The sequence below is a fragment of the Thalassophryne amazonica genome, chromosome 12 (genome assembly GCF_902500255.1).
Source record: "Thalassophryne amazonica chromosome 12, fThaAma1.1, whole genome shotgun sequence".
Taxonomy (NCBI): Eukaryota; Metazoa; Chordata; class Actinopteri; order Batrachoidiformes; family Batrachoididae; genus Thalassophryne; species Thalassophryne amazonica.
In genome coordinates this window covers 69,224,593-69,285,540 of record NC_047114.1, presented here as the reverse complement: position 1 = coordinate 69,285,540, position 60,948 = coordinate 69,224,593, and the positions used below count along the sequence as shown (strand labels likewise).

The 60,948-nt window shown below is 42.0% G+C and overlaps 1 protein-coding gene and 1 pseudogene across 1 annotated transcript in view; one reads left to right on the top strand and one right to left on the bottom strand.

The window, feature by feature from the left end:
- Positions 1 to 5,276: 5,276 nt before the first annotated feature.
- LOC117521269 lies at positions 5,277 to 46,325 on the top strand (annotated as a pseudogene).
- Positions 46,326 to 59,115: 12,790 nt separating this feature from the next.
- tal1 (T-cell acute lymphocytic leukemia 1) overlaps positions 59,116 to 60,948 on the bottom strand; it is a 6,007-nt gene continuing 4,174 nt past the window's right edge. Inside the window, 1 exon segment of the mRNA XM_034183708.1 lies at positions 59,116 to 59,988. Coding sequence (XP_034039599.1) covers positions 59,459 to 59,988 — 530 coding nt within the window. The 3' untranslated portion in view covers positions 59,116 to 59,458.

Here is a 60,948-nt window from a genome sequence, read left to right as displayed (position 1 = left end):
TGCATGGGATTCCAACAGACATCGTCTCCGATCGCGGTCCCCAGTTCTCCTCGCAAGTCTGGAGGAGCTTCTGCCGGGAACTTGGGGCCACAGTGAGTCTCTCGTCCGGGTACCACCCTCAGACCAACGGGCAAGCAGAACGGGTGAATCAGGAGGTGGAACAGGCCTTGCGCTACGTGACTGCCGCACACCCGGCGGCCTGGAGTACCCATTTGGCCTGGATCGAGTATGCCCATAACAGCCAGGTGTCTTCAGCCACCGGCCTCTCCCCTTTTGAGGTGTGTCTGGGGTATCAGCCCCCGTTGTTTCCGGTGGTTGAGGGAGAGGTCGGTGTGCCCTCGGTCCAGGCCCACCTACGGAAGTGCCGTCGGGTGTGGCGTGACGCCCGTTCTGCTTTGCTAAAGGCCCGGACGAGGGCAAAAGCCCATGCAGACCGTCGGTGGACCCCGGCCCCTGCGTATCGGCCAGGGCAGGAGGTATGGTTGTCCACAAAGGACATTCCCCTCAAAGTGGACTCCCCCAAGCTACAGGACCGTTACATCGGCCCCTTCAAGATCCTTAAGGTCATCAGTCCAGCCGCAGTGAGGCTTCAGCTTCCGGCCTCACTGCGGATCCATCCTGTGTTTCATGTGTCCCGGGTAAAACCACATCACACCTCACCCCTCTGTGCTCCGGGTCCGGCGCCGCCTCCTGCCCGGATCATCGATGGCGAGCCGGCTTGGACTGTGCGCCGGCTCTTGGATGTCCGTAGGATGGGCCGGGGCTTCCAGTATTTGGTGGACTGGGAGGGGTATGGACCCGAAGAACGCTCCTGGGTGAAGAGGAGCTTCGTCCTGGACCCGGCCCTCCTGGCCGATTTCTACCGCCGCCACCCGGACAAGCCTGGTCGGGCGCCAGGAGGCGCCCGTTGAGGGGGGGGTCCTGTTGTGTGGGCCGCCAGAAGAGGAGGTACTGCTGGCCCACCACCAGAGGGCGCCCTGTCTGGAGTGCGGGCTCCAGGCACCAGAGGGCGCAGCCGCCTCACAGGAGCAGCCAGGGTGACAGCTGTCACGCATCACCTGCAACAGCTGTTACCAATCATCTGATCAGCAGGGGTACATCAGCAGGACGACGTCTAGACCTCTTTGCCGAGATATCGCTCTACCTGGAAGGTAACGTTCTCAGCCGACTGTGAGATCTTTCGACAGTAACCTTTTGTTACTTTTGTGCATTGTATAGCAGACTCTTTTTCCAACGAGAGGTGGAGGTAGTTTTCCCGCCGTGCGGATTGCTGGGTGCAAACGCGCCCACATTTAATTGTTTATTTGTTCCTCGCCAGCAGTACCAGGTCCGACACGCGGAGGCAGTGGCCACCTGGGAGTTCGGGACTTGGCGGCTCCAGTATTCCCGGGGTCTGGTGGCGGAGGAAATCGTGTGGTTCCAGTTCTGCTTTGGACAGACGTCTTCTATCTTTGAGCCTGCCCACACGATACCTTTTGTGATTTGGCTTTTTGTCTATTGTTGTAATCTGTTGTGTTTGTTGTGCCCATTCACAACAGTAAAGTGTTGTTATTTGACTTCCTCCATTGTCCGTTCATTTGCGCCCCCTGTTGTGGGTCCGTGTTCCTACACTTTCCCAACAAAAGCACAGTGTTGCCATGACATTCATGTCAATGATGAGATTGTGGTGTGAATTTGGCTTTGTGAAATTAATTTTGAAAGCATCCAGCTGAGGTGATTCAGGCATCTGGTGAGGATGGCCCCTGGTCGTCTCCCTCAGGATGTCTTCTAGGCACATCCAATTGGGAGGAGACCCCAGGAAAGACCCAGGGTATGCTGGATGGATTATATTTCCCAGTTGCCTTGGGAATGACTCAGGTATGCTTGGTATGCTGCTGGACCTGGATAAAAAACAGAAAATGAATGAATGAATAGTTGTCTGTCATGTGATATGTATTACAGTCTTAATCAAGATCAATGTTTTACTTTTCGAGAAATGATTGAAAGAACATGTACATTTTTAACAACTCTACAGTCAAAGCATTGTTAGTTATATATCTATTATACAACCCCAATTCCAATGAAGTTGGGACATTGTGTAAAATATAAATAAAAACAGAATACAATGATCTGAAAATCCTCTTCAACCTATATTCAATTGAATACACCACAAAGACAAGATATTTAATGTTCAAAACAATAGACTTTATTGTTTTTGTGCAACTATTTGCTCATTTTGCTCATGATGCCTGCAACACATTTAAAAAAAGCTGGGAAGGGGCAACAAAAGACTGGGAAAGTTGATGAATGCTCAAAGAACACCTAATTGGAAACAGGTGAGTATGATTGGGTATAAAAGGAGCATCCCCAAAAGGCTCAGCCATTCACAAGCAAACATGGGGTGAGGATCACCACTTTGTAAACAACTGCGTGAAAAAATAGTCCAACAGTTTAAGAACAATGTTTCAAGGAATTTAGGGATTCCATCATCTACAGTCCATAATATAATCAGAAGATTCAGAGAATCTGGAGAACTTGCTACACATAAACGGCAAGGCCAAAAACTAACATTGAATGCCCGTGACCTTTGATCCCTCAGGCGGCACTGCATTAAAAACCGACATCATTGTGTAGGGGATCTTACGCATGGTCTCAGGAACACTTCAGAAAACCATTGTCAGTTAACACAGTTCGTTGCTACATCTACAAGTGCAAGTTAAAACTCTACCATGCAAAGCGAAAGCCATGCATCAACAACATCCAGAAACGCCACCGCCTTCTCTGGGCCCGAGCTCATTTGAAATGGACAGACTCAAAGTGGAAAAGTGTGCTGTGGTCTGATGAGTCCAGATTTCAAATTGTTTTTGGAAATCATGGACGTTGTGTCCTCCGGACAAAAGAGGAAAAGACCGTCCACATTGTTACCAGCGCAAAGTTCAAAAGCCAGCATCTGTGATGGTATGGGGGTGTGTTAGTGTGTAAAACATCTGTGATGGCACCACCAGTGCTGAAAGGTACATCCAGGTTTTGGAGCAACACATGCTGCCATCCAAGCAACATCTTTTTCAGGGACGTCCCGGCTTATTTCAACAAGACAATGCCAAGCCACATTCTGCACGTGTTACAACAGTGCAGAATACAGCTTCATAGTAAAAGAGTGCGGGTACTAGACTGGCCTGCCTGCAGTCCAGACCTGTCGCCCACTGAAAATGTGTGGCGCATTATGAAGCACAAAATACAACAACAGAGATCCCGGACTGTTGAACAACTGAAGTCATACATCAAACAAGAATGGGAAATAATTCCACCTACAAAGCTCCATTAGTGTCCTCAGTCCCAAATGCTTATTGAGTGTTGTTAGAAGGAAAAGTGATGTAACACAGTGGTAAACATACCACTGTCCCAGCTTTTTTGAAATGTGTTGGAGGCATCCATTTCAAAATGAGCAAATATTTGCACAAAAAACAATTACGTTTATCAGTTTGAACATTAAATATCTTGTCTTTGTGGTGTATTCAGTTGAATATAGGTTGAAGAGGATTTGCAAATCATTGTATTCTGTTTTTATTTACATTTTGCACAACATCATTGCAATTGGGGTTGTAGTAATTCCATTCCACTTCTTTATGAAGAAAAGAACAAAAGGAATTCCATTTGGGACTGAGATTTCTGAGAAACTCAGGAGGATTTTCAAGAAACACAACATTCCTGTATTTTTCAAACCCAGTAGCACCATCATACAGAAAATGGTTGACCCAAAGGCCGTACAAAACACACCCACAAAAGCTATCTGGTGTCTGCGGATCAGTGCAGTGAGAAGTGCAACGAATTCTATACATCGGAGAAAACAAACAGCCATTCAACAAACAAATCACTTATCACAAGAGTGTCAGCACCTCTGGTCAAGACTCGGCCATCAACCAGTATTTGAAGGAAAACAGACACACCTTTGAAGATAACAATGTTCATATTTTAGATGGGGAAGATGGATGTGCTTAGGTACCACCTTTCTCCCACTTATAATTCTATGCTTTCATCAATATCACAGCAGCTCAAAGATCATCCTCAACATGCCTTAAATGAAACTGAGAACAGTAGCAACCAGCAATGCCTCAAAGCAGAAAATTAGCCAGTCAACCTTTTCTAGATGAAAAGCTAAAGATCTTCAAGGAACTAAACAGGTCCAGTTGACCTGCTTCATCCTACTTGGATAGTAAGGAATTGTAAGAACATCACCACCAAAATTTCAAATACTTCTTGATGTTATCCCCCAAGCCACAAAACTCATTATTACACATTTGTACTTTGTGATGTTTGGTTATATTTATGCCTCTTGATGTTTTACATACATATCAACAAGACTTAACACATTTGTCATCTAATGGGCATTCAGACTACCCAACACTCTCAATGTAATGGTATTTTGCTTTGAAAGTCAGTTTGCACCTAGTATTGGCAGTTATGTATGTCGATGAATGTTGAAGATTTGTACAATAAATGGTTTTGTGTGTACGTAAGTTTAAAACAGTTGGCATTCTTTATTTAGCGACCATGTATTTTAAACACGTGAAGCTTGGTTCACTGGTTTTGTGTTTCTTTAAGGGTTGCTGGGTTTACAAGGTTCTTTGGAGAGGTTTTCAGATCAAAGTGTTGACATGTTGGATCAATGTTGCCACAGTCTCTCTTTGGGACATTGATCCTTGTCCCACTGGATGTGTGCTGATCCATTTTCTACTTTGAGGTACTGCCAAATGTTGTGATCATTACAAGGTACTGCACTGGGTTCTTGGCATCCAATATGTAATGCTTTCTGAGTATGCATACTGTGTTTTTATGTACACATGTACCTTTGTGAGTTTGTGTGTAATTTTATAGTTGTCCCTAGTTGTGTATAAAGCAGGCGTGTGTGAACAACACATTAGCTGTGTGCGTATCCCGTATCACAAAGAATAAAGCAACCTGCTTTAGTTCATATCCCTTAGGAGGCACATAATCTGTTCTTGCCAACCTGCCTACCCCCTAATTCCCCCTGGGCTTTTCCATCCGTTGTTCTCGCATTGGACTCATGGGGCAAGAGTTGGGCTACCAGCGACGATATAAGCGTGAAGGCAGCCTGCCTGCTTGGAAAGAGATGTAGTGAACATCACCAACATCACCAGGTAAGCTTCTCTTGTCACTTTCTTATGCATTGTAACCACACCATGGTGCACTGAATAGATATTTTGGAATCAGAAATTGTTGATTGACTTGCAACTTTTTCCCCAAAGTGCTCCATTGGTTTCTGCCCCCTCTCACAGATTAACAAGGTCTCAGTATGCCATCATTTCGTTTTATCTACTTCACCACTGTACTTGCCGTTATGATGCCTGCGCTGACCTCCGGTGTGAGAACCACACGCTGGCCCAAACCTCAGGCTACCAAGAGGCCTCCTCGAGGTGGAGAGAGTGACGGGGTTGGTGGTGGAGGATATGCGCGAGGTCCCATGGCAACCCCATCCCCCTCCAGCAACTTGTACACAGAAGAAACTACTGAGGTTCTGACAGATGCCTACTCTCTGTCACCTACAGACAGCACCACATACTCCAGTGATATTTACCCCACTGATTATCCCACTGACCCAATAATGCCCCCAGGGAACAATCTTGGAAACTATAGCCTTGATTACAATGAATGTTTCTTCAACTTTTGTGAGTGCTGTCCACCGGAGAGAGGTCCTGTGGGGCCCATGGGAGAGACAGGCCTGCCAGGGCCTCCAGGAGAAAGGGGCCCACCAGGTAAGACAGGTGGTAACTTTTCAAGAGGTTGATCAAGAAGAGATTTTAACTCAAATGTCTTGGGTCAAACTTCTGTGCATCTGTGCTGTCCAGGGTTGCCAGGGGATAAGGGTGAAATGGGACCCAGAGGACCTCCAGGCCTAGCAGGACTCCCTGGAGCCAACGGTCTCAATGGTGACATAGGTACAACGAGGCTTGCCTGCAGGACAGTTGTTGATTATCTGTCTCTTTCCTTCTCGATTGCTCTCTCTCCTTTTGTGCAAAGCCCTGCGTTTCATGAATACATTTTCAATATTGCTATCTACGCTTTATTTATTGACATTACAACAGGTGAAAAGGGTGATGATGGATTGGTGGGGCTTCCTGGTGCCCCTGGAGTCCCAGGAAAACAAGGAGAAAGGGGTAAGCGAGTCTCTACCTGCAAAATCTGTAGTATCATCCAGAGGTGGGAGTAAGTCACCATCAAGTCACTCTCAAGTCATGAATCAGCAAGTTTCAAGTCAACTTTCAAGTCATAATATAACCACCAAGTGTTTGACAGCTGACTTGAAACTTGACTTGGGACTTGCAGATTGTTGATTTGAGAATGACTTGACAGTGACTTACTCCCACCTCTGGTATCATCTGTTTCAATCTGTCCAAATTTGATTAGGAAAGTAGTGCTATATAAATCTGTTACTCCAAAGGAGTTATAACTTCTGCACATACTGCAGGTGACACAGGCCCCAAAGGGGAGAAAGGTGAACATGGCTTCACTGGTTTGAAAGGAGACCCAGGACAAAAAGGAGATCCCGGTCCAGATGGCACTAAGGGCAGCATCGGGCAAGAGGGCCCTATGGGTCCTCCAGGCATTGCTGGGCCAAAGGGTCAAAAAGGTGAACAGGGGCTAATGGGTATTAGTGAGAAAGGAGCCAAAGGTGACACTGGTGAGCCAGGGCAAAGAGGTGATATTGGTCCTACTGGGTTGAACGGAACTGATGGTGCAAAAGGTGAAGGGGGGTCTCCGGGAATGAAGGGGGACACTGGGGCCAGAGGGCTTCCTGGTATTCCTGGAGGGAGAGGAATGATGGGGATGAGGGGAGAGAGAGGTCCTAAAGGTGGGCGTGGGCCACGAGGCCCCAAAGGCTATCCTGGAAAGGATGTAGAGCAGATTCGTTCTGCCTTCAGTGTGGGTTTGTTCCCCAGCAGGTCTTTCCCGCCACCGGGCCTGCCTGTGAAGTTTGATAAGGTGTTTTACAATGAAGAGGGCCACTGGGACCCAGTGCTCAACAAGTTCAACGTCACCTACTCAGGGGTTTACTTATTCAGCTATCACATCACCGTACGCAACCGGCCTGTGCGTGCTGCACTCGTGGTTAATGGGGTACGGAAGCTACGGACACGTGACTCTCTGTACGGCCAGGATATTGATCAGGCGTCCAATCTTGTACTGTTGCAGTTGAACGAAGGTGACCAGGTGTGGCTGGAGACCCTAAGGGACTGGAATGGTATTTACTCCAGCAGTGAAGATGATAGTACTTTTTCTGGCTTCCTGCTTTACCAAGACTTACAACCCCAAACTACCACTCTGGAAAATGCATGATTTTGTCCTTGAATGAGCTCTGTTTTTTACTTATACTAGATTCGGCACAACCTTCATCTTATTGCACTTCTTTGAAAACAGAGTTGCTTTGATACCTGCTTTCAGCATCCTTGTTAATCATATCAAATGTTTGGCTTGTCTTGCAATAACTGCAGAATGATGATGCATAATTTTGTGATTGCACGCAATCCTTAAATTCCTCTTATCACTGCATTAAAAATGACTTTGCAAGAAATAAGTGACTCTTGAGTGGTATATATATATATATTTAGTACCTGATGCAAACAATTACTGCAAGGAAATTTGTCAGCGAATAATTTATAATTGTGCTTGGATCCCACTAGAGGGCAGAACGTGCTTAAATTAGGCAATAGATCATGTCATTACTCTTGCTAATTTCAGTTGTTAATGATTGAAAATAGGTAACTGATTAAATTAAATTGAATTAAACCTTTAATTTAAATTACATCCCTACATCATTATGGTCAAGGTAATTTTTGTAGATTCTTCACTTCTCACTCCCAAAGTTCATGCACAACTGCTATTTTGAATTTTGGTTCAATATATGAAAGTGCATATGAAGAAATCTTGTATTCCCCATAATTACATGTAAGGATGACAGTAATGACATATTTTCATTGGCCATGTGATGCACCATAGAGTGATATGAGTAAAAAAAACATTAAAAGAGCAGCAAATTTTGATTTATTTTATTTTGTTTAACACTGAGAACAAAGTGGGTCTCATCACATTACACACCGATGCAAACACTGATGGAAGGATTCTGAGATTGGCAATTAAATTTACACAATCTAACTTATGTCCTTCATTATGGGGTTAATGTATATAATTTAATATAATTATGCACACAGTGTTTTAAATAGATGAACACAGAACAGATTTTTGTTCTTTTTTTGTTTTACTTTTGATGAGCAGTTTTTAAGGCAGTTGAAAACTGTTTGCATATGTTCTGTGGAAATACTGACGTGAATGGCACTGAGCCAGTAAAGACTGTGGTATAGATATAGATGGTTTTAACCATCAGTCATTTAATAATAATAACAATAATAATAATAACAATTAAAAGTTAAGTAATTTATTGGCAGACAACAGTTACATGTTTGAGTGATTATGTCCTTAACTGTGTTCTTGTATATCTATAAATATGAGAAATTATTAAAAATGGATTTTACTAGCTATTTCAACATATTTGTTTCAATCTGTGAGACATCGGCATCAATTTGACCAGTTAACACTCAGCCTTGGCTCATGTGTCATACATCACACTGACAAAGTGAGGAACCTTGGGGTAATTTTTGATCCTTCGTTGTGCTTTGGCCTCCACATTAGAAATATTACTAGGACTGCTTTCTTCCACCTGCGAAATATAGCGAAGATTTGTCCCATCCTGTCTATGGCTGATGCTGAGACCCTGATCCATGCACTTATCTCTTCTAGATTGGACTACTGCAATGTTCCATTTTCTGGTTTACTGCAGGTCCAGCATTAGGAGTCTCCAATTGGTTCAAAATTCTGCAGCCAGACTTTTGACACAAAGCAGAAAGTTCAACACATTACACCCATTTGGCATCCCTTCACTGGCTTCCTGTCCCAGTGAGATCAGATTTTAAGGTTCTGCTACTAACCTATAAAATTATTCATGGACTGGCACCTCAGCTGACCTAATTAAACCTTACGTACTGGCCCAGGCTTTACGTTCTCAGGGTGCAGGACTACTTTGTGTCCCTAAGGTGAATAAGAAGTCTGCGGGTCACAGAGCTTTCTCTTATCATGCCCCTGTTCTGTGGAATGATCTCCCTGTGTCAATGAAACAGTCAGATTCTGTGGAGACTTTCAAGTCCAGACTTAAGACGCACTTATTTTCCCTTTCATATGGCTAGCATACTGGTACAGTTTTGTTTACGCGTTTTACTCTTTAATTCATTTATTAGTAATTGGAGCGGGCGCGGCCTCAACTTTCCCTAAATTCTGGGTCTTTTAGTGAAGTTAGGGCTAGTGGCCAGTGATCACCTTACTATTTCTCTGTTTTCTTGTTGTTTAATGCTGGCAAATATACAGTATTTTCTTTGTCTTTCTGATGCCTGATTCTGTTGTTGTTGTTTTTTTTTTTTTCTCTGTTTAAGGTGCAGCTCCATCCAGAGATGGGAGTTGTATTCGTGCTGGCGATCCTCCTGTCCTGTGTGCCATAGCATTTCTTGTATATTCGTCCGTGATTTGTTCTGTGAATTGTTCTGTAATTTATGTTTATAGCATGGCCCAAGCAGAGGGTCACCCCTTTGAGTCTGGTCTACATGAGGTTTCTTCCTCAGAGGGAGTTTTTCCTTACCACTGTTGCTTTGGGGGTTGGTAAGGTTAGACCTTATGTGTGAAGCGCTTTGAGGCAAGTCTGTTGTGATTTGGCGCTATATAAATGAAAATAAATTGAAATTGAAATTGAATTTAGAGCCATGAGTTACAACTGAGTTGTATTTGATATAAATACAACATAATAATAATAATGATGATAATAATGATCATAATTTATAAATTATTGTATTATTATTATGCTAGTGGTGGCAATATTAAATGAGTGGAATTATTGGAATGTAAAATGTATCTAACACTCACTTTATTATTATACTTAAAAACCTGGCAAAAATGTTGTAATGGAAAAACAACCTGTATTTGTGTGATTTCTACAAAATAATTACAAAAAAATAGGTGAGATGGAAAGGTTTTATTTGAACTACAATCATATTTAGAGTACAGAGTGATACAGTCAATGAGACACGAATGAACATTGTAGTAAATATAATTTAATATAATTTTTCATGCAGGGTTTTAAATAGATTTACTGACAGGTGACTAAAGGTGATCAGTGCATTGATATTACCATTCATTATTTACTAATTAAAAACCAAGCACACATTTTAATTTATTTTTTCTGCATGTGATTTCTTGCTATATAATGTCAGGTATGAGCTCATGGCTAGAAAGTCAAAGCATAGCTTTCAGCTCATACGCCACATTGTTTCATCTTATTTCAGAAGAAAGCTGCAAAAGATTATTGCTGCAAGAACTTTTTTCTCTCTCTCTCCTCCCAGTTGAGTTTGGGTACCTTCAGTTAAAAGCCTCTTTTATTAATTGGGAATCATTTGAAATATACTGAAAGTTTAAACATCAACTGACAGCAGCTTCAACTTCAGCTGGAATGCAGCATTTTCGGAAAACACTGTTGAAACAACATCATCCCACTGGAAACTTGTAAAAGAGGGAATAAAGAATGACATCTCCATCTGCTGGTGAAGGACATAAATTACCTCAGTTTTCCTCAGTGTTTATGCTGGCTGCTGCTGGCTGTGCATGTGTATGTTAAAATGATATTTTGCTTGTATGTTTGCAGCCCTATTTGTGGATGTGTGTGTGTATATTTCTATGTTCTACTACTTTATGTGAAAATATAATAACTACCTTGGCGGTGTGCGTAGTGTAATCTGTTTCCAGCAGGCTTGGATTTCCACTGTGAGAAAGACAGTATATTGTTCCTGCAGCAGCACAGATAAAACTCATTAGCATACTGAATCATTTGGCTGCGAGAGCCACTCTGCCACCCATCTGCACTGAGCTGATAAACACACGCGCCAGCACAGTGTGCACGCAAACACCCTCACACACACAAATGCACGGGTACAAAACGTGCACTCATCCAACACTGGCACAAGCCTCCTCTTATTCAGCTCCCTCTCTTTTTGTGAGTCTGTCTCTCTTGGAGATGGGGAACAGTGAAGCAGGTAAATGTTTGGCAGGCATTAACCCGGAGAGGCCCTCAGCGAGGTGCCCCGGAGAAGCCGGGGGCATAGCGCGGAGAGGTCTCCACGCACCTGGAAGTCTCTGATGATCTTCTGGATGCATAATGCATCATGCATTTTATTTAAGAAATTAAAGGGATTTTTTTTGTAGTCGTGGCAGCCAATAGTTTGTAAGTAGATTTCTAAAATGCACCAAAGCTGCAGCGACACTACCAGATTGTTACTCATGTTGGTTTTTTGATTAGAGCGAATTAAAGCGTCATCAGGGCCGCTGTGCAGTTGCAACACGCGAGCAAATGTGTACAGTGCAGGCTGTTAAAAGTACTTCACAATGGCAGGATATCCTGTAGGTCACTGAGCCATGCTAACCTCTGCAGGAGTTGTCACTTGTTGGGAGGAAGTGAGGATTCTAACTTCACTAGGGGGGAATTCACGAGGGGAATGCGGGAAACAAAGCCTGATGGTATGTTGTTGTCTGCCACTAGGGATCGTTCAAAAGCTAAGCGTATCAATAGTGTATAACAATATAAAATGATCATGTATGATGTAATGCGGCCCACTCGTAGTGTAGGCTGAAATTAGTTGTACAATGACAACTAGTCAAAAGCAACAACCACACCCACATTTCAAAGTACCAGCAGAGCAGAGTTCCAGGGGTGGATCTAGCTTTGGATGAAAGAGGAGTTTTGACCTACTAGGGAGGTTTGGGGAGCCTGGATGTTTTACAATTAGGGTACATAAGTGGATCTTAAAGATAAAGTTTGATTTAATGACCAACAAAGTTTAGTTTGCTACATGTGATAACTACTACTGGCCTATCAGCAACAATGGTTATTTGATTTGATATCCTCATTTGTTATCAGCGGAACTCTAATTATATCAGTTTTCCCAAAATATCTGTCCTTTCAACCCAGTCTCACGGCAGTTTGTGAGACTGGGCTACAAAAGTACATTAATCTATGGGTTTGTGCTGGGGGTACAAAAATGGAGCGCTGTTTGTGATGGGGAACGAATACATTTGTGACGGGGCACGAAATGTGGGGTGACGGGGGAGTGGTCTGAGGGGGTTATGGTTAGGGTCAGGGAGGGTAGAGACACTAACACTATGGTTACGGTTAGAGTTAGGAAAGGGGAAGATTATAATAGAAAAGTAAAAAAAATGTGCATGTGCATTTCTTGAAAGGGACACGAAAAAAAAATCACACTGGGCTGGTCATTTCCATGATGTTTACTTTTTGAATTTGATGGGCTGCCAGAATTATTATTTATTTAGTCGGTAACCACTAAATGGACTAATTTCCTTATCAAAGCCTATTGTATAACAATCTAACTCCCAGGATCATTGACCAGGGGGAAACGACTTGAAACAGGCATTCAAAATAATATTTCTTGTCTGTCAAAAATGTCTTCTCCAGAAAAAGAGGCATTTCAAACTCAGATCAGTGTTATGTGAATATAATGTTTTGTTTGAAAGAGGTAATCACTATATGTGATTCCACAAAAGGACCTAATTCACTCAAATGTCTTTAATATTGGGGTGTAATCTCCATCTGTCAAAAACTGTCCTCTCCTGAAATGCTTGTCCATCACTATTTGAGAATGCAGAAAACACAATAGCAGTCATATACTCGGAGTACATACTTACCAGCAACTGCTTTTAGTAGATAGTATATATGGGTAGATTGCACTAATTTTAGCCTGTATAATTTGCACAACAATTATTAGTCAGAAACAGTCCTCTCCGGAAAGGTTGTACTTATTTTCAATCTTGAAATAAATATACGAGTACATGCAAACATCTAACAGGTCTGAAACTTTGAGCATTTAAGTTCCCCAGTCAGCAGTTAGATCTGGATGAATAACTTGACCAAAGTAACCGCTTTGATTTTTTTTTTTTTTTGTGGTGCCGGTGATACATACTTGCGTACCCTGACTGTGAAACAGCCCTCATGGAAAATTTTATAAATCTATACCCTTTTTTTCCTGCATTCTAAGGCAATTGGGTCATCTAAATACAGTACACAATTTTTACTTTAAACACTGGAAATCTTCTGAGGACCAGTCAAATTAGCTGAGCTGTGCACTGCAGTAATTCTGCATGCAGCAGCATTCATTAATCACTGTTTTTAATCTAAACCTCTCCCATATTTTATCACATCTTTGGTCAGCAGCTCAAGATCCTCCACTGAGTTTAGAATTAACACCCATATTGTTGTTGTTAGATTCATGAAGTGGTCTATATGTGTCAATTCAGTTATACAGTGCCATATCATAACATACATCACTTCAAACTACTATACACGATTAAGACCTACAACAGACCAGGATTGGGCAACAGTGTGCCATGAAGGGTCAACAAGGTTCAGATTTTCCTTGCAACCCATCACCTCTGCAGGTGGTTTCGCACAAGATCAAGACTTTTAAATTGAGGGGAAGGGCTTACAGATAAATCCACCTGCTCATGTGTTGCAAGGAAAAAACCTGCACCATCTTGATTCTTCATGGCACACTGTTGCCCACTCTGGTCTTGATCTTACCCACTAAGTACACTTGCAATGGTGATAAGGAAAAACTCCTCAGTGCTTTTTGATTACAGGAAGGAACCTCAAGCAGACCAGACTCAACAGGGTGACCAGCTTCTGTTGCATTCTAAAAAGACAAGAACCACAACTAAAGATTGATGGAGCTGAAGTAACAGAAATGTTGCACCCGAACAATCATATATATTCTAGTGTTTACACTAGTGGGATTGTTAAAATGACGAGTCCTAGAGAAATAGGTAGCAGTTTCTAAGCTGGTAATTGTATTAATTCCAGATAAGTCAGTGAGGTTATAAGAGATGCCCCACAGCTTACCCCAAACAAGTGTACCTCCAACATCTCCCCAAGCTTCCCCATCATCCAGCGGTATGACTTCCAAGATCAGAAGTTCAATGTTGACTTCATCCCATATCAATGGATGTTTCCGTGTGCTCACGGATGAGTGCCAGTCCTGTTCTGTTATTCTACAGCAGTTATTGCTGTAAAAGGTTACAGTACTGTCCCACTGTTAAATTACATTAAGCAGCTGTGGTTGCCACACTAATTATTGGGCTTGGTCCATTTTGATGGCATCACCACAGGAGGTTTGGAATCCACGTATTGATTGCCTTTTCCAATGCAACTTCAGTTGTACAAGGAAAATAAAAAATAGCTGGGCTTGAACCAGGAATATTGAGTTTGGGAAGCAAGTCATCTTAAGTCATCTGTTTGAACCTAAAATATTACCTACTCAATTCTAAACAGGCAGGATATTGGCATAAAGAGTTTTTGAAAATATCATGTCTCTTTAAATTGAGTAGGCAATATTAGGCAAAAAGAGATTGATTAAATTTACAAATACATTAGTGTGTTGTACAGTACATGGTGACATGCACAGTTAGTGCACTTGCCTCCCAAACAGATTATCACTGGTGCAAGGCTGGCAAGATTCCATCCTCCTTGTACAGCTGGAATTGCATAGAAAAGCCAAATCAACATGTGGATCCCAAATCGAAACTTCTGTGGTGATGACCCCAAGCAAAATGGAAGAAGCCCAATGAAATCTCATTGAAGTGTTTTATTTATTTATTTATTTTTAATTAGTCTGGCAATGTTGTATGTTACAGTAGGCACTCTGTAGATAACAGTACCCACTGACAACTCTAGTTGCCAGTAGGGTACTATAAAATAAATGGAAATTTGTTACAGTGTAGTTTTGTCAACCGGCCCCACAAATCTTAGTTGTTTAAATGTGAAACATAATATACAAATGATTATAACAATTTGTTACAATTGCTTTCCCATTTGAACAACCAAGTTTTGCTGCTCTGGTTGATATAACTACATTCAATATATTTTCGTGATGTGTTTTATATAACATATGAAAAATTAAATGCAATATTTTGTGCATATTCCTGTGAATTTCAATGCGCATGCACAATGTGCATTTCACATTTAAAATTGGGAAATGTGTGACAGATTGCTGTTGTTTTATTTGTTTTGGGTTTTTTTGCCTAAATGGAAAATCTGCCATCTTCTTTTCAGTGATGTCATCACTGTCTGCTGGTTGATGAATATGGGGGACATGTACAAATATTTGTACATTACTTTTTGTATGTTTTACGAATAATTTTGTGTGAGCATAGCCTGAGAGACCTGAACTAACTGTGTGAGTTAACACTAACACGATTAAGGTGTGACACTGATTTTACGCAAACTGGGCAAAATTAACACCCCATGATTAACACTTTACACTGGCACAACTTGCAACTAGAAATATATATCTGAAGTTATTGCCATAAAATTAGCCATTTTCCTATATATTTTCTTGGGGCTAAAATTTGACCTTGACTTTGACCACTGACCCATCCATAGATCCAATTCTCCTGTAAAGTTTGATCCAAATCAGAATCAGGTGTTCTCAAAATAACTTCAAAATAACCAAGGTGATCACAAGAGTGTGTGCCTCTGGCAGCCTTACTACAAAGGCATTTAAAATAAATGAAACAGAAACATAAAGCTTAATTAATATCAAATGCGAGACTTTTTCTCTGTGCATTTTATTCAGAGGTTTTATATAAAAGTCATTGATTTAACATGGGATATATTTATAGATATAATACAACAATTATGTCATTACCAAACATACAACATCCTTTTACTGCAATTCATAAAATACCATAGTGACCAAAGGTACCAATGTAGGCTACTAAGTCCTGCTGAAAAAGCAGAATAACCAACAACACTGACTAATACTTAACTGTCAGAAAGCTGCTGGTGTCATTGTGTGTGTAAGTGTACGTTACAAATACGGCAACGATGGAGTTCATTTGTGTACCTTACTAAATACTACAACTGCATTACAGTTAAAAAAAAAAACACACTGAAACAGACATTCATATCAAAAGGACTGCATGAGTCATATATGATTGCGTTGACTCACGTATTGTACACTTTAAACACTGCACGTCTTGTACCTCTGCAGTAAAATCAAACATTTTATATTTGTCCCCAGGCAGTGAAATTGTTTAACTGTCTGTTGCCAATATTTGGTGGGATTTTGATGTTTCATCACCAAAGAAAATTGTACCACATTAGATGTACTATAATTGATTGTTTTACACTTTAATTTCTTCTCACCTTTGAGTTTCTCCTTTATTCTCCTTTCTGGTCTCCTTAAAGAGCATGTTGCCAGTAAACCCATTAACAAACACGCGATGGTACATCTTATACACATTAAAGTGAGTCACTGTTATGATGTACAGTAGAAATACAATGCTATTTACAATGCATAACTGCGTAATGGGTTCAGTCCTATTATTTATGCCAGGAATGGGCAACTATGTGAAATAAAGGCCAACAGGCTGCAGGGTTTCATTCCAGCTTTTGTCAAATCCCCCACTTCGGTTCAAATGCCCATTTGCCGTTTATGTCCCACATTTGCCCCTCTCTGATTTTGGCTTGCTACTGAGGCAAAGTTACTCATTTTATTCTTCCAACACGTGATATTTGTTTGGCACATGGAGACAGATAGCAGAACTGGATGGCTGACTTCTCAAGTGACTGTGTGTCACCAAGGAGATATCGCCACCATCACCAAATGGGGCAACTTGCAGCCAGTCAGTGCAATAATTGAAATGTTCTGTAATGTTGAATCTGACTTAGTCGGTTTGTTTACCTGTTTACTATTGTACTACTTTCTTTATGTGGCTCTACTGATTGAGAGTATCTGTGCTGTTGTGGAAATGCCTCATATCTTGCATGTTATGGCTGTTTTAACCAAAGAAAATGTGGTAAAAAAAAAAAAAACCTTTTTTGGTTGCTTTGTTTTGTTTTTTGGTTGTTTTGTCACCTTTTTGTTCATTGTTAAGATGATGAATCCAAGACTGGGGCATAGATTTACAAAATGTTGCACCAGAGTTTGCCTTCGAAAATTTTATGATTTTTTTTTTATTACACTCAAGTTAAAAAAAAATAAACAGTTATGGATGCATCAAAAATGCTGGAGAGAATGTGTGATGATGGATGTTGACCATTCTCATATCTTTTGGAAATGTCCAAAATTTGTAATGTCCCGTACCAAGTTTTGGGATATACAATTCCATTGAAACCTGAACTTCTTTGAGTAATTTTTTGAGGGAATGGCACTCTTCATAAATGTGATGAATATTTGGTAAAGATGATGTTAACAGATGCTAAAAATGTATAAGTGGGAGGAGATGGATGTGCAATCGAAGCACCATGGATAGCTACAATAGAGGACATATTCTTAATGGAAAAACTAACACCCAGACTAAGACTACGGGAATAACAAATGGACAAAACAATGGACATTGTTTAAGCAAAATAATCAATAATGTGCTACCCAAACATGTCCATGTTGTTGTTTTGTATAATTGTATTGCAAAGTTTAATAAAATATAAGTGACAAAAAAGTTGCATGCACAGATGGACTTTTAACTCTCATGCAACCGAGCTATTTTAGTAACTAAAAATGACCAAGTGGGGTAATTTATCACCCCGTTATATTTTACACTTTTAAATGGCTCTATTTCTGTTTATCATACCCATACTTCTTCCTTTATTTATGACAGATAGTCTAAAATGTTATAATTAGTTCTTGATTTTACATGATAAAATCAAAGCCTGTAATGCCTGTGGGGGAAAAAACATATATAGGTAAATAGAAATGTAATTTTTTTTCAAATTTTAAAATAGAGGTGAAAAGCTGGAAGAAAAGTAGATTGACTAATTCATATTAGGCCATAATGTTTTGATATCACATAAAAATATTTGGATTGGGTCACAATTGTAAGTCATTGAATGCACAGCACCATTTAGTGAATCCAGTTCAAAGCTAATTCAAGGTAAGAAAATATTATTTTTATCAAATGTATTTATAGTATTATTAATTAATATATTTCCATGATGTTGATAAGATAATGTATGTGCTGCTTCATTGTTGAATGACTGGGTTCCAATAGTTTTGACTGTTCGGGGGCACTTCTAGCCCCATTCAGTCATGGCTGACAGCTCAGACTTGTGTTACATATGAAGCATAGAGAATCCATTCTTCTATCTGTCTCTATGGTTTGACACAATCAGACATCATCTTTTTTTTTAAAAGAGGTCATATTATACACCTTTTCAACAAATTCACAGTGTTTTCAAACAGATATTAAAATTGTAGCCAAAAATACCGCATAGACACTGCAGTAAGCGAAAATCCCTTCAGCTTCCCTCTTGTTTTCACTCGGGGTCACCACAGAGATCTGAGGTTTAATGTCTCTAAGAATGACTTGTTGTTGCACCTGTCACTTTAAATAAAAAGGAACTGCTGCTTATCACAATCCAGAGGGGACAGCTCTTCCACTCTCTTCAGCAATCAGTGCTGGAGCGTCAAACAGTGTCTCAAAGAGCAAGCAAGATTTCTGAGAAGGTCTTGTGTGACGTATGTCATGGGAGTCTAAAACAAACAATTTCAGGAGCAAATTTTGCTGATTGCAGTTAAGTTTCTATGTGTGCATGCACTCGATTTTGGATTTTTAGGATGGTAAAACAAATACTTTTAGATGGTAAAAATACGAGGTCTATTAGAAAAGTATCCGACCTTATTATTTTTTTCAAAAACCATATGGATTTGAATCACGTGTGATTACATCAGACATGCTGAACCCTCGTGGGCATGCGAGAGTTTTTTCACGCCTGTCGGTTACGTCATTCGCCTGTGGGCAGTCTTTGAGTGAGGAGTCGTCCACCCGCTCGTCGATTTTTTTTCATTGTTTAGGAATGGCTCAGAGACTGTTGCTTTGTTTGATAAAAATTTTTTCAAAACTGTAAGGCACAACTGAGGGGACACCATTCAATAAATTCAGCTGGTTTTCGGTAAAAATTTTAACGGCTGATGAGAGATTTGGTCTGGTAGTGTCGCTTAAGGACGGTCCAACGGCGCCTGACGGTGAGCTGCGCTTCGAGGCGGCAGCGTCTCGCCGTTTCAAGTTGAAAACTTCCACATTTCAGGCTCTGTTGACGCAGTAAGTCGTCAGAGAACAGAGAACTTTCAGAAGAAGTCGGCATGAGGAGTTTATTCGGACAGTCCATTGTTAACGGTCATTTTGTAATGAAAGAACGTGCGGGCAGAGTCGCATGTCGGGCTGGACCCGACCGCGGGGGGTCGCGGCAGGAAAAACACCTCCGTTGGAAATCTTAACGGGCAAGTTGGAACATGCCCAAGCTGTTAAACAATTTCTCAGTTACTCACTTGTTGAAAGCCATTAAAAGCCGCCTGAATTCTACAAATGGTTTTCAACACGGAGGTGTTTTTCTTGTCGCGGCGCACACAGATTTGCCGAGTCGTCACAGAAACGACTCGGCGAATTTGCGCGTACGTCTTTCATTAAAAAAATGTCCTTAAACAGTGGAATGTCCGCATAAATTCCTCATGCCGGCCTCTTCTGAATCTTCTCTGTTCTCTCACGATGTCCTGGGTGAATTAAGCCTTAAATTAGGATGTTTAAGCTCGAAACAGGCCGACGACAGCGCCTGGAAGCGCTGCAGGACGTCCCGCTCCGTGGGAATTCCTACACCGACAGAAACACCCCATAATCTCTCATCAGCCGTTACACTTTTCACAGAAAACCAGCTTAATTTCTCGAATAGTGTCCACTCGGATATTCCTCACAGGTCCAGAAAATTTTTGATAAAGCAAACGCACGCCGTCTCGAGCAGCGTGTTGAAACAAAGGAATTCAGCCGAGAGGGCTGGGACCACATCTCACTCAAGGCCTGCCCACAGGGAAATGACGTCACCGACACGCGTGAAAAAACTCACGCATGCGTACGAGGGTTCAAGCATGATTGGTGTAATCGCATGTCATTCAAAATCCATATAGTTAAAAAAAATAAATAAAAGGGTCGGTTTATTATCTAAGAACCTCGTACATAAAATTGATTTGTACAATATGACCCCTTTAATTAAAGAATCCAAACTCTAGACATACATCACTTTCCATGTCAAACTTAAGCATGCCATTCATTAGCTCTGATGCTAGATGGTTGAAGTTCTGAATTAGGCATCAAAGTTGTCAAGTATTCTTGAATTTGATTGTTTTTATTTCTCATTTTCTGATGATGCTGATTCTCTATTTCATTGGAACAGCCTGTCTTTGGATTTTTAAAGCACGGGCTTTATGATCTGCAGGTCAGTGAAACATATGAGACATCAGAATTTACAAGTCTTTCTTGGCTCAAATTTGTCCAATCACAAACTGAACCAAATCGGTTATCATCATGACAGGGGAACGTACTTTCTGACACTACAAAGTGTTTCATTTTCCTTCCTAAAATCAAAACTAATGAGATGCCAAACATGTCCACAGCTTTTGTTCACTTTCACTTCTGTTCATACTCTGTTAGTATCAGCATCATCGGCGACTGGAACCATCTAACGGGCGTCCGCTGCGCCTCAGATCTCTAGCAGCTAGATGCAGTGGGGGTCCACGTGAAGCCGGTAAAGTCCTTGGAGCTGGTGTGAGTCCTGGTCCTCCATAAAGCTCTCAGGGCTGCCCTCACCATCACCATCAGGCAGGCTTCCACAGCTGGACCCTGGTGACATCGTCTCTAGAAGATCATCCCTTGCCAGCTGACAACTGTGTCTTGACGTGGACCAATCTGAGGGCCCCCCTCACGGGCCCCGACCCCAACCAGCAGCCCAGTTTCATCGTCAGTTGTGCTGCCAACATTCCTCCCTCCATCCTGGTCCTCCAGAAGGTTGGACAGAAAGCTGATGTACTTCATAGCGAGCCGAAGGATTTCATTTTTGCTCAGTTTCTTGTCTGGAGGGTGAGTGGGAATGAGTTTACGGAGCTCCGCAAATGCCCGTTGACGTTCTGCTGTCGCCAGCGTTCACGGCTGTTGGTGAAGATACGGCGGACAATCTTCGGCTGACCAGCTAGTTGAGTGAAATTTGGGACAAAAAAGGGAAGATAATGAGCGAGGACACTGGAATCAAACAGTAAGGCAACAAAAATGCAAAGCTGAGAATGTGGTTGGTTAAAAAAAAAGGTAAAACAATATAAATAAGGAGTGAAAGAAGTTTTTTAAAAGCACAAATTAGATGAGAAATTTGTACACCGAGAAAACAGGATAACAAAACTTCATTGTTTTAAAAGGGAAACTGAGAGGTTTCAATCGTTGCCTTATTTTTTTTTTTTTTTTTAGATGTTTTTAGGTTTAACTTTCAGTCAGGCAAAAATGATTATTAGTCCCAGACTACACTCTAAGAAATAAAATGTTGAATTTAATGATAAAGTTATGGTAACTTTTTCCACATAACTTTGTCAATTAAGTGCAAAACAATATGCGATTTAAGTAATAATGTTTCATTTGATTTAATTAATGTCAATGACAATGTTGTTTTGCACTTAACAATGTTATGTGGAAAAAGTTACCTTAACGTTATCAATTAAATTCAACATTTTATGCCTAAGAGTGTATGTTTCATTTCTAAGAGTGTAAGAATGCTAACACAGTCACAGGTTAAACAGCTGGACAATGGGAGCCTATGGAGAAAGCTACAGCATTTTCCATATTATACGTATGTCGCAATTGTTTTTGTACTACTTTGGGAGGTCCTATGACTTATACTCCAGTGTGACTTATATACCCAAAAAACATGCGTTTGTTAATAATAATAATATATAATAATAACTATTTATATAGGGCTGTCCTGGTGTCACAGACTGAACAGTCCACCCCTAAAAATTGTTCCGCCGTGCCTCCACTGCACATGCGTCATTTCGAAGCTCAGCAGGTCATCTGAGACAGTCTCTTCACCCAAAGCGATCAAATGGATTAATGGGATTATTAATCATCAGATGACAAGGTAAAACCTCTTAAATCATTCTAAAGTCTTTAAAATAGAAACGAGGCTGTTTTAAGCAGAAACGAGGCGATACTATGTGACGCTTTGAAATGACCGACGCGCAGTGAACATATCAGCGAGCAGCTTGTGTAGCTAGCTGCGGTGCTCTGATTGCTTCATCCATCTTTTATGATGAAATAATGCTGAATTTATGTGGAAATGATTGTTGTGCAAAAGCTTCAGATACCTGTTGCTGAAATAGATGATGACTGGAGTGCAGTTTTAAGCAAAAACGACGTGATAATCGGTGAACCATGGCTAATCACGCATACGCATTGAAGGCAGGGTGGATCAGTTTTTAGGAGGGACCGTTCGGTCTGTGACTTCAGCATGGACCTGGATTTAAAGCATAGTCTACAAATTTTCAGTTGGTTGAGGTCAGGGCTTGGGAAGGCCATTCCAGGAGATTAAATTTAGCCTGCTGTATCCAAACCATAACCAGTTTGATGTATGCATGGGATCATTGCCCTGTTGGAACACCCAACTGTGGCCAAATAAACAAAATGAACTCCAGTGTTAAAACTATACTATAACAATGCACAATAATGCCACATTAAACATCTGGTAATACAAAAAAAGTGCAATTTATATCCCAGCATGACTTTTCTTAGGAAAATACACTAATCAGCCACTGGAAAGAAGACAGACAAAAACCAGCACACACATATACCACATGCACACACACACACACACACACACACACAAGACTGTGTGATCAATCCCAATGCAACTACCGAGTGCCCGTGTTCACACAAAAGAATACAATGCAGGATGGGGAGGGGAGTATGAAATCAGCAAGACAATGGATGTTGTTCGTGCCTCTACGTTCCTATGAGAACCTGAAATCTCTGTGGCAATTCCACTCATTGCTATTTGTACCCTTTATTAATTTAAGTTACCCTTATATATCATATAATGTAACAACTCCATAAAAGGAGGGTGTTGAATTGGCTGCCCGGAGGCCGGGTGAAGCCTGAGGGTTAGGGGTTTCCAGCTTTGTTATGTGAGGGGTCTCAGAAGAACATTTCCTCAAAACATTTTTACTAATGAAGTAGTCGTAGGCCCTTATAGATGTCAGGATTACTTCAGTGTAGGAATAGCTGCCAGTGTGTGTGTTGGGGGGAGCATATTGGCATGCCAATATGTAAACCTGGATGCAAATCCTGGTCATGTTACCTGTCTATGTCCTGAGACAAGACAATTAATCTACATGGTCTCTGTCTCAGGCGTGACTCAGTTTACCACTGGATTTACACTCGTATCATCACCTATGGTCATGAACTTTAGTTAATGACCAAAAGAACAAAGTCGCAGATACAAGCGCCGGAAATGAGATTCCTCCATCGTTTATCTGGGCTTACACTGTGAGACAGGGATAAGAAGCTTGACTCTCCGAGAAGGACTTGGCGTATAGCCGCTGCTTCTTTACATCAAAAGGAGCCAGTTGAGGTGGTTTGGACATCTGGTGAGGATGTCCTCTGATTGTATCCCTAGGTAGGTCTTCCAGGCACATCCAACAGGAAGGAGGTCCCAGGGAAGATCCAGGACACAATGGAAGTAATTTTTTTCCAGCTGTAGTGGGAATGCATCGGGATTTCCCAGGAACAGTGAAAGAACTTGGCTGAGGATAGGGAAGTGTGGGTTGAGCTGCTTGGTCTACTGCCACCATGACCTAGAGACATATAAGTGGCAGAAAATGAAAATGAATGTCTCAGTCCACCCAGCTGTAAATGGGTACTGGCCTGGGCTGGAGACGTAACCTGCATGGGACTGGCATCCCATCCAGGGGAAAGTTAGAGACGTTTGATGTCACAAAATCTGGAGATAACCAAAGACACCAATGGGCCCAGACATGATCCTATACTGGTTTTTGTTAAGGACCAAGCAAGATAATTCACCAGTGTGAAATAAGTCAGTCTTAGAGCTAGAAATCTCAGGGGAAAAAAAAAAATCTTAAAAGTAAGGCCTTCGGTCCTGGCCTCTTTGTTGAGGGCCAGCCTCAAATACCAGAGGTTGTAAGTTTGTGTCCAGTGCAGGATAAACAAAGCAGGTTGTACAAATAAGGAAAAACACAACCCATGACTCCCACAATGCATGAGTACCTTCACAACATACAAACGTTTGACTATAAACTAGTACTTATAGTTGGACATGTCCAGTGAGTAAAACATGGGTCTGGACCTCTACTATGACATCATTGTTATACTTGCGGCACTTCCAGTTTCAGAACAGAGTACATGTAAGGCTTCAACTACATATTAGTACCCGAGGCCATCAAATACGGTCATCGAGTATTGCGAAGACTTTGCGTTCAACCGTCTGTCTGTTTATCCATCTGTATGTCCATCTGTGCTCTGCATAAGTCCAGTCCTATGACTGCTAGAGTCTTCAAAGTCACATGGAACATTCTTGGGACACAGACCTTGGTCAAGTTCAGAGATGGCTAACCTTGACCTATTTTAAGAGGTTAAGAAGACACATTCTGTTTCATGTTCCTCTTTTTTTGAGGGTCAGGTGTGACAGCCAATCAGAGTAGAGCGCCACCATGACATCAGTGGCTGGTCTAGCTAGCTGCAAATTCTATTTTGTTTGTTTGTACATATAACCTCTTTGTCATATATTATGTAAAAGCTAGCAAGAAATAAACACTTCTAAAACTGAAAATGCTGTTTTTGTAACCTGATAACACATCTGAAGTGATTTACAAGACATTTCGTGGACGTCAGCATGCACGCTAACTTCCGCTAACTCAAAGCTAACTTCTGCGCTTGTCAAAAGCTCATGTATGCGCACACGCACACCCTCCCGCAGACACTGTTAAAACATAAATATTATTTATTTACTGATTAATAGCGGGGTTTTATTGATTTGATTTGATTTATTGAACCTCCTAATTCATGGAGAAAAAAATAAAATAAAATAAAATATATAAATCAACAATAGACAGACACAACAATATTAAAATGGTGACAATAAATTGAACATGTACAAATTGTACATAAGACAATAGGCTCTTAATAATTAATGTAAATATAAATGTAAATTATATATACACACACGAGGTCTGTCAATAAAGTATAGGTCCTTTTTATTTTTTTCAAAAACTATATGGATTTCATTCATATGATTTTACGTCAGACATGCTTGAACCCTCGTGCGCATGCGTGAGTTTTTCCACGCCTGTCGGTGACGTCATTCGCCTGTGAGCACTCCTTGTGGGAGGAGTCGTCCAGCCCCTCGTCGGAATTCCTTTGTCTGAGAAGTTGCTGAGAGACTGGCGCTTTGTTTGATCAAAATTTTTTCTAAACCTGTGAGACACATCGAAGTGGACACGGTTCGAAAAATTAAGCTGGTTTTCGGTGAAAATTTTAACGGCTGATGAGAGATTTTGAGGTGATACTGTCGCTTTAAGGACTTCCCACGGAGCGAGATATCTTGCAGCACTCCCAGGTGCCGTCGTCAGCCTGTTTCAAGCTGAAAACCTCCACATTTCAGTCTCTATTGATCCAGGACGTCGTGAGAGAACAGAAGTTTCAGAAGAAGTCGGTTTCAGCATTTTATCCGAATATTCCACTGTTAAAGGAGATTTTTTTAATGAAAGACGTGCGGACGGGTCCGCGCGTCGGGACGCAGCCGGCGCGGTGCGGCGGCACAGTTATCAACACCTCCGTGTTGATAACCAATGGTAAAATCCAGGCGGCTTTTGATGGCTTTCAGTGGAGTGAGTATATGAGAAATTGTTTAACAGCTGGACATGTTCCAACTTGTCCTTAAGGCTTCCAATGGAGGTGGTTTTCCTGTGGCGGAGTGTCGCAGCGGCTGCGAGCCGACGCTGCAATCCGCATCATAATATATATATATATATATATATATATATATATATATATATATATATATATATATATATAAAATACTTTGCACTGGAATACCAATTAAACAACTGAAAATTATGAAGAAGACAATGCTCATGCAGCCGAGGATATTTTAGCATTGCGTTATTTACTTTTTTCTTCAATTTAAAATGAAAATCAAGGAAATAATCAATGGATTAGTTGTTAGAGCCTTAAAATGTCAAAATAAAAATGTGAAAAATGTTGATAAGTGACCTCCAAAGCCTAAGACAATGCCTTCAAATGTCTTGTTTTGTCCATAGCCAGAGAACACTAAAGAAACAATGAATGAAAACAAACCAGAAAATATACATAAAAAACTGAAATCAGATAATATGAATATTTTTAAATGACTCAAAACGATTAATCATTTGTCAAAATAGTTGTCAGTCAATTTAACGATTAATCATTTGTCAAAATAGTTGTCAGTCAATTTAACTCAATAACTGATTAAGAGCTGAGGCTCTAATTACACATGGATATGAATTGTTTTCGTATTAATAGGGCTGGTAGCTGGTAAAATTATTCAGTCAGGTCCGCTCTGACCTCTGACCCTTATCCAACCCTATCTTGGATCCAGAGCTCCTAAGATGAGGCATGCTGGTACCTGCTGATCAGGAGAATTTACTGGTGCAGACTTGGGTAAATATTTGCAGTTATTCAATATTTGCAGTTATTTCAGGACAGAACCTGGTGCACCAAATACCAAGTACCTTAAGATTTTCGCTCTTTTTTGCCGACCACACCGAATCATATCTCCTACCTCTCCGCCGTGCCCGTCAAATATACCGAAGATGGACGGGTGGCTCTTGTTGGTGATGTCGGTGAGCACCTCGAAGCGGTCCTCCATGTGGTCCCGCCTGCCCTGGATGGAGTAAACAGCTACGTTCTTATTCTTGAACTCCCAGGTTTTGGAGAACTCGGCGTCCAGCACGCTGAGGCCTCCCAGCCGATCGTTCTGCATCATCTCCGCCACTTTCCCCTTCACCATCTTCACCGCATCCCGGCTCGACTTGACGATGGTCTTCACCTCGTCCGTGTGGAAGAAGTAGCTCCACAGCGCCAGGCTGATGCACAGCAGGAACAGTGTCTCTGGCCTGAGGAGAAAATAACGCATGATCCGACCCAGAAGAGACAGGAGCGTCATTGTGTCTCCTATCATCACACGGCACCCAAACTGCGCTCTGTCTCTGACCCCCCCTTTATTTTTGGTTTTTGCGCAATTCACTCCATCCGCTCAGCGGACATTTAAAGAATCGACTCGGTGCACCGATCATGTCTCAGAAATAAAAGAGGGTAGAAGAAAAAAATAAATAAAATAGAACTGAGGGGAGGCCTCCCGCCTTCTTTACTCACGGCGCATGCACGCACTGCGCGCCCGCAGAGGCACCGGGACAAAAAAAGCGCACAGGCCACATGGACTCACTCCGAGGTTTTTCCTCCTGTCATCGGCTGAGCAACCGGACAGAACAGCGGCTCTGAACCGATCTCCCGCTGCTGTCCATTGTAGGATAGGACGGGGCCTGAGGGGGACAGAGGGGGTGGAGGGGTGTAGATCCAGATCCACCCGGAGACAGTCGGGTAGTGGGAGGTTTCCGTGTCCGACCCCGTCCCTCGGACAAAACATTCGATAACACGCCGCCTCCTTTCTTCAGCTGCCTGACAGCGCAAGAAAATCGGAAGTTTCTTTTAAAAGCGCAAAACGAAAGCAGAGCGTGGACTGCAGGGAGTACACAGGAAAAAAGAGGGCTAACATATTTTTTTTAAGGTGATAACCGGATGTAGAATTTCTAGTGGGCAAATGTGTAGCTTGACAGTGCTATACCACTGTCCTTAAAGTGACAGTATTTCATTATACAAATAATGAATGTCAACGAGTGAAGTGGTAATTACACGAATGAAAAAAAACAAAGGCGCAATTTAGAACTAGAAATTGGGGGTGGGGGGACAAAGTGCGAGGCCCGCAGAGCCGAAGCCCATAGGCCGGGGTCGTCAGCTTCTGGGGCCGTTTTAGACCCCCAGAAGCGCTCTCATGCATTCTGAGCATCCAGAACAGTAATTTTAATGTTTGAGAAGTCCATAAAGTGGACACTATTTGACTTATGCAATTTAAAGCTTTGGATATAAGTACTTTATTCTGAGAATAGTCAGCATTGATTTTATTAACATCCTGGTGTAAATAAGGTATCACCACATGTGCAGAACTCAAAAGATGATAGGTTGAGTTTTCATTAAAAAAACAACTGCAATGTGGTAAAATGTATTCATAAATAAAGAAGAGGCTCTTAATAATTATTAACTATCGCATACTGTATTTTTTTCCTCAAGATTTGTTTTTGCATAAGTTTGAAAAACAACAGATCATAAGTTTAGGATAAATTACTTATCATGAATTTAATTTTCAAAGTGGCACTAATGACAACACTCATACTGAACATAATTTCGCTTGCATAGACTGATTTTGGAGATCATGCAATAATTGCAGATGGGCTTTCTGAGGTCCCAGATAGCTTTTGTGATTTCCTTTTCTAACTTTCAGAATTTAGTAAATTAGCATATTGTCCATTGATACTTAGTGTGGACACAAATCCCTAGAGGCAACTATTTTTGGTTTTCAAATCTGGGCAAATGCAGTCCCAGAAAATTCCGAATGTGACACAAGAAACAGGTGTTGTAAACAAGTCAATGCTGCTAAAAATACAAACTGCAGAAACAAAGATACTATTCTGACATGGTTTTGCACGTAAGACTGACATGGTTTGCACAAGTACACACATATATGTCAGAAGGTGGGGGGACATACCATATTCTGTCCCCCCCTGGTTGAAAAGGTGGGAGGGACATGTCCCCCTTATCCCCCACCAAATTACGCCCATGGAAAAAAACATTCATTATTTCTTCCTACCTCAAATAGATCATTGTCATTTGATATTTTATTCATTTATAAACAATAGAAAAGGCACTTACATTTTGGTGTTCGTCACTGGTCCTTTGAGGTCAAGAGGTTCCAAATAGTCCTAAACAAACATTAAATAGCAGTCCAATCCAAAATTGTTCTCAGTCAGCTTGCAAAAACAGTCAATAGTTAAAAAACAATCCTGACGATGTTGTCAGTATCTGACGCCGTGCGCTGACTTCTTTGTGTACAGGCCGCCGTGTGCTTTCTTCAGTCCAACGAAAATCACGACAGAAATTTGTCGAGCTTTTCATCCGACAGTGCTTGTACTTTAGCTACAGACATCCCAGTGAAGACTGCAAATGCCTTCAGACTGTTTGGCTTGCTGATAATAATAATAATAATAAGCTTGTGAAAATTGTTGTCTGTCACCAAAACAAACCTCGCCATGTTTGTTTTTAAGCTAAGCACCATCACACCGGTGGTCATGGCGTGCAATAGCACAAAACATATACTGTAGTACCAAATTACAATGGCAAATGGTATGAATAAGCCATGTCACATGACGCACAAACCACCAATCAAATAACAAGGATCTATTCAGGCATTATGTAAAAGTGGCTAAGGGATGCAACAGGGAGGCAGACAGGACCCTCGTTTGGCAGGATAACTAAAAAAAGTAATGAATGGTTGTCACTTACATGTGGTGGACAGACAGATAATGTTTCCAGAAATATGTGATTGAGTTCTAGAGGTGATCCAGAACATAACTTTGCAATTGAAAGTTTACATACACACATATTAGGCTTGAATGTCATGGTAATTTTGAACTTTAATGATTTCTTTGAACAGTTGTTGAGCATAGGCTATATGTATAGGCGGTCGCCGAGGGCGCCATCTGCCGGAGGGGAGCTTTGGGAAGAGCATTCCAGGATTTTAAATTTAGCCTGCTTTATCCAACCCACAACCAGTTTTGATGTGTGTTTGGGATCACTGCTTTGTTGGAACACCCAATTGTGGCCAAGCTTTCAGCTGTCTGCTTCTTGATTTGAGGTAACCTTGAAGAATTTGGAGGTTCCATCGACTTTGTGCAATGCACCAGTATCACTGGCAGCAAAACCCTACCCCTTCATTAGGCATTATGCTACCACCACCATGGTTGACAGTTGGTACAGTGGTCTTAGGTTTGAAAGCCTCACCGATACTCCTCCAAACACACCTGGCAAGAGGCTAAGGATGGAATTTCAAGAATTCAACTGAAAAGTCACACACCCACAACATACCTTAAATGAAAGCTTATCATCTCTACAAATCTCTCTACAAACAGAAAATGCCTGTGGTGGTTGTCATGTGGTGCATTACATCTGTATTCTGAATCACATATTGGTACTGGTACCCTCAGTGCAACACTTAAGGTATAAATTTCTGTTTAACATACAAACACTATAAGTCTTTTTTTAAACCGTCTATCAGTTGTATTTCAGGAGCTGCTAAACTCATCAAAAGCCTGGGTACATTATATGTACTGTTTATACAGCAATACATGTAGAAGAACCATTGCATCTTATGGAAAAAAGATGGGAGGTCTTGTATTGTAGATGTCAGACCAAGTGTGATGTGAACACTACTCACGAGTTATAAAACTAAAATGACCTATTCACACATCTACATCATCATCATCAGCTGAAGCTTCATTTTGAGTGTTTTCATTGTTACACTCATCACTGCCCCCCGCATCCACCCAGTTCTGTACATGGTTTTGTTCTAAACCTGTCCTGAGCCTTGGTGGTTCCTGGGTTTTCCTGAACATCCTCACCAGTTTCCTCTCATCTGAGGGTGACAGTTTGATTCTTCTTGGCAAAGTGGTGACACATCTGTCTAACTTGTACTTGCGTATAATTGTTTTAACTGATGACCTTGGCATCTGCAGTTGTTTAGAAATGGCTCCAAGAAACCTTCCCAACTTGTGTAAATCTACAATTCTCCTTCTTGCAGCATTACTGAGTTCCTTGGACTTTCCCATTGTTCTGAATATTGGTCAGTCCAGTGAGTGCTGTCAAACACATCCTTTTATGATGGCAAAGAGAAACTACCAGTTGTAGTCAATCATGATCACTAACAAGGAATAATAGGCCTTGGCCTTGTCACATTAGAAGATTATAGAACCTTCAGCACCATTGATTAAAAGATTAAAGTGAATGCATGCATATTTTCAGCCTGTATGTATAATTTTGATCCTGTGTGGATTAGAAGATCCTAAATAAATTCAAACTTCTGCAACCAGTTCTTGTTTTTTAAAGTATTAATGATGCTGTGCAATCATTCTACCCTGAATAAAGAACAGTTCAAGTACATCATTAAAAGCCCAAAATTACCACAACTGTTTTCTTAAAGCAAGATAGAGAAGAATGTTTAGCAAAAGCTGTAAGAGGATGTTGATGACATTTACTGAGCAGATGGATAATATCTACAAAGGGGTGGGGAGGGGAGTATTTTGAATTTGAGCTGGAACATATTTTGAATCCAGAGGTTTTATCCAGTATGTGGCCTTAGCTGAGATATGTGCTCTCAAATATGCTTTCAAATTCAATTTTTTTTTTTTTTTTTAGCTCATAATTACATTTTGACTTTCAATACATAATGATCATTTTGTCACAATTGAGCCCAAATTCAAAATTTAAATACTTTAGCTCATATATAAATTTATTTTACTGTTTTTCTTTTGTAGATTTGTTTGTTTGTTTGTTTTTTGTGTGTGTGTGTGGGGGGGGGGGGGGTACTCTCATGAGCCATTGTGCATGACAGCATACAAAAAGTTAAGCGTGATATTTTGTGCATATTCCTATGAATTCTGCATGCATGAAAATTCAGTAATGTATATCTTATATATTATATTCCAATTCTAAGGTGGAACTATGCCAGTATACAAAAATATCTAAAAAGGAAGCGTAAAATAGGAGAGTAGAAATAGAGTAGAGCCACTTAGGTGCCTGGTCTTGAGAACCAGGGATGGCATGCACAACTCACTTTTTGCATTTAACATTCAAAAACATGTTAGGGTTATGGCTACAATAACACTCATGGTAAGTTTCAGGTGAATTTCCATCTTTTTGTTTCAGTAAAAAAATAAAAAAAAATCATAATTTTTCAGTCACAACACAGCTTCCCGGTTGTGGATTACATAAGATCTTTTGTGCATTTCCTACATTTACACTAAATTTCATGACGATAATCTGATATTTTCTATGGATGGCATGATACCAATTTTTCACATACACATGATACTGATACTTCAATATCTGCTAGTACTGTTACCAATCTGACACCTTTTCCCATCTTAAAATAACTCATCTGCTCATTAATACAGTTGTTTGAACACAGCTAACCTAAATGTCAGCTCAAATTGTGAACTAAGCACCCTATTCTTCTAAAGGGAAACCGACACAGCCCACAACATGACTCCGATGTACATTAGAAGACTTGGATACGATCAGATTTGGTTTTTGTTTTGGTTTGTTCCCCCTAGATATAAATTCAGTAATTATGGCCAATATGAGACTGATATCAATCTGAAATACCAGATTAACACACTCCTAATATTTTGGTTGTTATACCTGCCATCAAAGCAACCGTGGCTCATCCTGAAGTTACTTGAAAAAAAAGAAAAAACTTTTGTCAAGTAGTAAATTCTACTTGGATAAGATGATGTTGTTTAAAGGAAGATTTACCAAGACTATTTTGTTTTGGGCATTGCCAACATGAAGTGTATTTGCTGTACTTCTGAAGTCAGTCATTGATGTGTTTGTGTATGAACAGAGATGTCTAATCAGTAAGCACATTGTAGTGATTATTCTGTAGCTCCTACATTCCAACTTTGCCTTTTAAAGGTGAATAAAGATAGCTATAGCCAGGTAGGGGTCAGTGAAGGATGACATGGGTGAAAATATAAAATACTGCAATCATACTAAAAATTATACCACATTATTTGTCAAATTATTAGGATTCCAAAAAAGTATAGTTTGGATTATGTATGATCAAAAAGTGTGGAGTTATAGGGTTAAAACACACCCAGCCAAAACTGACAAGAGTAACAGTGAGATTTATTAAAGGCTATTATAATCAGAATTGCAGTTGTGAAATATGCCAACAGAGGCAGACCAAGATTGAGAGATGCAGTTGTGGATTTGGACAACAGGGGGCGTCCAAGACATGAGAAAGCTGATGACTGAGTGCAGACATAACAAATCCAAATTGACTATTCTTCTTGACAGTAACACATACACATACATACACAAATCACGGGCATTAATATCATGGTAATTTTGGGCTTTTAATGATGTCTTTGAACTGTTCTTTTGACAGAGAGAAATTATTGCACTGCAAACATCATTAATGTCATAAAAAAGACATTGGATGCACAAGTATGAATTTATTTCAGATCGTCTTATATCCACACAAACTATACATGCAGGCTCGTATACATACATGCACTTAACTCTTTTAATAGGTGGCACTGAAGGTTATACAATGTCTTTTAGCATGGCAAAGTCAAGGCCTATTAACTCCTCATTAGTGATCATGATTGACTACAACTGGTAGTTTCTCTTTGCCAGCATAAAAAAGGATGTGTTAGACAGCACTCATTGGACTGACCAATACTTGGAACAATGGAAAAGTCAAACAAACTCAGTGAAGATATAAGGAGAATTGTAGGTTTAAATAAGTTGGGAAGGGCTCTTGGACCCATTTTTTAAAGAACTGCAGATTCCAAGATCATCAATTACACAACTGTATGTAAGTGCAAGTTAGTCAGATGTGTTACCACCTTTCCAAGGTGTGGAAGAAGACCCAAACATCACCCTCAGATGAGAGGAAATTGGTTTGAATGTTCAGGAACAACCCATGAATCACCAAAACTCAGTGAAGCCAGATTACCATAGACTGAGGGTGCCGACCAAGGAAGAAACCCCTGCTCCAAAATCGACACCTTCAAGCCAAACTGAAATATGCTGCTGCCCACATGGACGAGTCAAATGGCTTTTGGAGAAAGGTTTTATGTTCAGAAGAGACAAAGAATGAGATATTTGGCCACAATGACAAGAGGTATGTTTGGAGGAGTAAAGGTGACGCTTTCAAACCTAAGAACACTGTGCCAGTGGTCAGCGGTATTTTTTGCTCTGGAGCTGTTTTGCTGCCAGTGGTAGTGTTGCATTGCACCAAGCCTCCACATCACCTCAATGTCACCTTAAAGAGCTAGACAGTTGTAACTTGGCCACAATTGGATGTTCCAGAATTATGCTGGAAGCTTGTTGATGGCTACCAAAAGCATTTAGTTGAAGTGTAGATTGCTAAGGGATATTTAACCAAGTATTAGTGGGGTGTATGTACATATTTCAGCCTGTATGTATAATTTTGACCCTGCACGGTTGAGAGAAGACCCCCCTCCAAAAAAAAAAAAAAAAAAATCAGACTTGTGCAGCACATTCTTGTCTTTAATGTCATTAATGATGTATGCTGTACAGTCATTCCACCCTGACAAAAAACAGTTCAAAGACATCATTAAAAGCCCAAAATTACCATGACAGTCATGCCCATGATTTTGTATGTAAAGCTGAGAACACAACTATAGCTATAAGATTTAAAGCTCAGAGATCCACAACACTTGTATGTGCTGTGGCCATATTTTCACCATGTATGTATAATTATGGCCCAGCACTGATGGCGAATAAAGTGGAAGAAAATGGATGGATGGATGGAGAACCATTCAAATAAACCAAGGACAGCTGTTGTGTGGGCCGCCAGAAGAGGAGGTACTGCTGGCCCACCACCAGAGGGCGCCCTGTCTGGAGTGCGGGCTCCAGGCACCAGAGGGCGCAGCCGCCTCACAGGAGCAGCCAGGGTGACAGCTGTCACGCATCACCTGCAACAGCTGTTACCAATCATCTGATCAGCAGGGGTACATCAGCAGGACGATGTCTCCACCTCTTTGCCGAGATATCGCTCTACCTGGAAGGTAACGTTCTCAGCAGACTGTGAGATCTTTCGACAGTAACCTTTTGTTACTTTTGTGCATTGTATAGCAGACTCTTTTTCCAACGAGAGGTGGAGGTAGTTTTCCCGCCGTGCGGATTGCTGGGTGCAAACGCGCCCACATTTAATTGTTTTTTTGTTCCTCGCCAGCAGTACCAGGTCCGACACGCGGAGGCAGTGGCCACCTGGGAGTTCGGGACTTGGCGGCTCCAGTATTCCCGGGGTCTGGTGGCGGAGGAAATCGTGTGGTTCCGGTTCTGCTTTGGACAGACGTCTTCTATCTTCGAGCCTGCTACACGACACCTTTTGTGATTTGGCTTTTTGTCTATTGTTGTAATCTGTTGTGTTTGTTGTGCCCATTCACAACAGTAAAGTGTTGTTATTTGACTTCCTCCATTGTCCGTTCATTTGCGCCCCCTGTTGTGGGTCCGTGTTCCTACACTTTCCCAACAGGATATCTCGGCCAACGTCATGGACCCCGAGGGGCGTCAACCGGCTGTTGAACGGCCAATGGAAGAGCAGGGCGCACAGGCGTCTGCAGGAGGAATGATCGGTGAGTTGCAGCGAATCCTCACCGCTTTTACGGCTCGGCTGGATCTGATGACCGAGCAGAACGTCCTCCTTAACCGCAGGAGGCTTTCGCCGCGCAGGTGGAAGCGCACCCTCAGGGCGCTGCTGCGGCTCCCCCTCCTGTCGATCCTGTGCGCAACAGTGATGTTCCACAGGTCGTTCAACGACCCCTCCCACCTTCCCCTGAAGCATACATAAGCCCTCCAGAGCCGTACGGGGATTGTGTGGAGACATGCGCGGACTTTCTTATGCAGTGTTTGCTCGTCTTCGCACAACGTCCCGTCATGTACGCGACTGATGCTAGTAAGATAGCTTATGTAATTAATCTGCTTCACGGCAAGGCACGCGCTTGGGCTACAGCACTTTGGGAGCAAAATTCATGGCTCCTTCTGACATATGATGGGTTTGTGAGGGAGTTCAGAACAGTGTTCGATCACCCAAATAGAGGAGAGACCGCTTCAGCCGTGCTGCTGTCAATGAGACAGGGGCGCCGGAGCGCAGCTGCTTATGCAGTCGACTTCCGCATCGCGGCTGCGAGGTCCGGCTGGAATAACACTGCCCTCTGTGCCGCCTTCGTAAACGGACTGTCGTTGGTCCTGAAGGAGCTCCTGGTGGCCAAGGACGAACCGCGGGATTTAGACGGGCTTATTGATCTCGTTATATGATTAGACAATCGGTTAGAAGAACGCCGTCGGGAACGAGACGAAGGGCATGGCCGGGCACGCGCCGTCCCTCTCCCTTCCAGTTCCGACCGAGTTCCGCCCTCCCCACGCTCCACGGCCTCTACGCTCCGTGTGGTTACAGCTCCCCCTGCTGATGAAGCTATGGACACGAGCAGGGCCACATTTAGGGCACCAGATAGACAGAGGCTGGCCCGCGGAGCGTGCTTTGTTTGTGGCTCAATAGAGCATCAAGTGAGGGACTACCCCGAGCGGTTAAAACACCAATGCCCGCCCCTAGAAACTGGGTTAGGGGTAGGCCAAAACATTCACGTGGGACATACCCATATTGCCACACGACTCCCAGTTACAATCCTTTATGAGGATTTAACCCTGAAGGCCCCAGCACTGGTGGACACCGGCTCTGAAGGGAATCTGTTAGACAGCAGATGGGCCAGGGAGGTAGGCTCCCTCTGGTGGCGCTTACCTCGCCTGTGCAGGTGCGGGCACTAGATGGCTCCCTACTCCCTTTAATCACACATAAGACACCACCAGTAACTCTGGTGGTCAGGAAATCACCGGGAGGAGATCGAGTTTTTTGTGACTCCTGCCACCTCCCGTGTGATTCTCGGTTTCCCTTGGATGTTAAAATACAATCCCCGGATCGATTGGCCGTCCGGGTAGTGGTTCAGTGGAGCGAGACCTGCCATCGGGTATGTTTAGGTTCCTCGGTTCCTCCCGGTTCCCAGGCTAAGGAGGAGGTCAGAGTCCCGCCCAATCTAGGGACGGTGCCGGTGGAGTACCATGACCTTGTGGATGTGTTCAGTAAGGATCTGGCGCTCACCCTTCCCCCCCCACCGTCCGTACGATTGTGCCATTGATTTGGTTCCAGGCGTTGAGTTCCCGTCCAGCAGGCTGTACAACCTCTCACGACCTGAGCGCGAATCAATGGAGACCTACATCCGGGACTCTTTAGCCGCCGGGTTGATCCGGAATTCCACCTCCCCGATGGGTGCAGGTTTCTTTTTTGTGGGTAAAAAAGACGGCGGACTTGGTCCATGCATTGATTATAGGGGGCTGAACGAAATCACGGTTCGTAATCGATACCCTTGCCCTTGTTGGATTCAGTGTTCACGCCCCTGCATGGAGCCCAAATATTCACTAAGCTAGATCTTAGAAATGCGTATCACCTGGTTCGGATCCGGAAGGGAGAGTGGAAGACGGCATTTAACACCCCCTTAGGTCACTTTGAGTACCTGGTCATGCCGTTCGGCCTCACAAACGCCCCCGCGACGTTCCAAGCATTAGTTAATGATGTCTTGCGGGATTTCCTGCACCGATTCGTCTTCGTATATCTAGACGATATACTCATCTTTTCTCCGGATCCTGAGACTCATGTCCGGCATGTACGTCAGGTCCTGCAGCGGTTGTTGGAGAACCGGCTGTTTGTGAAGGGCGAGAAGTGTGAGTTTCACCGCACCTCTTTGTCCTTCCTGGGGTTTATCATCTCCCCCACCTCCGGCGCTCATGATCCGGCCAAGGTTGCGGCGGTGAGAGACTGGCCCCAACCCACTAGCCGTAGGAAGCTGCAACAGTTCCTCGGCTTTGCAAATTTCTACAGGAGGTTCATTAAGGGCTACAGTCAGGTAGTTAGCCCCCTGACAGCCCTGACCTCACCAAAAGTCCCCTTCACCTGGTCGGATCGTTGCGATGCCGCGTTCAAGGAGTTGAAACGGCGCTTCTCGTCTGCACCCGTTCTGGTGCAGCCCGATCCTAGTCGCCAGTTAGTGGTTGAAGTGGACACCTCGGACTCAGGAATAGGAGCTGTGCTTTCCTAGAGCGGGAAGACCGATAAGGTCCTTCACCCGTGTGCCTATTTTCCCGCAGGTTGACCCCGGCCGAACGGAACTATGACGTCGGCAATCGAGAACTCCTTGCGGTGAAAGAGGCTCTTGAAGAGTGGAGACATCTGTTGGAGGGAACGTCTGTGCCATTCACGGTTTTCACTGACCACCGGAACCTGGAGTATATCAGGACCGCCAAGCGGCTGAACCCCAGGCAAGCCCGCTGGTCACTGTTCTTCGGCCGTTTTGACTTCCGGATCACCTACCGTCCCGGGACCACAAACCAGAGATCGGATGCCTTGTCCGGGTACATGAAGATGAAGTCAAAGCGGAGTTGTCGGATCCACCGGAACCCATCATCCCGGAGTCCACTATCGTGGCCACCCTCACCTGGGACGTAGAGAGAACCGTCCGGGAGGCCCTGGCACGAAGTCCGGACCCCGGAACTGGGCCGAAGAACAAACTATACGTCCCACCAGAAGCTAGGGCTGCAGTCCTGGACTTCTGTCATGGCTCCAAGCTCTCCTGTCATCCAGGGGTGCGAATAACCATGGCAGTTGTCCGGCAGCGCTTCTGGTGGGCGTCCCTAGAGGCCGACGTCCGGGATTATATCCAGGCCTGTACCACCTGCGCCAGGGGCAAGGCTGACCACCGCAGGGCATCGGGACTACTCCAGCCGCTGCCTGTGCCTCATCGCCCCTGGTCCCACATCGGCCTGGATTTTGTCACGGGCCTCCCGCCGTCCCAGGGTAACACCACCATCCTCACGATAGTGGACCGATTCTCCAAGGCGGCCCACTTCGTGGCCCTCCCGAAGCTCCCAACAGCCCAGGAGACAGCGGACCTCCTGGTCCACCACGTCGTCCGGCTGCATGGGATTCCAACAGACATCGTCTCCGATCGCGGTCCCCAGTTCTCCTCGCAAGTCTGGAGGAGCTTCTGCCGGGAACTTGGGGCCACAGTGAGTCTCTCGTCCGGGTACCACCCTCAGACCAACGGGCAAGCAGAACGGGTGAATCAGGAGGTGGAACAGGCCTTGCGCTACGTGACTGCCGCACACCCGGCGGCCTGGAGTACCCATTTGGCCTGGATCGAGTATGCCCATAACAGCCAGGTGTCTTCAGCCACCGGCCTCTCCCCTTTTGAGGTGGTCTGGGGTATCAGCCCCCGTTGTTTCCGGTGGTTGAGGGAGAGGTCGGGTGTGCCCTCGGTCCAGGCCCACCTACGGAAGTGCCGTCGGGTGTGGCGTGACGCCCGTTCTGCTTTGCTAAAGGCCCGGACGAGGGCAAAAGCCCATGCAGACCGTCGGTGGACCCCGGCCCCTGCGTATCGGCCAGGGCAGGAGGTATGGTTGTCCACAAAGGACATTCCCCTCAAAGTGGACTCCCCCAAGCTACAGGACCGTTACATCGGCCCCTTCAAGATCCTTAAGGTCATCAGTCCAGCCGCAGTGAGGCTTCAGCTTCCGGCCTCACTGCGGATCCATCCTGTGTTTCATGTGTCCCGGGTAAAACCACATCACACCTCACCCCTCTGTGCTCCGGGTCCGCGCGCCGCCTCCTGCCCGGATCATCGATGGCGAGCCGGCTTGGACTGTGCGCCGGCTCTTGGATGTCCGTAGGATGGGCCGGGGCTTCCAGTATTTGGTGGACTGGGAGGGGTATGGACCCGAAGAACGCTCCTGGGTGAAGAGGAGCTTCGTCCTGGACCCGGCCTCCTGGCCGATTTCTACCGCCGCCACCCGGACAAGCCTGGTCGGGCGCCAGGAGGCGCCCGTTGAGGGGGGGGTCCTGTTGTGTGGGCCGCCAGAAGAGGAGGTACTGCTGGCCCACCACCAGAGGGCGCCCTGTCTGGAGTGCGGGCTCCAGGCACCAGAGGGCGCAGCCGCCTCACAGGAGCAGCCAGGGTGACAGCTGTCACGCATCACCTGCAACAGCTGTTACCAATCATCTGATCAGCAGGGGTACATCAGCAGGACGACGTCTAGACCTCTTTGCCGAGATATCGCTCTACCTGGAAGGTAACGTTCTCAGCCGACTGTGAGATCTTTCGACAGTAACCTTTTGTTACTTTTGTGCATTGTATAGCAGACTCTTTTTCCAACGAGAGGTGGAGGTAGTTTTCCCGCCGTGCGGATTGCTGGGTGCAAACGCGCCCACATTTAATTGTTTTTTGTTCCTCGCCAGCAGTACCAGGTCCGACACGCGGAGGCAGTGGCCACCTGGGAGTTCGGGACTTGGCGGCTCCAGTATTCCCGGGGTCTGGTGGCGGAGGAAATCGTGTGGTTCCAGTTCTGCTTTGGACAGACGTCTTCTATCTTTGAGCCTGCCCACACGATACCTTTTGTGATTTGGCTTTTTGTCTATTGTTGTAATCTGTTGTGTTTGTTGTGCCCATTCACAACAGTAAAGTGTTGTTATTTGACTTCCTCCATTGTCCGTTCATTTGCGCCCCCTGTTGTGGGTCCGTGTTCCTACACTTTCCCAACAAAAGCACAGTGTTGCCATGACATTCATGTCAATGATGAGATTGTGGTGTGAATTTGGCTTTGTGAAATTAATTTTGAAAGCATCCAGCTGAGGTGATTCAGGCATCTGGTGAGGATGGCCCCTGGTCGTCTCCCTCAGGATGTCTTCTAGGCACATCCAATTGGAGGAGACCCCAGGAAGACCCAGGGTATGCTGGATGATTATATTTCCCAGTTGCCTTGGGAATGACTCAGGTATGCTTGGTATGCTGCTGGACCTGGATAAAAAACGAAATGAATGAATGAATAGTTGTCTTCATGTGATATGTATTCAGTCGTAATCAAGATCAATGTTTTACTTTTCGAGAATGATTGAAAGAACAGGTACATTTTTAACAACTCTACATCAAAGCAGTGTTATTTATATATCTATTATACAACCCCAATTCCAATGAAGTTGGGACATTGTGTAAAATATAATAAAAACAGAATACATGATCTGAAAATCCTCTTCAACCTATATTCAATTGAATACACCACAAAGACAAGATATTTAATGTTCAAAACAATAGACTTTATTGTTTTTGTGCAACTATTTGCTCATTTTGCTCATGATGCCTGCAACACATTTAAAAAAAGCTGGGAAGGGGCAACAAAAGACTGGGAAAGTTGATGAATGCTCAAAGAACACCTAATTGGAAACAGGTGAGTATGATTGGGTATAAAAGGAGCATCCCCAAAAGGCTCAGCCATTCACAAGCAACATGGGGTGAGGATCACCACTTTGTAAACAACTGCGTGAAAAAAATAGTCCAACAGTTTAAGAACAATGTTTCAAGGAATTTAGGGATTCCATCATCTACAGTCCATAATATAATCAGAAGATTCAGAGAATCTGGAGAACTTGCTACACATAAACGGCAAGGCCAAAAACTAACATTGAATGCCCGTGACCTTTGATCCCTCAGGCGGCACTGCATTAAAAACCGACATCATTGTGTAGGGGATCTTACGCATGGTCTCAGGAACACTTCAGAAAACCATTGTCAGTTAACACAGTTCGTTGCTACATCTACAAGTGCAAGTTAAAACTCTACCATGCAAAGGCGAAAGCCATGCATCAACAACATCCAGAAACGCCACCGCCTTCTCTGGGCCCGAGCTCATTTGAAATGGACAGACTCAAGTGGAAAAGTGTGCTGTGGTCGGATGAGTCCAGATTTCAAATTGTTTTTGGAAATCATGGACGTTGTGTCCTCCGGACAAAAGATGAAAAGACCGTCCACATTGTTACCAGCGCAAAGTTCAAAAGCCAGCATCTGTGATGGTATGGGGGTGTGTTAGTGTGTAAAACATCTGTGATGGCACCACCAGTGCTGAAAGGTACATCCAGGTTTGGAGCAACACATGCTGCCATCCAAGCAACATCTTTTTCAGGGACGTCCCGGCTTATTTCAACAAGACAATGCCAAGCCACATCTGCACGTTGTACAACAGTGCAGAATACAGCTTCATAGTAAAAGAGTGCGGGTACTAGACTGGCCTGCCTGCAGTCCAGACCTGTCGCCCACTGAAAATGTGTGGCGCATTATGAAGCACAAAATACAACAACAGAGATCCCGGACTGTTGAACAACTGAAGTCATACATCAAACAAGAATGGGAAATAATTCCACCTACAAAGCTCCATTAGTGTCCTCAGTCCCAAATGCTTATTGAGTGTTGTTAGAAGGAAAAGTGATGTAACACAGTGGTAAACATACCACTGTCCCAGCTTTTTTGAAATGTGTTGGAGGCATCCATTTCAAAATGAGCAAATATTTGCACAAAAAACAATTACGTTATCAGTTTGAACATTAATATCTTGTCTTTGTGGTGTATTCAGTTGAATATAGGTTGAAGAGGATTTGCAAATCATTGTATTCTGTTTTATTTACATTTTGCACAACATCATTGCAATTGGGGTTGTAGTAATTCCATTCCACTTCTTTATGAAGAAAAGAACAAAAGGAATTCCATTTGGGACTGAGATTTCTGAGAAACTCAGGAGGATTTTCAAGAAACACAACATTCCTGTATTTTTCAAACCCAGTAGCACCATCATACAGAAAATGGTTGACCCAAAGGCCGTACAAAACACACCCACAAAAGCTATCTGGTGTCTGCGGATCAGTGCAGTGAGAAGTGCAACGAATTCTATACATCGGAGAAAACAACAGCCATTCAACAAACAAATCACTTATCATAAGAGTGTCAGCACCTCTGGTCAAGACTCGGCCATCAACCAGTATTTGAAGGAAAACAGACACACCTTTGAAGATAACAATGTTCATATTTTAGATGGGGAAGATGGATGTGCTTGGGTACCACCTTTCTCCCACTTATAATTCTATGCTTTCATCAATATCACAGCAGCTCAAAGATCATCCTCAACATGCCTTAAATGAAACTGAGAACAGTAGCAACCAGCAATGCCTCAAAGCAGAAAATTAGCCAGTCAACCTTTTCTAGATGAAAAGCTAAAGATCTTCAAGGAACTAAACAGGTCCAGTTGACCTGCTTCATCCTACTTGGATAGTAAGGAATTGTAAGAACATCACCACCAAAATTTCAAATACTTCTTGATGTTATCCCCCAAGCCACAAAACTCATTATTACACATTTGTACTTTGTGATGTTTGGTTATATTTATGCCTCTTGATGTTTTACATACATATCAACAAGACTTAACACATTTGTCATCTAATGGGCATTCAGACTACCCAACACTCTCAATGTAATGGTATTTTGCTTTGAAAGTCAGTTTGCACCTAGTATTGGCAGTTATGTATGTCGATGAATGTTGAAGATTTGTACAATAAATGGTTTGTGTGTACGTAAGTTTAAAACAGTTGGCATTCTTTATTTAGCGACCATGTATTTTAAACACGTGAAGCTTGGTTCACTGGTTTTGTGTTTCTTTAAGGGTTGCTGGGTTTACAAGGTTCTTTGGAGAGGTTTTCAGATCAAAGTGTTGACATGTTGGATCAATGTTGCCACCGTCTCTCTTTGGGACATTGATCCTTGTCCCACTGGATGGGTGCTGATCCATTTTCTACTTGAGGTACTGCCAAATGTTGTGATCATTACAAGGGTACTGCACTGGTTCTTGGCATCCAATATGTATGCTTTCTGAGTATGCATACTGTGTTTTTATGTACACATGTACCTTTGTGAGTTTGTGTGTAATTTTATAGTTGTCCATAGTTGTGTATAAAGCAGGCGTGTGTGAACAACACATTAGCTGTGTGCGTATCCCGTATCACAAAGAATAAAGCAACCTGCTTTAGTTCATATCCCTTAGGAGCACATAATCTGTTCTTGCCAACCTGCCTACCCCCTAATTCCCCCTGGCTTTTCCATCCGTTGTTCTCGCATTGGACTCATGGGGCAAGAGTTGGGCTACCAGCGACGATATAAGCGTGAAGGCAGCCTGCCTGCTTGGAAAGAGATGTAGTGAACAACACCAACATCACCAGGTAAGCTTCTCTTGTCACTTTCTTATGCATTGTAACCACACCATGGTGCACTGAATAGATATTTTGGAATCAGAAATTGTTGATTGACTTGCAACTTTTTCCCCAAAGTGCTCCATTGGTTTCTGCCCCCCTCTCACAGATTAACAAGGTCTCAGTATGCCATCATTTCGTTTTATCTACTTCACCACTGTACTTGCCGTTATGATGCCTGCGCTGACCTCCGGTGTGAGAACCCACACGCTGGCCCAAACCTCAGGCTACCAAGAGGCCTCCTCGAGGTGGAGAGAGTGACGGGGTTGGTGGTGGAGGATATGCGCGAGGTCCCATGGCAACCCCATCCCCCTCCAGCAACTTGTACACAGAAGAAACTACTGAGGTTCTGACAGCTGCCTACTCTCTGTCACCTACAGACAGCACCACATACTCAGTGATATTTACCCCACTGATTATCCCACTGACCCAATAATGCCCCAGGAACAATCTTGGAAACTATAGCCTTGATTACAATGAATGTTTCTTCAACTTTTGTGAGTGCTGTCCACCGGAGAGAGGTCCTGTGGGGCCCATGGGAGAGACAGGCCTGCCAGGGCCTCCAGGAGAAAGGGGCCCACCAGGTAAGACAGGTGGTAACTTTTCAAGAGGTTGATCAAGAAGAGATTTTAACTCAAATGTCTTGGGTCAAACTTCTGTGCATCTGTGCTGTCCAGGGTTGCCAGGGGATAAGGGTGAAATGGGACCCAGAGGACCTCCAGGCCTAGCAGGACTCCCTGGAGCCAACGGTCTCAATGGTGACATAGGTACAACGAGGCTTGCCTGCAGGACAGTTGTGATTATCTGTCTCTTTCCTTCTCGATTGCTCTCTCTCCTTTTGTGCAAAGCCCTGCGTTTCATGAATACATTTTCAATATTGCTATCTACGCTTTATTTATTGACATTACAACAGGTGAAAAGGGTGATGATGGATTGGTGGGGCTTCCTGGTGCCCCTGGAGTCCCAGGAAAACAAGGAGAAAGGGGTAAGCGAGTCTCTACCTGCAAAATCTGTAGTATCATCCAGAGGTGGGAGTAAGTCACCATCAAGTCACTCTCAAGTCATGAATCAGCAAGTTTCAAGTCAACTTTCAAGTCATAATATAACCACCAAGTGTTTTGACAGCTGACTTGAAACTTGACTTGGGACTTGCAGATTGTTGATTGAGAATGACTTGACAGTGACTTACTCCCACCTCTGGTATCATCTGTTTCAATCTGTCCAAATTTGATTAGGAAAGTAGTGCTATATAAATCTGTTACTCCAAAGGAGTTATAACTTCTGCACATACTGCAGGTGACACAGGCCCCAAAGGGGAGAAAGGTGAACATGGCTTCACTGGTTTGAAAGGAGACCCAGGACAAAAAGGAGATCCCGGTCCAGATGGCACTAAGGGCAGCATCGGGCAAGAGGGCCCTATGGGTCCTCCAGGCATTGCTGGCCAAAGGGTCAAAAGGTGAACAGGGCTAATGGGTATTAGTGAGAAAGGAGCCAAAGGTGACACTGGTGAGCCAGGCAAAGAGGTGATATTGGTCCTACTGGGTTGAACGGAACTGATGGTGCAAAGGTGAAGGGGGTCTCCGGGAATGAAGGGGGACACTGGGGCCAGAGGGCTTCCTGGTATTCCTGGAGGGAGAGGAATGATGGGGATGAGGGGAGAGAGAGGTCCTAAAGGTGGGCGTGGGCCACGAGGCCCCAAAGGCTATCCTGGAAAGGATGTAGAGCAGATTCGTTCTGCCTTCAGTGTGGGTTTGTTCCCCAGCAGGTCTTTCCCGCCACCCGGGCCTGCCTGTGAAGTTTGATAAGGTGTTTTACATGAAGAGGGCCACTGGGACCCAGTGCTCAACAAGTTCAACGTCACCTACTCAGGGTTTACTTATTCAGCTATCACATCACCGTACGCAACCGGCCTGTGCGTGCTGCACTCGTGGTTAATGGGGTACGGAAGCTACGGACACGTGACTCTCTGTACGGCCAGGATATTGATCAGGCGTCCAATCTTGTACTGTTGCAGTTGAACGAAGGTGACCAGGTGTGGCTGGAGACCCTAAGGGACTGGAATGGTATTTACTCCAGCAGTGAAGATGATAGTACTTTTTCTGGCTTCCTGCTTTACCAAGACTTACAACCCCAAACTACCACTCTGGAAAATGCATGATTTTGTCCTTGAATGAGCTCTGTTTTTTACTTATACTAGATTCGGCACAACCTTCATCTTATTGCACTTCTTTGAAAACAGAGTTGCTTTGATACCTGCTTTCAGCATCCTTGTTAATCATATCAAATGTTTGGCTTGTCTTGCAATAACTGCAGAATGATGATGCATAATTTTGTGATTGCACGCATCCTTAAATTCCTCTTATCACTGCATTAAAAATGACTTTGCAAGAAATAAGTGACTCTTGAGTGGTATATATATATATATTTAGTACCTGATGCAAACAATTACTGCAAGGAAATTTGTCAGCGAATAATTTATAATTGTGCTTGGATCCCACTAGAGGGCAGAACGTGCTTACATTAGGCAATAGATCATGTCATTACTCTTGCTAATTTCAGTTGTTAATGATTGAAAATAGGTAACTGATTAAATTAAATTGAATTAAACCTTTAATTTAATTACATCCCTACATCATTATGGTCAAGGTAATTTTTTGTAGATTCTTCACTTCTCACTCCCAAAGTTCATGCACAACTGCTATTTTGAATTTTGGTTCAATATATGAAAGTGCATATGAGATAATCTTGTATTCCCCATAATTACATGTAAGGATGACAGTAATGACATATTTTCATTGGCCATGTGATGCACCATAGAGTGATATGAGTAAAAAAAACATTAAAAGAGCAGCAAATTTGATTTATTTTATTTTGTTAACACTGAGAACAAAGTGGGTCTCATCACATTACACACCGATGCAAACACTGAGGAAGGATTCTGAGATTGGCAATTAAATTTACACAATCTAACTTATGTCCTTCATTATGGGGTTAATGTATATAATTTAATATAATTATGCACACAGTGTTTTAAATAGATGAACACAGAACAGATTTTTGTTCTTTTTTTGTTTTACTTTTGATGAGCAGTTTTTAAGGCAGTTGAAAACTGTTTGCATATGTTCTGTGGAAATACTGACGTGAATGGCACTGAGCCAGTAAAGACTGTGGTATAGATATAGATGGTTTTAACCATCAGTCATTTAATAATAATAACAATAATAATAATAACAATTAAAAGTTAAGTAATTTATTGGCAGACAACAGTTACATGTTTGAGTGATTATGTCCTTAACTGTGTTCTTGTATATCTATAAATATGAGAAATTATTAAAAATGGATTTTACTAGCTATTTCAACATATTTGTTTCAATCTGTGAGACATCGGCATCAATTTGACCAGTTAACACTCAGCCTTGGCTCATGTGTCATACATCACACTGACAAAGTGAGGAACCTTGGGGTAATTTTTGATCCTTCGTTGTGCTTTGGCCTCCACATTAGAAATATTACTAGGACTGCTTTCTTCCACCTGCGAAATATAGCGAAGATTTGTCCCATCCTGTCTATGGCTGATGCTGAGACCCTGATCCATGCACTTATCTCTTCTAGATTGGACTACTGCAATGTTCCATTTTCTGGTTTACTGCAGTCCAGCATTAGGAGTCTCCAATTGGTTCAAAATTCTGCAGCCAGACTTTTGACACAAAGCAGAAAGTTCAACCACATTACACCCATTTTGGCATCCCTTCACTGGCTTCCTGTCCCAGTGAGATCAGATTTTAAGGTTCTGCTACTAACCTATAAAATTATTCATGGACTGGCACCTCCCTACCTAGCTGACCTAATTAAACCTTACGTACTGGCCCAGGCTTTACGTTCTCAGGGTGCAGGACTACTTTGTGTCCCTAAGGTGAATAAGAAGTCTGCGGGTCACAGAGCTTTCTCTTATCATGCCCCTGTTCTGTGGAATGATCTCCCTGTGTCAATGAAACAGTCAGATTCTGTGGAGACTTTCAAGTCCAGACTTAAGACGCACTTATTTTCCCTTTCATATGGCTAGCATACTGGTACAGTTTTGTTTTACGCGTTTTACTCTTTTAATTCATTTATTAGTAATTGGAGCGGGCGCGGCCTCAACTTTCCCTAAATTCTGGGTCTTTTAGTGAAGTTTAGGGCTAGTGGCCAGTGATCACCTTACTATTTCTCTGTTTTTCTTGTTGTTTAATGCTGGCAAATTATACAGTATTTTCTTTGTCTTTCTGATGCCTGATTCTGTTGTTGTTGTTTTTTTTTTTTTCTCTGTTTAAGGTGCAGCTCCATCCAGAGATGGGAGTTGTATTCGTGCTGGCGATCCTCCTGTCCTGTGTGCCAATAGCATTTCTTGTATATTCGTCCGTGATTTGTTCTGTGAATTGTTCTGTAATTTATGTTTATAGCATGGCCCAAGCAGAGGGTCACCCCTTTGAGTCTGGTCTACATGAGGTTTCTTCCTCAGAGGGAGTTTTTCCTTACCACTGTTGCTTTGGGGGTTTGTAAGGTTAGACCTTATGTGTGAAGCGCTTTGAGGCAAGTCTGTTGTGATTTGGCGCTATATAAATGAAAATAAATTGAAATTGAAATTGAATTTAGAGCCATGAGTTACAACTGAGTTGTATTTGATATAAATACAACATAATAATAATAATGATGATAATAATGATAATAATTTATAAATTATTGTTATTATTATTATGCTAGTGGTGGCATATATTAAATGAGTGAATTATTGGAATGTAAAAATGTATCTAACACTCACTTTATTATTATACTTAAAAACCTGGCAAAAATGTTGTAATGGAAAAACAACCTGTATTTTGTGTGATTTCTACAAAATAATTAAAAAAAAATAGGTGAGATGGAAAGGTTTTATTTGAACTACAATCATATTTAGAGTACAGAGTGATACAGTCAATGAGACACGAATGAACATTGTAGTAAATATAATTTAATATAATTTTTCATGCAGGGTTTTAAATAGATTTACTGACAGGTGACTAAAGGTGATCAGTGCATTGATATTACCATTCATTATTTACTAATTAAAAACCAAGCACACATTTTAATTTATTTTTCTGCATGTGATTTCTTGCTATATAATTTCAGGTATGAGCTCATGGCTAGAAAGTCAAAGCATAGCTTTCAGCTCATACGCCACATTGTTTCATCTTATTTCAGAAAGAAAGCTGCAAAAGATTATTGCTGCAAGAACTTTTTTCCTCTCTCTCTCCTCCCAGTTGAGTTTGGGTACCTTCAGTTAAAAGCCTCTTTTATTAATTGGGAAATCATTTGAAATATACTGAAAGTTTAAACATCAACTGACAGCAGCTTCAACTTCAGCTGGAATGCAGCATTTTCGAAACACTGTTGAAACAACATCATCCCACTGGAACTTGTAAAAGAGGGAATAAAAGAATGACATCTCCATCTGCTGGTGAAGGACATAAATTTACCTCAGTTTTCCTCAGTGTTTATGCTGCTGCTGCTGGCTGTGCATGTGTATGTTAAAATGATATTTTGCTTGTATGTTTGCAGCCCTATTTGTGGATGTGTGTGTGTATATTTCTATGTTCTACTACTTTATGTGAAAATATAAATAACTACCTTGGCGGTGTGCGTAGTGTAATCTGTTTCCAGCAGGCTGGATTTCCACTGTGAGAAAGACAGTATATTGTTCCTGCAGCAGCACAGATAACAACTCATTAGCATACTGAATCATTTGGCTGCGAGAGCCACTCTGCCACCCATCTGCACTGAGCTGATAAACACACGCGCCAGCACAGTGTGCACGCAAACACCCTCACACACACAAATGCACGGGTACAAACGTGCACTCATCCAACACTGGCACAAGCCTCCTCTTATTCAGCTCCCTCTCTTTTTTGTGAGTCTGTCTCTCTTTGGAGATTGGGGAACAGTGAAGCAGGTAAATGTTTGGCAGGCATTAACCCGGAGAGGCCCTCAGCGAGGTGCCCCGGAGAAGCCGGGGGCATAGCGCGGGAGAGGTCTCCACGCACCTGGAAGTCTCTGATGATCTTCTGGATGCATAATGCATCATGCATTTTATTTAAGAAATTAAAGGGATTTTTTTTGTAGTCGTGGCAGCCAATAGTTTGTAAAGTAGATTTCTAAAATGCACCAAAGCTGCAGCGACACTACCAGATTGTTACTCATGTTGGTTTTTTGATTAGAGCGAATTAAAGCGTCAATCAGGGCCGCTGTGCAGTTGCAACAGCGAGCAAATGTGTACAGTGCAGGCTGTTAAAAGTACTTTCACAATGGCAGGATATCCTGTAGGTCACTGAGCCATGCTAACCTCTGCAGGATGTTGTCACTTGTTGGGAGGAAGTGAGGATTCTAACTTCAACTAGGGGGGAATTCACGAGGGGAATGCGGGAAACAAGCCTATGGTATGTTGTTGTCTGCCACTAGGGATCGTTCAAAAGCTAAGCGTATGCAATAGTGTATAACAATATAAAATGAGTCATGTATGATGTAATGCGGCCCACTCGTAGTGTAGGCTGAAATTAGTTGTACAATGACAACTAGGTCAAAAGCAACAACCACACCCACATTTCAAAGTACACAGCAGAGGCAGAGTTCCAGGGGTGGATCTAGCTTTGGATGAAAGAGGAGTTTTGACCTACTAGGGAGGTTTGGGAGCCTGGATGTTTTACAATTAGGGTACATAAGTGGATCTTAAAGATAAAGTTTGATTTAATGACCAACAAAGTTTAGTTTGCTACATGGATAACTACTACTGGCCTATCAGCAACAATGGTTATTTGATTTGATATCCTCATTTGTTTATCAGCGGAACTCTAATTATATCAGTTTTCCCAAAATATCTGTCATTTCAACCCAGTCTCACGGCAGTTTGTGAGACTGGGCTACAAAAAGTACATTAATCTATGGGTTTGTGCTGGGGGTACAAAAATGGAGCGCTGTTTGTGATGGGGGAACGAATACATTTTGTGACGGGGCACGAAATGTGGGGTGACGGGGGAGTGGTCTGAGGGGGTTATGGTTAGGGTCAGGGGAGGGTAGAGACACTAACACTATGGTTACGGTTAGAGTTAGGAAAAGGGGAAGATTATAAATAGAAAAGTAAAAAAAAATGTGCATGTGCATTTCTTGAAAGGGACACGAAAAAAAATCACACTGGGCTGGTCATTTCCATGATGTTTACTTTTGAATTTTGATGGGCTGCCAGAATTATTATTTATTTAGTCGGTAACCACTAAATGGACTAATTTCCTTATCAAAGCCTATTGTATAACAATCTAACTCCCAGGATCATTGACCAGTGGGGAAACGACTTGAAACAGGCATTCAAAAATAATATTTCTTGTCTGTCAAAAATGTCTTCTCCAGAAAAAGAGTGCATTTCAAACTCAGAATCAGTGTTATGTGAATAATAATGTTTTGTTTGAAAGAGGTAATCACTATATGTGATTCCACAAAAGGACCTAATTCACTCAAATGTCTTTAATATTGGGGTGTAACTCTCCATCTGTCAAAAACTGTCCTCTCCTGAAATGCTTGTCCATCACTATTTGAGAATGCAGAAACACAATAGCAGTCATATACTCGGAGTACATACTTACCAGCAACTGCTTTTAGTAGATAGTATATATGGGTAGATTGCAGTAATCTTGGTCTGTATAATTTACACAACAATAATGTTAGTTAAAAAAAAGTCCTCTCCGGAAAGGTTGTACTTATTTTCAATCTTGAAATAAATATACGAGTACATGCAAACATCTAACAGGTCTGTAACTTTTGGCATTTAAGTACCCCAGTCAGCAGTTAGATATGGATGAATCACTTGACCAAAGTAACCACTTTGATTTTTTTTGTGCCAGTGACACATACTTGTGTACCCTGACTGTGAAACAGCCCCTCATGGAAAATTTTATAAATCTATACCCTTTTTTCCTGCATTCTAAGGCAAATTGGTCATCTAAATACAGTACACAATTTTTACTTTAAACACTGGAAATCTTCTGAGGACCAGTCAAATTAGCTGAGCTGTGCACTGCAGTAATTCTGCATGCAGCAGCATTCATTAATCACTGTTTTTTAATCTAAGACCTCTCCCATATTTTATCACATCTTTGGTCAGCAGCTCAAGATCCTCCACTGAGTTTAGAATTAACACCCATATTGTTGTTGTTAGGATTCATGAAGTGTCTATATGTGTCAATTCAGTTTATACAGTGCCATATCATAACATACATCACTTCAAACTACTATACACGATTAAGACCTACAACAGACCAGGATTGGGCAACAGTGTGCCATGAAGGGTCAACAAGGTTCAGATTTTCCTTGCAACCCATCACCTCTGCAGGTGGTTTCGCACAAGATCAAGACTTTAAATTGAGGGGAAGGGCTTACAGATAAATCCACCTGCTCATGTGTTGCAAGAAAAACCTGCACCATCTTGATTCTTCATGGCACACTGTTGCCCACTCCTGGTCTTGATCTTACCCACTAAGTACACTTGCAATGGTGATAAGGAAAAACTCCCTCAGTGCTTTTTTGATTACAGGAAGGAACCTCAAGCAGACCAGACTCAACAGGGTGACCAGCTTCTGTTGGCATTCTAAAAAGACAAGAACCACAACTAAAGATTGATGGAGCTTGAAGTAACAGAAATGTTGCACCCGAACAATCATATATATTCTAGTGTTTACACTAGTGGGATTGTTAAAATGACGAGTCCTAGAGAAATAGGTAGCAGTTTCTAAGCTGGTAATTGTATTAATTCCAGATAAGTCAGTGAGGTTATAAGAGATGCCCCACAGCTTACCCCAAAACAAGTGTACCTCCAACATCTCCCCAAGCTTCCCCATCATCCAGCGGTATGACTTCCCAAGATCAGAAGTTCCAATGTTGACTTCATCCATATCAATGGATGTTTCCGTGTGCTCACGGATGAGTGCCAGTCCTGTTCTGTTATTCTACAGCAGTTTATTGCTGTAAAAAGGTTACAGTACTGTCCCACTGTTAAATTACATTAAGCAGCTGTGGTTGCCACACTAATTCATTGGGCTTGTTCCATTTTGATTGGCATCACCACAGGAGGTTTGGAATCCACGTATTGATTTGCCTTTTCCAATGCAACTTCAGTTGTACAAGGAAAATAAAAAATAGCTGGGCTTGAACCAGGAATATTGAGTTTGGGAAGCAAGTCATCTTAAGTCATCTGTTTTGAACCTAAAAATATAACCTACTCAATTCTAAACAGGCAGGATATTGGCATAAAGAGTTTTGAAAATATCATGTCTCTTTAAATTGAGTAGGCAATATTAGGCAAAAAGAGATTGATTAAATTTACAAATACATTAGTGTGTTGTACAGTACATGGTGACATGCACAGTTAGTGCACTTGCCTCCCAAACAGATTATCACTGGTGCAAGGCTGGCAATATTCCATCCTCCTTGTACAGCTGGAATTGCATTAGAAAAGCCAAATCAACATGTGGATCCCAAATCGAAACTTCTGTGGTGATGACCCCAAGCAAAATGGAAGAAGCCCAATGAAATCTCATTGAAGTGTTTTATTTATTTATTTATTTTTAATTAGTCTGGCAATGTTGTATGTTACAGTAGGCACTCTGTAGAATAACAGTACCCCACTGACAACTCTAGTTGCCAGTAGGGTACTATAAAATAAAATGGAAATTTGTTACAGTGTAGTTTTGTCAACCGGCCCCACAAATCTTAGTTGTTTAAATGTGAAACATAATATACAAATGATTATAACAATTTGTTACAATTTGCTTTCCCATTTGAACAACCAAGTTTTGCTGCTCTGGTTGATATAACTACATTCAATATATTTTCGTGATGTGTTTTATATAACATATGAAAAATTAAATGCAATATTTTGTGCATATTCCTGTGAATTTCAATGCGCATGCACAATGTGCATTTCACATTTAAAATTGGGAAATGTGTGACAGATTGCTGTTGTTTTATTTTGTTTTGGGTTTTTTTGCCTAAATGGAAAATCTGCCATCTTCTTTTCAGTGATGTCATCACTGTCTGCTGGTTGATGAATATGGGGGACATGTACAAATATTTGTACATTACTTTTTGTATGTTTTACGAATAATTTTGTGTGAGCATAGCCTGAGAGACCTGAACTAACTGTGTGAGTTAACACTAACACGATTAAGGTGTGACACTGATTTTACGCAAACTGGGCAAAATTAACACCCCATGATTAACACTTTACACTGGCACAACTTGCAACTAGAAATATAATATCTGAAGTTATTGCCATAAAATTAGCCATTTTCCTATATATTTTCTTGGGGCTAAAATTTGACCTTGACTTTGACCACTGACCCATCCATAGATCCAATTCTCCTGTAAAGTTTGATCCAAATCAGAATCAGGTGTTCTCAAAATAACTTCAAAATAACCAAGGTGATCACAAGAGTGTGTGCCTCTGGCAGCCTTACTACAAAGGCATTTAAAATAAATGAAACAGAAACATAAAGCTTAATTAATATCAAATGCGAGACTTTTTCTCTGTGCATTTTATTCAGAGGTTTTATATAAAAGTCATTGATTTAACATGGGATATATTTATAGATATAATACAACAATTATGTCATTACCAAACATACAACATCCTTTTACTGCAATTCATAAAATACCATAGTGACCAAAGGTACCAATGTAGGCTACTAAGTCCTGCTGAAAAAGCAGAATAACCAACAACACTGACTAATACTTAACTGTCAGAAAGCTGCTGGTGTCATTGTGTGTGTAAGTGTACGTTACAAATACGGCAACGATGGAGTTCATTTGTGTACCTTACTAAATACTACAACTGCATTACAGTTAAAAAAAAAAACACACTGAAACAGACATTCATATCAAAAGGACTGCATGAGTCATATATGATTGCGTTGACTCACGTATTGTACACTTTAAACACTGCACGTCTTGTACCTCTGCAGTAAAATCAAACATTTTATATTTGTCCCCAGGCAGTGAAATTGTTTAACTGTCTGTTGCCAATATTTGGTGGGATTTTGATGTTTCATCACCAAAGAAAATTGTACCACATTAGATGTACTATAATTGATTGTTTTACACTTTAATTTCTTCTCACCTTTGAGTTTCTCCTTTATTCTCCTTTCTGGTCTCCTTAAAGAGCATGTTGCCAGTAAACCCATTAACAAACACGCGATGGTACATCTTATACACATTAAAGTGAGTCACTGTTATGATGTACAGTAGAAATACAATGCTATTTACAATGCATAACTGCGTAATGGGTTCAGTCCTATTATTTATGCCAGGAATGGGCAACTATGTGAAATAAAGGCCAACAGGCTGCAGGGTTTCATTCCAGCTTTTGTCAAATCCCCCACTTCGGTTCAAATGCCCATTTGCCGTTTATGTCCCACATTTGCCCCTCTCTGATTTTGGCTTGCTACTGAGGCAAAGTTACTCATTTTATTCTTCCAACACGTGATATTTGTTTGGCACATGGAGACAGATAGCAGAACTGGATGGCTGACTTCTCAAGTGACTGTGTGTCACCAAGGAGATATCGCCACCATCACCAAATGGGGCAACTTGCAGCCAGTCAGTGCAATAATTGAAATGTTCTGTAATGTTGAATCTGACTTAGTCGGTTTGTTTACCTGTTTACTATTGTACTACTTTCTTTATGTGGCTCTACTGATTGAGAGTATCTGTGCTGTTGTGGAAATGCCTCATATCTGTGCATGTTATGGCTGTTTTAACCAAAGAAAATGTGGTAAAAAAAAAAAAAACCTTTTTTGGTTGCTTTGTTTTGTTTTTTGGTTGTTTTGTCACCTTTTTGTTCATTGTTAAGATGATGAATCCAAGACTGGGGCATAGATTTACAAAATGTTGCACAGAGTTTGCCTTCGAAAAATTTTATGATTTTTTTTTTATTACACTCAAGTTAAAAAAAAATAAACAGTTATGGATGCATCAAAAATGCTGGAGAGAATGTGTGATGATGGATGTTGACCATTCTCATATCTTTTGGAAATGTCCAAAATTTGTAATGTCCCGTACCAAGTTTTGGGATATACAATTCCATTGAAACCTGAACTTCTTTGAGTAATTTTTTGAGGGAATGGCACTCTTCATAAATGTGATGAATATTTGGTAAAGATGATGTTAACAGATGCTAAAAAATGTATAAGTGGGAGGAGATGGATGTGCAATCGAAGCACCAATGGATAGCTACAATAGAGGACATATTCTTAATGGAAAAACTAACACCCAGACTAAGACTACGGGAATAACAAATGGACAAAACAATGGACATTGTTTAAGCAAAATAATCAATAATGTGCTACCCAAACATGTCCATGTTGTTGTTTTGTATAATTGTATTGCAAAGTTTAATAAAATATAAGTGACAAAAAAGTTGCATGCACAGATGGACTTTTAACTCTCATGCAACCGAGCTATTTTAGTAACTAAAAATGACCAAGTGGGGTAATTTATCACCCCGTTATATTTTACACTTTTTAAATGGCTCTATTTCTGTTTATCATACCCATACTTCTTCCTTTATTTATGACAGATAGTCTAAAATGTTATAATTAGTTCTTGATTTTACATGATAAAATCAAAGCCTGTAATGCCTGTGGGGGAAAAAACATATATAGGTAAATAGAAATGTAATTTTTTTTCAAATTTTAAAAATAGAGGTGAAAAGCTGGAAGAAAAGTAGATTGACTAATTCATATTAGGCCATAATGTTTTTGATATCACATAAAAATATTTGGATTGGGTCACAATTGTAAGTCATTGAATGCACAGCACCATTTAGTGAATCCAGTTCAAAGCTAATTCAAGGTAAGAAAATATTATTTTTATCAAATGTATTTATAGTATTATTAATTAATATATTTCCATGATGTTGATAAGATAAATGTATGTGCTGCTTCATTGTTGAATGACTGGGTTCCAATAGTTTTGACTGTTCGGGGGCACTTCTAGCCCCATTCAGTCATGGCTGACAGCTCAGACTTGTGTTACATATGAAGCATAGAGAATCCATTCTTCTATCTGTCTCTATGGTTTGACACAATCAGACATCATCTTTTTTTTTAAAAGAGGTCATATTATACACCTTTTCAACAAATTCACAGTGTTTTCAAAACAGATATTAAAAATTGTAGCCAAAAATACCGCATAGACACTGCAGTAAGCGAAAATCCCTTCAGCTTCCCTCTTGTTTTCACTCGGGGTCACCACAGAAGATCTGAGGTTTAATGTCTCTAAGAAATGACTTGTTGTTGCACCTGTCACTTTAAATAAAAAGGAACTGCTGCTTATCACAATCCAGAGGGGACAGCTCTTCCACTCTCTTCAGCAATCAGTGCTGGAGCGTCAAACAGTGTCTCAAAGAGCAAGCAAGATTTCTGAGAAGGTCTTGTGTGACGTATGTCATGGGAGTCTAAAACAAACAATTTCAGGAGCAAATTTTGCTGATTGCAGTTAAGTTTCTATGTGTGCATGCACTCGATTTTTGGATTTTTAGGATGGTAAAACAAATACTTTTAGATGGTAAAAATACGAGGTCTATTAGAAAAGTATCCGACCTTATTATTTTTTTCAAAAACCATATGGATTTGAATCACGTGTGATTACATCAGACATGCTTGAACCCTCGTGGGCATGCGAGAGTTTTTTCACGCCTGTCGGTTACGTCATTCGCCTGTGGGCAGTCTTTGAGTGAGGAGTCGTCCACCCGCTCGTCGATTTTTTTCATTGTTTAGGAATGGCTCAGAGACTGTTGCTTTGTTTGATAAAAATTTTTTCAAAACTGTAAGGCACAACTGAGTGGACACCATTCAATAAATTCAGCTGGTTTTCGGTAAAAATTTTAACGGCTGATGAGAGATTTTGGTCTGGTAGTGTCGCTTTAAGGACGGTCCACGGCGCCTGACGGTGATCTGCGCTTCGAGGCGGCAGCGTCTCGCCGTTTCAAGTTGAAAACTTCCACATTTCAGGCTCTGTTGACGCAGTAAGTCGTCAGAGAACAGAGAACTTTCAGAAGAAGTCGGCATGAGGAGTTTATTCGGACATTCCATTGTTAACGGTCATTTTGTAATGAAAGAACGTGCGGGCAGAGTCGCATGTCGGGCTGGACCCGACCGCGGGGGGTCGCGGCAGGAAAAACACCTCCGTTGGAAATCTTAACGGGCAAGTTGGAACATGCCCAAGCTGTTAAACAATTTCTCAGTTACTCACTTGTTGAAAGCCATTAAAAGCCGCCTGAATTCTACAAATGGTTTTCAACACGGAGGTGTTTTTCTTGTCGCGGCGCACACAGATTTGCCGAGTCGTCACAGAAACGACTCGGCGAATTTGCGCGTACGTCTTTCATTAAAAAAATGTCCTTAAACAGTGGAATGTCCGCATAAATTCCTCATGCCGGCCTCTTCTGAATCTTCTCTGTTCTCTCACGATGTCCTGGGTGAATTAAGCCTTAAATTAGGATGTTTTAAGCTCGAAACAGGCCGACGACAGCGCCTGGAAGCGCTGCAGGACGTCCCGCTCCGTGGGAAGTCCTTACACCGACAGAAACACCCCATAATCTCTCATCAGCCGTTACACTTTTCACAGAAAACCAGCTTAATTTCTCGAATAGTGTCCACTCGGATATTCCTCACAGGTCCAGAAAAATTTTTGATAAAGCAACGCACGCCGTCTCGAGCAGCGTGTGAAACAAAGGAATTCAGCCGAGAGGGCGGGACCACATCTCACTCAAGGCCTGCCCACAGGGAAATGACGTCACCGACACGCGTGAAAAAACTCACGCATGCGTACGAGGGTTCAAGCATGATTGGTGTAATCGCATGTCATTCAAATCCATATAGTTAAAAAAAATAAATAAAAGGGTCGGTTTATTATCTAAGAGACCTCGTACATAAAATTGATTTGTACAATATGACCCCTTTAATTAAAGAATCCAAACTCTAGACATACATCACTTTCCATGTCAAACTTAAGCATGCCATTCATTAGCTCTGATGCTAGATTGTTGAAGTTCTGAATTAGGCATCAAAGTTGTCAAGTATTCTTGAATTTGATTGTTTTTATTTCTCATTTTCTGATGATGCTGATTTCTCTATTTCATTGGAACAGCCTGTCTTTGGATTTTTAAAGCACGGGCTTTATGATCTGCAGGTCAGTGAAACATATGAGACATGCAGAATTTACAAGTCTTTCTTGGCTCAAATTTGTCCAATCACAAACTGAACCAAATCGTTTATCATCATGACAGGGGAACGTACTTTCTGACACTACAAAGTGTTTCATTTTCCTTCCTAAAATCAAAACTAATGAGATGCCAAACATGTCCACAGCTTTTTGTTCACTTTCACTTCTGTTCATACTCTGTTAGTATCAGCATCATCGGCGACTGGAACCATCTAACGGGCGTCCGCTGCGCCTCAGATCTCTAGCAGCTAGATGCAGTGGGGGTCCACGTGAAGCCGGTAAAGTCCTTGGAGCTGGTGGTGAGTCCTGGTCCTCCATAAAGCTCTCAGGGCTGCCCTCACCATCACCATCAGGCAGGCTTCCACAGCTGGACCCTGGTGACATCGTCTCTAGAAGATCATCCCTTGCCAAGCTGACAACTGTGTCTTGACGTGGACCAATCTGAGGGCCCCCCTCACGGGCCCCGACCCCAACCAGCAGCCCAGTTTCATCGTCAGTTGTGCTGCCAACATTCCTCCCTCCATCCTGGTCCTCCAGAAGGTTGGACAGAAAGCTGATGTACTTCATAGCGAGCCGAAGGATTTCATTTTTGCTCAGTTTCTTGTCTGGAGGGTGAGTGGGAATGAGTTTACGGAGCTCCGCAAATGCCCCGTTGACGTTCTGCTGTCGCCAGCGTTCACGGCTGTTGGTGAAGATACGGCGGACAATCTTCGGCTGACCAGCTAGTTGAGTGAAATTTGGGACAAAAAAGGGAAGATAATGAGCGAGGACACTGGAATCAAACAGTAAGGCAACAAAAATGCAAAGCTGAGAATGTGGTTGGTTAAAAAAAAAAGGTAAAACAATATAAATAAGGAGTGAAAGAAGTTTTTTAAAAGCACAAATTAGATGAGAAATTTGTACACCGAGAAAACAGGATAACAAAACTTCATTGTTTTTAAAAGGGAAACTGAGAGGTTTCAATCGTTGCCTTATTTTTTATTTTTTTTTTAGATGTTTTTAGGTTTAACTTTTCAGTCAGGCAAAAATGATTATTAGTCCCAGACTACACTCTAAGAAATAAAATGTTGAATTTAAATGATAAAGTTATGGTAACTTTTTCCACATAACTTTGTCAATTAAGTGCAAAACAATATTGCGATTTAAGTAATAATGTTTCATTTGATTTAATTAATGTCAATGACAATGTTGTTTTGCACTTAACAATGTTATGTGGAAAAAGTTACCTTAACGTTATCAATTAAATTCAACATTTTATGCCTAAGAGTGTATGTTTCATTTCTAAGAGTGTAAGAATGCTAACACAGTCACAGGTTAAACAGCTGGACAATGGGAGCCTATGGAGAAAGCTACAGCATTTTCCATATTATACGTATGTCGCAATTGTTTTTTGTACTACTTTGGGAGGTCCTATGACTTATACTCCAGTGTGACTTATATACCCAAAAAACATGCGTTTGTTAATAATAATAATAATAATAATAATAATAACTATTTATATAGGGCTGTCCTGGTGTCACAGACTGAACAGTCCACCCCTAAAAATTGTTCCGCCGTGCCTCCACTGCACATGCGTCATTTCGAAGCTCAGCAGGTCATCTGAGACAGTCTCTTCACCCAAAGCGATCAAATGGATTAATGGGATTATTAATCATCAGATGACAAGGTAAAACCTCTTAAAT